Raw genomic sequence first — 72,089 nt, forward strand, 5'->3', positions numbered from 1 at the left:
TGCTTCAATTGGTCAGGTCTAAGTTCAGCAAGGTTATGTGGCAATAAAATGAAGTCAGCTGAGTACCTGAATGCACTGAATGACCAGGTTATCCCATCAATGGATTTTTTCTTCCCTGACGGCACGTGCATATTCCAGGACGACCATGCTAAGATGCTAAGATTCATCTGGCTCAAATTGTGAAAGAGTGGTTCTGGGAGCACGAGGAATCATTTTCACACATGAATTGGCCGCCAGAGTCCTGACCTTAACCCCATTGAAAGTCTTCGGGATGTGCTGGAGAAGACTTTATGGAGTGGTTCGACTCTCTCATCGTCAATACAAGATCTCGGCCAAAAATTAATGCAATTCTGGACGGAAATAAATGTTGTGACGTTGCATGAGGTTGTCGAAACAATGCCACGGCGAATGCGCGCCGTAATCAAAGCTAAAGGCGGTCCAACAAAATATTTTTTTGGCCAGGCAGTGTATATATATATATATATATATATACACTCACCGGCCACTTCATTAGGTACACCTGTTCAACTGCTCGTTAACGCAAATATCTAATCAGCCAATCACGTGGCAGCAACTCAATGCATTTAGGCATGTAGATATGGTCAAGATGAACCGCTGAAGTTCAAACCAAGCATCAGAATCGGGAAGAAAGGTGATTTAAGTGACTTTGAATGTGGCGTGGTTGTTGGTGCCAGATGGGCTGGTTTGAGTATTTCAGAAACTGCTGGGATTTCCACGTACAACCATCTCTAGGGTTTACAGAGAATGGTCTGAAAAAAAGAAAATATCCAGTGATCGGCAGTTCTCTGGGCGAAAATGCCTTGTTGATGGCAGAGGTCACAGGAGAATGGCCAGACTGGTTTGAGCTGATAGAAAGGCAACAGTAACTCAAATAACCACTCGTTACAACCGAGGTATGCAGAAGACCATCTCTGAACGCACAACACGTCGAACCTTGAAGCAGATGGGCTACAGCAGCAGAAGACCACACCTGGTACTAGCAAGTACCGAATGAAGTGGCTGGCGAGTGTATATATATATAAATAAAAAATATTCATACTAGAATTGTTGACCAGTCAAACAACTATGTATACTGTATTAAACCTTATCAAGGTCATTTTTTATCACTGATTTATAAATGATCACTGATTTAAGTCAAGCATTAAACAGAAATAAGTTTTACAAATGAAAGTATTTTTTCAAAATAAGGTTACAGTAATTAAAGTAATTATTACAATAAAAAAACTGACAGTAATATTTATTTTCATATCACTTTTGAAGTTACATAAAACATTTCAGAATTGTTAATGGCCTCCATTCCTCATGCGTTTATATTTCCAATGTTTTGCTGTACTGTGAAATCTTAGTGAAAGTTTTTAAATGGCCATATTTGTTAGTGAAACGTTTTCAGAGGCAAGTTCAAGTTGCCCACATACATGGATTAAGAAATTTAAATGTCATGAAAATCATTCTTGTATAACAGGCATTGAAAGGCAATGTGTTTTCTGTGTGGACATCCATTAAATTCCTGGCAGAGTTCTGTGAATTTCCTTCTACACTCCTGCTTAAGCCTTTCAGTACTTTTAACCACTAACTCTCCCAGTTGCCACCTGCTCAGCCTCTTCCATTTTCTGATATTCCACATGTAAAATGCTTGTGAATACTTTTAAGATTCGGCATGCACTATGGAACTTTTACTCTTATAATTGCAAAGGACTGGATGGGAATCCTTCTTTACATTTGTCTAACTGTCATTAACTGACAGTATTTGAAATTATATTCATCCACTATGGCTCGGTTTCCTTTTAGGTCAGCATCATCTACCGAAAAGATTTACTCCACTATCTTTAATTTTTATTAAGGCAGGGACTACATGTTCTACTTTTTCCAAGTCTTCTGTGTTACCAATGTATCATGTTCCCTTCTCACTTTAACCTGTGTGGTTTGGCAAAGGAATAAATACCAACATTACTATGAAAAGGCAGAGTCAATATTCTGAGGCTAAAACTGGAATCAGTGCGTGACTTGATTTGAAAATAGAAGTAATGTTCATTTATGTTTGAAATGTTAAGCTAAAAAGAATAGTTGTAATGGGACACTGAAATGTTGTCTTACCTTCTCCGTTATCTGCAGTAGATGGGGCAATGATTAAGATCACGATTGCACACCGCAGGGCGAGAGTCCGATACCCTCTTTCCTGTGAGTGTTTGTCTTGAGTCCTCATGTTCTCCCCAGCGTAGTCAGTCTCCGTCTGGACAGTTTAGATCTATGCTTGGTCTTTTCCCGTTGATTCCATGATCAGTGTAAACTAAGAATGAATCCCATCAAAAATAAATTGAGCTTCATAAAAGAGTAAAAAGTAAATGCATAAATAAATAGAAAGTTGCTGAGCTGTGCTGGTAGTGCTTTTCAAGTTAAATATGTTGCACATCAAGTATTCCTTTCTGCCCTATATCCTTTTATTGCTTCTCATTTTCTTCTAATACTGTACCTTTATATTCCTTGTGCACTCCAACAATCTCTTTAAGGTCATAGCAAGTAACACTTTGAAGTCTGATTTTTAAAGTCAGCTCCGGTCTTAAGTGTCATCTGAAATATAAACACTAGACAGACGCTTGTGAAAGGAGCCAAAGCAGCACACACCTTAACTCAGGCATCACGCCTTATTGTGCTGCCCTGTGAGCTGCTCTTTGGATTACACCACACCTGACTGACCTTGGAAAAAAAATGTTAGCGCTGACTACGACATCAACTGATGACTGACAAAAAAAACAAAAAACAAGAAAAAACAAAAAACAAATGCTTGACCTTGCTTGTATAGGAAAGTTTCCAAATGGAATAGATTTTTATTCAGTATTTCCATGAGAAACCTCCAAGCATGGGACTCGATAGGACAGGAGAGCAGCAAGTTTTTTCTACAACCTACTATTCTCAGAAGTGGAATTCTCATAAATGATATTTTCCATTGTAAGGAATACCCATCAATTTAATAAAGAAAACTCATGCAAGAGCAGTGTCCTGTCTTTCCTTTCTGTTGACTTCATACTCATGATAATTAGTATGCTACAAGGCAATAGGTGAAAAGTATTTTTTCCTGATTTGGCTCTGTATTCTACAATTTCAGATTTGTAATCAAACAATTTGTATGTGGTTAAAATACAGGTTGTTATTAAAGGGTATTTTTATACATTTTGGTTCCACCATGTACAACTTTTTATACATATTCTCCCCATTTCAGGGCACCATATTGTTAGGAACAAATGACTTCACAGGTGTTTGTGATGAGTCAGGTGTGTTCAAGCACAGGTATAAGGGAGCTTTCAGTATAAAGTCTTAATTCTAGGCTTTTGATTGCCTTTGGAGTCGCTATTGCCGTTTGTCAAACCTTGAGCTTACCAAAATCAACTGTTTGGAACAGCTTTAAAAAAGAGAGCACTGGTGAGCTCAGTAATTGCAAAGAGCCTGGTAGGCCAGGGTAGAACCCCACAATCGGTGACCGAAGCCTTCTCACCATAATGAAGAAAAGCCCCCAAGCACCGGTCCAACAGATCAGAAACACTCTTCAGGAAGCAGACATGGATGTGTCAGTGAATACTATCTGCAGAACACTTTACGGACAGAAGAATTTATGAGCTACAGAGGCTACACTGGAAGATGCAAACCACTAGTTATCCGCAAAAACATGGTAGCCAGGTTACAGTTTGCTAAAATATCCTGCAGAATGAATTCTGAAGTGTACAGAAGCATTTTATATGCTCAGGTTCAACCATGTCCCAAAACCCATCCTACAGCAAGACAGTGATCCCAAACATACTGCTAAAGCAGGAAAGGAGCTTTTTAAAGCCAAAAACTGGGAAATTCCTGACAGGCTAAGTCATTCACCCAAACTGAATCCAATTAAACATCTGTTTCTAATGCTGAAGAGAAAACGTAAAGGCAACTAGCCCCCTAAACAAGCAGGAGCTGAAGATGGCTGGTGTACAGGCCTGGTAGAGCATCACTACAGAACATACTCAGCAGGTGGAAGCCTGAATTCTTCATAGAATGGATTCAACAAGGTGCTAGAAACATTCCTGTGGGATCTTGGTCCAAGCTGACTTGTTGCCAAGAGTGAGTGCCAAGGGCCACTTCATTATTCTGGGACTGACAAAGTGTTTCCATTTGTATCTAATATTTGTATTCAAACAGTATCTTGAAATTCCCTTAGTAAACAAAATAACACAGTAAGTCTTTTGGAGCACTGACAAAAAGCAGGCATTTCCCAAGGAATTAATTGCCTCTTACTTAGGTGTGTTTTCATTACAGGGATTTTCCCACCAAGCAAAACTCAGGCCACAATATGAAACAACCACACTATTGCTGTGGGGCAAATTGAGCCAGTTTACCCTGCACGGCAGGGAATTGCTTTGCCCACATATTGGTTAGGGCAAAATAAATGTAAATATACCATATATGTGCTAGATAGATATGTGTTTCCAAAAAAGTCGCTATGTTGGTACATGATAGCTTTGCCAATGGTTTTAAATGTAATTATATCCATATTCTGTCTAAAGTGCATGTCAGGCTTTAGAAATATTTTATCCATACAGTAATCATTAACTTCTGTCAATTAATGGTTAAATTTGCAATTTTTTCATCAAGTTTGCAAAAGATCCTTACTACTTGCAGTGTCATCTAACCATTGCATAATATCAAAGTCAATTGGATAAATTAGTTTGCTTTGGACTGAGGGATAGTCATATTTGCCTGTTTTTTGACAGGCCAACAGTTCAAGACAGCAACTGCAACAAGCCCAGGTCTTAAAGATTACTGTATGAAGCCCTTAAGTCTTCAGTTCCTCCAGGCTCAATAAAAGTTTATTGAAGAACATATTTCAGGTTGACTTTTGTCATTAAAACCAAGGCATAGTTTAGTTTTGTCAGTTTTGTACTGGCATTAGAAAGGTTTTGTGGAACTTAACTGTTCATGAAAGCTTACCAGGACTCATAGTAGAAGCAGAGAGCCTAGTTCAAGACCAGTCTTGTGCTGGATACACATTGACCAGTTCTCTTGTTTTATTTTTGTTTTCAGAGCTTGTGGTTCTGTGCTGCTGTTCTTTTAATGTAGTTTAATGGGGTAGTTTTCTTGTTTAATTTAGTTTCATGCAGTAGGATAGGTGACAAGTTGTAAACTGAATCTGCATTTTTTGCACTTGCTGTCTCTCATGGGTCTGTACTTTCATACTTCCCCCCTCTACTCCAAACTACTCCATTTTAATCCATGATCTTTGCAAAAGAGCATCAGCTACATGTACGTAAGTTTATTAATACTTAGTTTACCTGAATATAATTGTCAATTGTATTCAGACATACTACTTCCATAACAGACACATATTACTCAATAACACATACACACACATGCACACACACAGCACATATAAAATTAGAACTTAAAATATATCTGGATAACTTTTTATACAATAACATCAGGGAAGGATTGCAAACAGGGAAGCAGGAACTCATTTAATATAACATATGGGCACACACATGCAGTATGTGGTTAATTTTATTCACCACTCCCACGTAGTCACTGCATCGTGTATGAACACTTGGTTGATCATTTAGCCTAATATTTACCGAGCAAAACTAGGCAGCGTGATAGCCAATGCATGAGTCAGATCAGTCAGATAAACCAAAGATATTTCAAAGGCTATAAATACAAAGGATTTGTCATGGACATTAAGTGATCAATATCAAGGTTTGTGTTTAAACATTAAATTTCAATAGCTTTTATGTGATGTTGGGCTGTGCTATCTGGTCCACCCCTTTATTCCTAAATATAAAATAAACTTATTAATAGCTTCTTACATACAGAAATATATTGTTTCTGACAGGTATATTCACAGCTGGAATATTGCTTATGGTAGACATGTATTTTACATAGCTTAAAAAGGCCAAAATATAACAAACAGTTCTGAAGCTCTTAAGGTAATTCAAGGGTATTTAAGGTTTTAAGTAATTGGGCAGACAGCAAGCAAATTCAATTTGACAAAAAGTTTCCTTGAGCCCTACAGTAATTTAAGACAGGATTATGTTATGACAGGAACACAATTAGAAAAGGACTTGGGTGCAATAGTTGACCCAAGTCCATATGCATCTGAATATTTCATAAAAGAAAAAGACAGAGATATTACAATAATATAAAACCTTCATCACACCACATTTAAGGTACTGTGTTTTTGTATTTGTGCACCATAATGTACAGACATATAAGCTCACAAAAACGAACACAGAAAGGCTACTAGACCGGCTCCAGGTGTCAAATTTACAGGTTAGAATTTTAAATACACTTGGATATCTTTAGGCTCAGGATATTGGATAGAGGATCTCTCATTTCAAGAAAGGTAAATAAAGTTGATTTAAGAACCTGGAGCAGATTATTTCATATAATAAATTATTGGGGGCATAGATGTTCATAAAAACTTGGAAAGGTAAATATTTCTTCTAACACTTATTAATGCTTGCCCTTTATGACTCATCATAAACAGCAGTGACGTAGCGGGGGGGGGGGGGGGGGGGGGGGGGGCGGGGGGCTTGGGTCTTTGAATGACATTTGATTGATTGAACCTTGTGAGCTTTCTGCTGTCTGCTTGGTTTGAGAAGGGCTGGAGTATTGTGTTTTTAGGTGTGTGTTCCGTTGACATAGGGAGACGCAGCGCTGCTGTGAAAAGCACAAGTATTCAAAAGTGTAGCGTAAACTGTGTAACTATCGCTCTTTCAGAAACCAAAATGTCACGCTGAGTGTGATACAGTGTCTCTAGTCCTGCTTTTGCAAAGCATTGCCAGGACTTGAAAACAAAGCATCAACCCAGCCCAGGTCAGGTCAATGGGAACAATGGGAAAGTCAGTTAACATTCTATTTTTACATTCGGGGTTTCCTGTACAATGGCACTGTAATTTGATTGCACAATGTACCCAGCTCTTTGAATGCATTTTTCGTGAAACCATTCATAAGTAAACCTATCTCTTATTAACCCAAGAGCTAGAATAAATTATGCTTACCCCCGTCGTTGAAAAAACATGAATTCAGATTCCAACAATTTCTTAAAAATTGACCAGGAAACAAAGCTTTCACAAAATGGAGACTGTTAGTCTCTTTCCAATTCAGGCTTTGACGATATTTAATATTCTGGTTAATGCTTGATTGCTTTGGTTAATCTCAAGTACTATGCACTCATATGTTCAGAATACATGGTAATTTTTTTTTTAAGGTATGTGAGATACTTCAATAAAAATACAATTTGTTCAGCTGTCAAAAGTAATTCGTGTTTCTCTGAAAAAACGGATTAATTTCCATCCATTAATTTAAGGTTATACAGCAGAACTCCTAACATGGCTTCTAATGTTTATTACAGGTAAAAAAAATGATGAAACAAGATTTACCTAGCTCATTTACTCATAATGCTTATTTTTATGATGCTACTTCTGAATATAAAGTCAATTACCCATTACCTTACTTAATAACCAGCTAGCCATGTAGGCCAGCTCCTTCCCCAGGTGTGTGGCTGGTGATGCTATAATCTCACTGTCCACTTGTGCTTTGTGCTGACTCAGTTAAGTGCATAACGGCACTGCTGTCGTAAACACATATAATAAAAAGGGACCAGCTGGAATTGCTGCTTATGATTTGATTCTTTTTAGGGCGATGGCTAAGTATTCCAGCGAAGTGCATTGGGTCACACCAACAGTGACATTTACACAGAAAAAATTATTTTTCCATTACACAATCTCACAGAACTGGCGAGGTCCCTATCAGGGGAGTGTCAAGAAAAGGTGGAGCACTATTAAGATAAACCTTGTTTACTGTTCAATGAATTACACTATTGTGGCAACAGTTATTGTACACTGCCAACAACCTAGATTCTATGGGAAAGTGTCAATGCATCCTCTTAAGAACAATTAATTTGCCCTCTCTTTATCTAAAAAGGCAACACTGCATCTAAACTCCACCACTAGTGGCATAAGCTGTAATATACTGAAAATTTGTTTGAGCCGTATGTTCTACACAACTAGTGCTAAAAAACAAATCAAGATCTGATGAAGGAAAAAGCAAACGGTCTATGATATCCGGAAGAATTAATTTTAAAATTCAAGAACTAAACTCAGAAGGTATAAGTTTGCAGATAAAATGAACTAATAGGCACCCACAAACATTTCTCTAAACCACTGCAACAGTCCACACAGTACAGGGCCTAAAGAACTTTAAATATTTACAGCACTACCAGGCATATTGTTTTTCTGTGGTCATGGTTAAAGTCAAGGTCTATATATGAAGACTTTAATTGAATTGCCTGCCACTGAAATTGTTTTAGTTGCTTCCACTGAGTAATTAAGTTTTGTCATAGGGGTCTCTGGCTGCATATCTTGGTGCTGTACACAGGGATTACCCCTTTAAAAAAGTAATATAATTTCAGTCCAAACTGCAGACCCGATTCCTAGACTACACTGAAATTTCAATAAGATTTTTCCTCAAGCACAATACTTTATTCAACCCCAAGAACAATATCTCTAAATACAATAAAACATTAACAGATCAAATGAAGTATGTGGTATTGGAGCAAAAAACAAAAATCGAACCAAGCCAGGTTATCATATGAAATACATGACGTATCAAAGAGTCTCGGGACCACGCGATACATCAGCACGTAGCTGCTCAGCACAGGAGCCAAAGTGCGAGAAGTCCTGGAACAGACGGCCCGCTCCTTCGGCGGGCTCAGTCTGGGCTGCGGGTTTGTGGGTCCTGTGGCACAGCGCTACGCCTCCTCCTCCTCCCTGGTCTCCTGAGCCTGCTCCTCATCGCCTCCTCCCTCGGTCAGAACAGCCGCGTTCTTCCGCCGCTCTGCCACCGTTATCGTCATTGGGTGCAGAGGGAAGAATCCCGCCAGCCCTGAGCGACAGACATGGGAGACAGACACTTAAAACACGCCATGAACTAAAGAGCGTCTGCCACTCTCCTTTTAAGGACTGCCCTGCAACCATGGAAACTGCTCAAGAAGGCAAAGCCAAAAAATGGCTCTTTCTTTGTTCAGTCTTCCCTGTTTGAAAAACTGAGTCATAAATAAAGAGATTAATGTCGTGTAGCTTTGTTTGCAGTGTGGGCAATGCCGGGGCACACTCCTTAGCTCATTTTTGCATTGGTTTGTACACATCATAAAAATGTATTTCAAGAGCATGGTGGCTCTCGTCTGCTACCTTCCTAAGTCAAACCAGCCGGGCTCCGACAAAAGCTTTAGCGTGTTTGCGGCCAAAGACGCAGACTGCTGGCTGTTTGCTCGTCCTGTTAGGCCTCTGAGGTGCCAATGCTGGTCAGAATTCCACCCATACAGCCCCTCCTTGGTGTTACCATCATATTCCAATTAAAAGATGGCCTTTTCAATATACAACTTTGAAAACAGGTTACCTGTGACAACCCTGCCCTTGACCAAGACCCCACGTCTTTACCCCAACTTGACTGAGGAGATTAGGTGGACCAAAATCAAGGACTGGGGGCATGAAGAGCGTGACTAAAGCCCGGAAGGGACTGAGGAAAAGCAACAAGGACTGGCACACACTAACTCACCCTGCATTACTCCCGCTCTGGGCCTGGCTTCATACACAGAAATTAGGAGAGACACCAACAGTTTGGGAGTAGCTAAAGAACACTTAAGCTTGGTAGACATCTTAAAAATTATACACAAGCAAAGTCCTGTAGGCGAGCAATAACAGCTTGAGCCAGGATATTTTTCCACAGTACTCTTAATCATTTATTGTTTCTGAAAACAGATATTTTACCTTTAAACTTAATTTTACACAAGTGGCCAGATGTACACCTATTGGTCTATACCAGGGGTCGGCAACCCTGATGATTCTCAAGATTGCAGGGTTAACTGGTTTTCATTGCTGAGTGTGTTATTTATCAATCAGTACAGTCCATCAGACCAACTCATCTCACCAGATTTCTTGGTTATTGATTTTAGAGCCTGCTCAACCAAACAGTATGAATTAATTTTTGAATTTTTTATTGGGGTGCCAGTTAAAATGTTATGGCATAACATAAATAAACAAATAAAAAAAACGTAGGGTAGGCCTGGGTCAATTCAACACACTTTTGAACTACATAAGAGATTTTAATGAGATATAGAATGCTTATTTGGTCTTACAAAAAAAACCCTGGAACCTGAATTACACTCATCTCAGACTCACCTAGTAGTTTGGCCACGGGTTTAGTGGGGTGAGCACCACAACCGATCCAGTACTTGATTCTCTCGTAATTGCAGCTGACGAGTTTTTCGTTGTGGATGTTTGGGAGGGGGTCAAAGGAGCCCAGTTGCTCGATGTACTTGCTGTCGCGGGCGCGTTTATTGTATGCTGCCACAATTCGGTAGAACGGCCTGTTTGTGCAGCCGCCCAGTGCCAGTCTAATGACGACATATCCTCCATGATACTGCTTCAGAAGCAAATGCGCTAGGAAAAAACACAATCGGCAGGACCAATTAAATTAAATGGTTTCCTACTGAACATCGCGGACTAACTACACGACCGGTGTGTCGATACACAGGGCAATGTCAGCCAGAAATATTTAACTGTTAGCTAAGGTTAATTCGTCTAATCGTTTCAAATACGCACGATATTTAACTGGGGGTTTAAACTTACAGAGATGAACCATGTCGTATGACTGCCTTTCCGACCTGAAAAATAAGTTAATTTATGTTAGAAAAGTAATGCCTGGGCTAACCAATATCAGCTAATGTAGCTAGCTAATAGTCCAGCTACTTAGCCATGCCACATCAAGACGTAACTCATTCTAAGTATATGAGACTAAACGTACCTCAGGAGGATACAAGGACAACACAGACACAACAATCCAAAATCTCATTCCTTTTAAGAACTTATGTTTAACATTATACAAATCACAACAGTCTGCATGTCACATTGACAACTACACCGCAGCCATGTTCGACGCCGACAACTACCCGGAAGTAGTTTGTCATAAGGTCACTTAATCAAACAGAAAGCTCGAACATACTGAAAAGCCAAAGCCCCAGTGCAGTGTGCACATCTATTCGAGGAGAGCAGGTTTGTATCGATTATCGAGTATTTTCCCTAGCGACGGAAAGCATGAATGTCCAATTTCATGTTACTCCAAATGTTGCACCACATGATTATGATAATTATTATTTCTCTCATTTTTAAAAATATGTCGTCAGTCGTCGTCAACACTTCTGAAACATGGCAAAAATATTTTTATTTCTTGGAAGGATTTGTTACGGGTTTGGAGCCGAGTTGGTGTATGCTTAAGTAAGTGAAAAGTCTGTGATTTCAGTGTAGAAGAAATGAAAACACGTAAATCTACAGGAAAAAAGAGAAAAAGAATGAAAACAATCCTGCTCATTTAAATGGCCCTACGTAGCTGGTTTTCCACACACCAACCAATCATTTGCAATTACAGATACAGTACCAAATATTGTGTAGAGGCCCAGCATTCACGTGCACTTTTATTACTCATTTTATATCTAAGCTGATTGTCCTTCCTGTGATTTCCTGTAATTGGCTATATGCCTCATTTTGGCCTGACTATTTTTGTCTTAAAGGTCTTAATCCGGGAGGTTTTCAAACTCGGTTCTGGGGGACCCTTAAGCTTGTTTTCATTCAAATTAACTGCTGCACCAAACAAATAGTGACAAACTCTTAACTGTTCTTAATTCAGCAATTTTAATAGCTGCCGAAGAATGGTTTGTCCACTTAATCCACATTAGGTTATGCCAGAACTGGCTATGAATGACACAAAGAATGAATATCCCATATTCACATCCCAGGACTTTTAATTGTTCCTATCAACTAATGCTTTCATTTCTGTAGTGTACTCTGTGGCAAATTAAACAGTTAAACGAGTATGATCCTCCTGGTTGTTGAAACTGGACACCTGGTCACTGAAATTAAATGCACATTTCAAACTTACGTTAAGATAAACCTACGGAAAAATGTTGAAAAGAACCTAAACACCTATTTTCACCATTTTCTATTCATCAAGAGATCGATTTGTTACAAAGATCAGCATACACATTCTGGGTTCCCCCAGACTCAAGTTTGAAAACCGCTGGTCTAATCCATTCAATGAATAATATAATTTGTTTGCACAACACTCATTATGAATTGCCTCTTTGTGGTTATGTTTTTGTATAATTGTAGTTATGTCAACTATATTCCGTAGAGGTCAGATTCTAGTTGTCCAAAACGTGTATCCATTGTAAGGTTTACTTTTGTCCACCAGATGGCAATGTCGCATTTTCAGTCTTATTTACCACCTATAATTGTTTTATTTGCCATGTGGGAAAATTACTTTTGTGCTTCACAAATGAACAGGCAGATAAATAATATCATATATGAATTCATTTACCTTTTTCGCATGTAAAGATCTGAAATGATCTGTTTCCTTTCAATGTGTTTATATTTTAAATTGTAGAAAACCATCAATGTTTTTTCATCTTTTTCACATTACGTGAAAGTATCCAAACTAAAATGTGTTTTCCTCTCTGGTATTTGGATTATGTAAACATTTTTCATGCATTAAATTAGCTAGTATAAATGTACTCCAGTTCATATCTGTTGTATTCATGAATTTTTCTCTCTTTTTCATAAATTAGAAGAAACTTTCTTTCCTGTTTGTAAAAACTGTGCTCCGTGTCTGGCCCCTGACCTCCTGAACTGTCCTGAGGCAGTGACGCCCTTTGATTCTCAACACTCAGCCATCACATACAGCCATGAAATGGGTGCATCCCCTTTTAATAAATATCAAATACATGTTGAGATAATAGACCGAATGGCAACTCAATTACCCAAGGGTCTGTTTTTTTATGGCAATATGCAGAAGCTTGAAGGAAGTTTAACAGTCACACACATCCTCTGTATTCATTATACATATTTCTCCAGTGAGATCTCATTTATATTATCATATTGTACTCAACTAGATTAGATCAGGAGTTTGTAAACTCAGTTCTGGGGACACACATTGTATCCTGATTTTAGGTCAACCATAATTGTGGCCTGAATTGAATCTGAATTGTAGGGATTTGTTAATTGTTCTTAATTAGACCCCTAATGTCTATTCACAGACTTACCATAATAAGGCCATACAATGTCAGAAATGGTTGTGCATGCCATGGGGAATACATCTATAAATCTATAGTCATATTGGTGCAGTTATATAATCTATCTATCTATCTATCTGTGAATTTATGAGTATTTATTGAATAACAAACAAAAGTGCAAACATTTTCCATTTCTACCTACACTAACACAAAACTGTTTAGAACATTTCAGAAATTTCAGACTAAGTTAGGTAAATGGTAGCAAGCCAAACCTGTATTGTATTAAAACATGTAAAAATTGAAAAAAAGAACTTAAATGCATGTGTTCATTAAACATTAGAAACATTTTCAAGGTATGAAGCGCCTGTCCTTTTTAAGAAATGGTAATATATAATATTATCTATATATTTTATAATGAATGTTTTTAAATAGAAACACTTCATCAGAGTTAGATCCTCTAGGAGGGCCATGGCCAAGGTTTGAGCTTCCTAGGCCAAATGAGACTCAATAATAACCTGTGGGTCAAAATATAAAAATTCCAAGATGTAAAGATGAAGCAAGTAATCTCTCAACATTATGCTTCAGTGCTTATATAATAAATACCATTAGAGCATGGCCTTACACTGCCAACAGCTGCAGAAAACACTGTACACACAATTGTATGAAATTGAAGTTGAGTACATATGTGCTGATATTTTTAAAGATATGCATTGAATCAGCCTAACAGGACATATACTTGCCATTTGAATGATCATTTCCCCCATTCACCTAACTATAGGAAGAGTTCTTTTTTAATAACCCCCCTTTTTTCAAGCCAAATTAAAGGCCTTGTCAGGCCAAGTTTGGCCTTTGGGCCACAGCTTGGGTACCCCCTTTATCCAAACACTAAGAGAAGCACAAGTGGTTCAAGTTATTTGTTTATTTGACAAGCACTCATACACAGAAAAATATATTAGGCCACCTTGGGATAATGCATAATGTCCATGTCAGCGAACATGCCAGTGATGAAGTCACATACAGGATAAACGGCATAAGGTATATGGATAGTATATATACAAGATATAGCCCACTGTTTTTTAAAATTACATATCACATGAGGAATACTGCTGTATGTTATGGAATATATATTATAACATTATATGATACAAATGTGTTCTATCCGGCCTGTGCAACTAATTGGAGAAACATACATTTTCATGAATTTGAAACAGTTTGTAGAGTCACTGAATCTTCACATCTTCTGTGGTATTCCTTCCTGATTTCCTCTGTTATTGCATATTTGTCACACTGAATGGTTTCAGATCTTTGGACAGAATGTAATATTAGAAAAAGGGAAACTGGTGAAACATAAAACATGTTTTTTATTTCTATTTAATTCATTTAATGAAAAGAGTTATCAAACACCCATATCACCCATGTGAGAAAGTAATTGCCCCATTAGTTACTCAATCAACCAATTAACCAAATTTAATTGATAGTTAGATTCAGCTGATTGAACACAATCAGACTTGATTGCAGTCTGCTTTGTTGAATCTAAACCTCACTCATATTGAACCTCACCATCAGAGTGAAGTAGTCATCACAAAGTATATACAAGTACACTATGCCACAATCAAAGGAAATTCCAGAATTTGGGACTTCACTGAACTACTTGAACAATTGGAACAGTCGTGAATCTTCCCAGGAGTGGGAAGTTTGTTTTTGGTGAAAAAACATGGTGCTTGAGCACATGAGTGAGACTTCGTAAAGATAGAACAAGAGCGCAAACACCCATTTATTACTCCACAATATAAATGCTGTACCCACAAAAGACTGGAGATGAGATGGCATTCAGTGGAAAAATGACCATTATCATGCTGATGGCTTGTTCTTGGGAAAAAAAGTCAAACGAATGAAGATGTTGAAAGGACTATTTGGCAGAGAGAATGCATCTTGCATGGTGAATCTGTGTGGCATCGCCTACATAAGGAGGACATTGATACATGCAGGTTGCTCATGTTCTCGTGAGGACCTCATGCTCTCTTTGTCAAGCTGTTTTAACAGTAACCTTCTGTGATTGCCAAGGATAGCACAGTTCAGATCACCTGATAGAGTACCGGGAACTAGCAGCATAGCACACAGCCTTGCATAGAAGGCTTGTCTGTCATATGGTATGAACATAACGGAAATGCTTGTTGCTTTTCTCATATGCTTTTTAGTGATTCAGATCATATAGTGATAATGAATGTAATAATCTTGCCAGCACACTTTCATGCACACACACACACGCACACACACACACATTTACATATCTATATGTACATGTACCGTGGCTTTTATTAATACTAGATTCTGACTGAGAGCCATGTGTTTTTCATCATGTATGCCAGAATGCCTAATCTTGATGCAAACAAAATGGATGGGCCCAAAATGCAGAATGGAACATGCCTAGTTTGGAGTTGTTAATGGAGCACATTTATTATCTGACATTCTTTCATTCATAAGCCTCATCAATACGATCTGTTGTGGAACGTGATAAAAATCTGCCAGCATTAATCTCAACGTTATACTGCATCAAATGTTTACTTTTAAGAGGGAAATACTTATGTAGACGCTTGGTAGGATATCCGGTTTCTTTCCTGGCTGTGTCATTACCCGACCATGACTGGGAAAGCAGTTGTAGGACACAGCTGGCTTTACCCCACTGAGATGGGGTGGGCTGAAGCTGGCCAGGGTTCCTCAGGTTGCTTCTGCATACGTGCCCCCAAGCTCTAAATAACACAACTGTAATAATGTTTGAAATTAATAACATATTTTGTGACATGGAAATTCTTGTCTAAAAATGCTTTTCATGCTGTGCAGGAAAGGAAATGACCGCTGCATGCCTTTCCTGTGCCTCTGTGTTACGAGTGCTGCTGCCAGCCTGTCAGGGCCCAGGGCAGTGTGGGTGTCGCATGCCTTGGTGTGACCACAGAGTAATGCTGCTAATGGCAGCTTTGGAGGAAAGGAAAAGTGTAAAATCCCCATAAACTCTGAGTGAACGGTCTGCATGCTACATTGTACTACAGGAGAGCTTTCAGTCATGTCCCTCAATGATAACAACAGGTAGCCTGTGGAAGCCTGATATGTTATTGGGAAGCAATAATGTTACAGTAACCCACTGAACCTTGGTCAAATGAAACCTCCACCCTTCTGCTCTTTGGATTTAACATGTGCTGCGTGGAGATAACAAACTAAGATATACACACATGATTAAAGTGCACATTCTCAGCTTTTATCTAAGGGTCTTTGGATATACTTTGGTTTCACCATGTAGATATTACAGTACTTTTTATACCTGAACCATAGTCTCATCTGCCCACAAGATCTTTTTCTAGAACTCTGCAGAACTAGGCACTTCTTAGCAAACTGTAACCTGCTCATCTTATTTTTCTTGGCTAACTAATGGTTTGCATCTTATTTCTCAGCCTGAAAATGGCTTCCTTGACTTTCATTAGCACAACTATGGTCCTCATGTTCACAAAGGTCAATAAGAGACTCTAAAGGCAATCAAAAGCCTAGAATCGACACTAGCTAAAGGTTCTCTTATACAGTACTTGCACGAAGGAAGCAATTGAACACCCCTGATTAATCAGAAACATGTGATGCCATTTGTCCATTTGATACCCTGAAATGAGGGGACTATTTATTTAAAAAATGCTGTAATTTCTACATGGTGAAACCAAAATTAGAAGACTGCCCTTAAATAAATGCCGAGAATGTCACATTTGAGTAGTTGGCTTACAAATCTAAAACTGTTGAGTACAGAGCCAAATCAAAAAAAATGTCTCTGTCCAAAATATTACGTCAAGCCACACACAAGCTCAAACACCAAGTTAAACACAAACTTGTGATGACACAGACGCACTCACAGGAATGACACACACACACACACAAGGAACACAAGCTCAGGAAGCATAGGGCCAACATTAGTTAGGGAAAATTCACAGGGAGCCATGAAAGGACAAACTGTCCACTTGTATACTGAACTCACTGATCAATTTTGTGAAACAAATTAGGAGGGCATGTAAAATGGACACATCACTTTCATCCTGATTAAATAGAGTTCTTTGTTTCTCTTGATTCATTTCAACTGATAAGCTGCTAAAACTTTTTTCCACAAAAGAATAAGGAAACACCGACCACTTTGTCACATGCTGTCAGGAACTGTCAAGACTCTTGAGGGAGCCTGGGTCTGAGTGGTAGACAGGCTGAAGATGCATTACTCCAATGTGACAAGAAAACCATCCTCACAAGCCTCTCATGTGCACAAACATGGCAGACTGCGAAGAATCGCTTGTTAACTACAAACAAATAATTTAGCATTTTCTTTTTAGTAAGGACATATTTGCTGTTTTTACCACTGAAGATTAGTGGCTCTTTTCATCATAATCACATTCATGCCATTCAGAATAATACAGGACAGTTTATTATCTGAACATGATGTTTGAGACTTTTTAAGTTCTCTGTGACTGGCTCTGAGAGTGTCTCCTGTACCTCTCTATTGCTCTTATAAACGCATGAGGTGCACTAATGTATTTCACCTTGTGTGTTACCCTGGACATGAGCATGTGCTAAATAGATGTTGGGTACTGTAAATGCTGCCTGTTTTATTTTCTTGATTTCATTAATATGATACAAAAATACCAAATTATTCATGACTTTCTGCAAATGTTGGTTGTGGTTCAGTGCTATGGAAGCCTCCTCAGAAGGACCTTTCCACATAATGTGGCCAATTTTTCTCACATTCCAGCATTTTCCTGCATTTTTGCATTGGTGTCACCCGGACCATTTTCCGCTGAGCTTAAGCTTAAGTCTCAATCAAAGTGCAAGGGCAAATGAACACAGAATTATGATAAAATTGCTTTTGTAGTTTTACGAGGCCACAGTAGCCATAAATAATGGATTGCCTGGGGATTTTATGCACTTCAGATAATAACTTAATTCATTGCAACAAATGTTAGCAAACATGTAGTTAGTTCAAACACGTCTTTCTGATTTGGCAGATCTTAATTTCTCCTTTGGCCCTTGTAATCTAGTTTCTAGTATACTGGTATACAACCACCTTCTAGTTTATTGAAGGTGGTTGTATACAACCAATCACTTTATGTAATTTTGTATTTTTATTATCACAGAGCCACCCCACGTTACTTTTAAACATTCTACTGCCCCTTAGTGAGCCCTTGTGTCCAGTCAAGGCCAGGACGTTTAAACACGAGAATCCTTTCTCTGTGCACAGGGATCAGGGACTGCCCCACCTGACCTCTGACCCCAGGTCACGACACCCTCATGCTCACACCATGCACTTTCAGCTCTTTTGGAGAGAGCAGAATGAGATGAAAGGGGGGCTTGGACTCAGGATTGGATGTTTTCTTCCCGACACGTGTTTCCAGCTTTTCCCTTGTAACGCATTCACTTACTGTGAACTCACACGAGGCAGATTTTTCTGGAACATTGCTGTAGCCATTGCTGCAACACACTTGCTAAGGATCAAATTAAAGATTTATTTAATGCTGCAGCATATGTTGTCTGTTTGATATGATATAACAGCAATATGTACAGTAGGCAAGAATGAAGTAGAAATCAGTTTTGGGTACAGACTGATGACCACAGGGAACACTGCTGAAAAATAATCTTAATAGAGATCTACACTGTTCATCCATACTGAAAATAATTTTCAGCAGTGTTTATTGTGGTCTTTACAATACGTGTAAACTCATCCATGTCTCTGTTTCTTCCATTGGAGATAAACGGTGAAGTATAAGCTGAATAGGTTTCCTTCTCTGTTTATCCACATTCTGTCCATGCGATTAATTAGAATATTAAGGAAAATCTTGGGACAACTCTTATTTAGTAAATGCTCTCCCACAGCTGAGAAGCTTTAGAACAACGCCTCTCAGATCAAGATAAGATTGGAAATTTGTAACACTGGCATATTATGCTTCTGCCAAAGTCTTCATGGCTAGAAAAAACCCTAAGCGGAAAAATCACTCTTGGATGTCGCATAGGTAAATACATATCAGAAGTGTATGTCTCTCTTAATGGCACCAGTACTTCCTCAGAGGCAAGGATATTTCAGTCAGTTGTTGGATTGACAGTTTCTTTCCCCCACAGATGGAGGGTGTGGCACTTACAGTTCTATACTGCATCCCACCGCCCAGAGGTTTAGGTCGGAGGACCTGTGTTGGGAACATGGAGCTACATGGAACAAGCCGGTGTGGGGATATTTTCTTTTTCTATCAGACTGTCTTTGGTCATTCATATTATATTATTATATTATATTATATTATATTATATTATATTATATTATGCATATAGTCTAGTCTTGTATATGTATAAACGTGTGTATATAGTCCAGGGTGTATTCCTGCCTATATATATGCAATGTTGAAATATATTTACATGTATGCCCTCATATCACATATGCGAATGTATGTACACAGATAGACACGAGATGTAGCTAGTATGTTTAACAGTCCGAAAAGATTACCTATAGAATACAGGAAAAGCAGCTTTACGTCTTGTCGATTGGCAATGCTTCATGTCTAAATTTAACTTGAAGTTACTGTTAAACTGAAATGACCGTAATGGAGCGGTTACCTAACCTTCAATATTATGTAATGAACTGCAAACTGCCAATATTAAATCAAACATAGGCTAATGTCCTTGACCATATTCTTATCCAACGCGTTGGACAAGAAGTGTTATCTCTTTTTGAAATAAAATACACATTACACACAGCATTACCTGAATATTCAAACGCAATAGAAATAGGAATGGAGATGAATGTAAGCATTGCTTGAGTGTTCGTCCATTTTAACTCTTACAATGTGTAGTTAACATTTTCACATAATCGTTTAGGAAGTGTGCAAAAGAACGAACAGTAGGCTATCAAACGATATCAAGTTTCCTAAACGTAGGCTACTTAAACTTTAATTTATACCACCTGGGAGGTTTGAAAATGTTAAAGCATTCAGCTTTATTTTCAATAGTCTACATCCTTTTATTATACATGGGGTCAATTCAATTTCAGTTCAGGAAATGAATCAGAATTACCTTCATTCTAAATTTCTTAAAGAACATCGTGGGTGTTTTCAATTCATTAATTGAATTTCTACAAATTGATGGCATTGCAATAGAATAGACCTTGAGCCTGATATCCCAAATCCGACCTTCAGTCGATATTTTGATATTGAATAGGACATTCGTATGCTTCATAACGCCGAAGTAATGATCCAGTAGCTGGACGAGGGAGTGGTGAAATGAAAGAAATGTACGATTTTTGACGAACGGAGCCACATCAGAAATAGGCCTAGAGCAAATAGCAGTTGTGAAAAAACCCGTAATAAAAAAAACTCTTTAGTGTGAAGAAAAACAACACAGAAGCTATTTTTTTAAAATATTTGAAACGAACAGGTACATATCTCAGATGAGGCTTAACAAATATTTCTCATCGAAAAATGCGCCTTCTTAAAAACCGAGCGCATAATTAACATTTGGCCTGACAAACAGTTGATAGAATAGAAATAAAATGCTATTAATTTCATTATCAGTCAATATTTGCGATAGGCTACTTTTAATTTTACCTTTGAATAGTTTTGTATAATCACAAGAATGAATAAATATCCTCAGAAATTTAATGATGAAATTAAATGTACAGTGTCTTTACATACAAGCACACCCACCTATCCCAGAGAGAGAGAGAGAGAGAGAGAGAGAGAGAGAGAGAGAGACGTATACAAAAAAAGTTCTTTTTCAAAGCTCCTTTCACTCTCTTTGACAGAACTCACAGGGTTGTTTTACACGATGGTAGGGTTCTGTGTTGAATTTGGCTTCTCAGAGTTTATACCCGACTTCATCCTTGGGGGCGAAGGGTCCTTTGTGGCTCTTGTACAGTGTTAAGCAAACCAAACCCGCAGAGTGGATTATAGCACCGCGGCTGGGTACCGGGTCTTCCTTACCCACACGCCTGCACGTGAAATTGCCATTTCACCCCTGCGCACTTTCTAATTGTTGAAAAAATTATTTGTGAAATTGCCCTCAACAAGGAATGTTATCCACGGCAGTTTTCACGCAACTTTAATTTACAAGATGTTCTCACGGAATGGACACGTACGCTTACCCTTGTCTCCATTTGCATTGCACGTATACGTGTAGGCTACATACATATCTATATGCGCGTGTGTGTGCGTGTAGTGAACTCTGAGATGACTGCAAGAAACCGCAGAATGAATGTACACTTTGATGCAAGTTGTCACCAGTTAGCCAACTCTTGTGTCAATCTCAATTTTAAATACTTAGCGCAGTTTGTACGATTGCCTTTGTGCTGTCTATTTCAGTATTGTGCAATACGGGCGTTTCAATTAAGAGGCTATGCAGTTAATTGTATTTCCAAAGCAACGTCCAATTTCGTGCTAGCAAATTAATAGGGACACTCAAGCAGTCACGGACGGCCATATGTTCTTGGCAAAAAGCAACTTCTAAATTGTGTCTTTATGCGTTTATTGGACTTTCAATAGGCTAATGTTGTGACCACGTGGATTTATATATTCAGTTGAATTGTAGATTTTGTGGCTATAATCATTTTATGAACATCTATAACTTTATGCCTCCTCGACCATACCTACTGTTTTAACTGGTAACATTTCTTGCTGATCTTCATTTATCTCGATACTTTTTCATAGCCTACTCCTGAAACCACAAGATACTTTACAGTTGTGATTTCGAGATTGCAGACAAATAAGTGGCGCTTTGACTTTTTCAAGTTGGACTCTAAAGCGAAATATAATGAAACGGAAATTGTTGTATAGGACAAGTGGGACTAAGGTGGAAAAACAAATAATTTCGCCTACACTTTATTGTACACTCGCTATTTGTTGAACTTATTTTTCACTGCCTTTAAAGTGAATGGGGAAGATTTGTGATGCCATAATATCACAAATCGACATAAGTGTGAAAATGTATCGAAAAAATAAAAACATTAACAAAAAACATAACATAAACAAAAATCGTGTTTAGTGTGGTTTCGTGTCGTAGTCCGCTGTGTTCTCAAAGCACTGTTCCTGAGATATTTTTCTCTTCGGACAGGCTAATTTAGAATTTGCATGGGTGCAATGAGTTGATCTGTGGAAGCCATTCAAGACCTCAGTTTTCAGTGACAAATTTAATTATAAAACAATGCATTTTCTTAACTTGTCATTTGATCGGTCTATTAAAAAACAGCTAAATTATTTTAATCATTTTAAGTTACAAATGAAACATTCGAAGCCCAATCGAATCTCCATCCTGTAAGCACTGGACGCCATTCGGATATCAGGTTTTACAGGTTGCCCTTTATAATTACACAGGTGTTACAGCTTGGCTACACATGATGTTTTTCATACTGTGAGAAGTACCAACTTAAAATGCAAGATTTTTTCGATGGACAGAGAAGCCAGAATATGTTCGTTATTTGTTTGGTTGTGTTTTAATTTAATATGCATATTGCCTTTGTGGTTTGCTTACACACTTTGAGTGGGATTGCAGATTAAATAAAATAAGTCGTATGCCTATACAGTTCACGAGAAAGCTTATCTTTAGATTGGTTAGTCTATGCTATCAAGACGCGCGTTTATATTACTAGATCATACGGAAAACCGAATAAAGTGTCCCAGCTGATAACTTATGCTGAAAAATTGGATGCATTGTTCTTGTCACATTCATTTCTCATTCAGAGGGTGATTTGCCTTGCCCTGAATTAAAAGAAGCGGAATGTGTGTTTGCGTCCCACGTCTTGCCCACCAATTGGTCTACAGACCCGTAGCAATAACCCTCATTCTCTTCATGAATAAAAGAAAGACAGCAGCCTATCGGTGCACGGGGCACCCCCCTCCTGCGTTGTGCTCCAAAGTTGTCTATCGAAACTACTTCCAACATTCAAGCACACTTTGCCGTCAAATACTACTAGATCTAATACGACAAATAATTAAATAAGCGCTATACCTCGTGTTGAATATTCTTTCATTTTACCCCTGCTGGACGCTGAAAAAAATGTCGTTTTGGGAGTTGTAGTATTTTCTAATTGTTTTTCCTGGATGTACGACTTTTAAGATTTGATTTTTCATTCTATTCGTCAGAGGACAACGTCATTAGACTATATCGACAAGACTTACCATCACCAAGTTTGGACTTTCCACTGAGAAGTTGACTTTTTCTGTGACGGATTTGTGTCTGACAGAGTAGCTGAAATGGCTACGTTACCAGGAACAGTACCGCGAATGATGCGACCAACGCCAGGCCAGAACTATCCACGAACTGGATTTGCCTTGGAAGGTATGAAATATTTAAATCCTTGTGTTGGGGAATTAATTAAATAAAACAAATTATACGCACATTCAACGCGTTTGAGAACGATTACGCTTATTTAATGTTATGAGAAAGATATTATTTAAAAAACAGTCTTTCAGTAGAATAAACCAAGGCTTACTTGATATGTGTGTTGAATTCCATATCATATAAACCATGCAATTACGATTGCAGTAATAATGTATAAGTTAGGACTTTGGAAGAGACTTCGTAAGTTATTGTTGTTATCATTATTGGTATTTTAAAGCACATCACAACATCAAAATTAGTCCCCTCTAAATACCCCTCTAAAGAAATTGATGCGCCTTTATTTTTTTCACTTTAGCCGTACTGTTCCTTAAACATTAAAATACTATATCTTAACCAATCGGATTGATGGGAATGACAACGCGAATACTAAAATAAAAGTGGAACTGAAATAGGCCAATGTATGTCATCAAGCTTATGACACTGCGTTATCTGCGAAAATGGATGTGTTCGCAAAATTCACTTGCACTTGTATAATCGCTGATTTTGTCTGCATATGCTAAGTGACTATTTCAGTTTTTTTTAACTGTATAATAATTAATTACATGAAATTACATTTTTATTTGGCAATAATAAACACGCAAACACACGCGCGCGCACACACACGAACACACACACACACACACATTATTTAAGTGTATTAGTGCTTTTATCCATACCAAAGTGTTCGTGCTCAAGTGGTTCCGGCAAAACTTCACACAACACGCAGCTCGCTCACTTTTTACACTTGATTTTTCTGAGTCTCTTGGCGATGCAAGAATAATAAAACAGAAAAGAGACGCCTGAAAGGATCACATCAATATCTGTGCAGCATGCCTGCAAATGATGAATGTGGGAAGTACTACCATCTTTAATGCAGAATTGGTCACTTTACCTCCCGGTGAAAATGTAAATGAATTCCCCGTGCTCCCAGGACAAAACACAGCTCCTGCGCCGAGAATCATAGCATTCTGAATATGAAATTAAAATGTCATCCCCAAGCCTGTCCCATTCTAAGATTATGAATATGTATAATTGTGTATAAATTGTGATTTTGACCACGGAGCCCATAATAAGCCATGGATTGTGCATCATTTGCATCTTATAAGGCGGTAATAATAATAATAATACTAATAATAATAATAACAACAAGAACAAGAACAACAACAGTAATAATAATGACAATAATAATAATAATAATAATAATAATAATAATAATAATAATAATAATAATAATAATAATAATAATCTGGCATGGATGTTTTTCTTTTTAAATTTTTTTAAGTCCATGTAGGCTCATTAACTTGTAGATTAGTGTGGAATATTTCAATATTCCGTGGTGAGTGAGTAATTTACAGCTAGTAGATTTATTGGAGATTTCTCAGAGGCAGGTCATAAGCACAACTCATAATGAAATGTTTAAAAAAAGTCTCATGGCGCAAGCCATATTGGAAAACGGTGTATTCTTCGGTGTATTTTAAGGATCTTAAAGATCGGTTGCACATGCCTTTACTTTTCTCCTCATACTTTTGATGTACTTGGTGTTATTGCTGCTGTTTCTTCCTTAATTTTTTAAATATTATAGAGGGGTTTTAGTGGATGAACTTGAGGGTTGTTTTTTTTTTTTTTGCGATACAGTTTCAACCCCACTTGGCCAAGGGCGCGTGAATCAGCTGGGCGGAGTGTTCATCAATGGACGACCGTTGCCAAATCATATTCGACACAAGATAGTGGAAATGGCGCATCACGGCATCCGACCCTGCGTCATCTCGCGACAGCTTCGAGTTTCACACGGCTGCGTGTCAAAAATTCTCTGTCGGTATCAAGAGACCGGGTCTATACGTCCCGGGGCAATAGGGGGAAGCAAGCCCAGGGTGAGTGCAGCAAAAGTTTGGAATGTGAAAAGAAATATGGTCAAATAATATTATCATTACTTCACACTCAGTGACTCGCATAGCACGTGAGTTTTCTCCCATAGCATTCAGGGAAATTGAAAGAGTTGGTGAAACAAACAAGCAAACACACACACATTGAATAACATCCTGTTATTTGGGCTATTACTATATCGATTATGTTTATTTATTTGTTTATTTATTTTTACCGGTAACGATAAGCGTTATAGCTGGAGTTGGAAGTAGGCTAACCTTTAGCATAGCCTTATGCTATTTATATAATATGTTGTATTATCTGCATTAAATTATCTGAATGAACAGATTTTTGGTCATATGCTTATGGTTCAGTTTTATTATAATTTTTAAATCCATCATCTTCGTAAATCTGTAAACTTCTCGTTGTTGAAATACATTATCAGTTGAGAGGTAAATTATTAATACTGAATTCTGGACCCACTGCCGCCAAAGCTACATTACATATATAATTTTCATCCATAATCTTATATTACTGAGTGTCAGTGACCATGACGAGAGTCGTGTTTTCTCTTAAATTAAGTTAAAAGGTGTTTGTTTCCTTTCTGTTTGTGGGGTCGTTTTAAATAATTGCGACCCCAAAGCAAGTAGCAACGCCTGACGTGGAGAAGAGAATTGAAGAGTACAAGCGGGAGAACCCAGGAATGTTCAGCTGGGAGATTAGGGACAAACTGTTAAAAGACGGGATGTGTGACCGGGGCACGGCTCCTTCAGGTGAGGCGTCGTCCGGTAAGCAACTTTATTTATCTACCACCATTGCTTAAAGGGAGTTTTAGTTTCAGTTGAAATGGCAACACAGGATCCTACAAAGAAAACGTGATCAGTGCCTTTTAGCAAGCCTCAATTGAGATCGAATGTTGGAATGTGTTCTTTTCTTTATTAATTTCTTTCATTCTGTAGGCTACATATTAACATACATTAAATATTAACACATTAACATTGTAATAACAACTAAAAGGAGCAACAACAAAGGGTACATTAAATTAAAAAAAGCTTTTTATTTATTACAGTTTTGCTGTTGAAAGCGATTAGACCATGCGACTTCAGTGTTTGGCAGATGCAGGTGTGAACTAATGTCATGGTGCCTTGTGTCCACCAGTCAGTTCGATTAGCCGCGTGCTGCGGGCCCGTTTCGGCCGGAGAGATGAGGAAGACGACTGTGACAAAAAGGATGAGGACGGAGAAAAGAAAACGAAGCACAGCATTGATGGCATTCTGGGTGATAAAGGTAATTAAGTGGGTCTTTATTATTATTATTATTATTATTATTATTATTATTATTATTATTATTATTAGCCTGTTATTATTATTATTATTATTATTATTATTAGTAGTAGTAGTAGTAGTAGTAGTAGTAGTAGTAGTAGTAGTAGTGTTATTATTTATGCATTTGTTCATTATATCTCGGATCTTGGGGGTTAAAAAACATACTTTGCATAAAAGATGGCATGCATAAAACAGTATATGAATTATTATACAAACTCTTATTACCACAATGGTCCTCGAACCACATTGCGATAAATCCTTGATCTTCTATGTTAAAATTACAACTATTTGGATTACAGTTAAACCATGGGTACACATATAGGCAAAAAACTGTTTTCTTAATCAGTTGTCGGTATTTGTAACTATACTCATTTTCGATTCTATCATTGTTATCGACAGAACAGTATGACATGCACATTTTGTGTGCATATGCTCTGTAGGGAACATTTATCTGTTGGTCATTTAATTATTTATGAGACTAACGGTGTTTAGAAAATAAATTTGTAGAACAGATACCTCACTCCCTTTTTAAATGGTCCCCTGGAACGGGCCGATTCACCAATCAGCGTGTCAGCTGACAGCTGCTGCAAGAGTGAACTGGGCCTTCAAAAAACTTTACCGTACTGATCTGATTAAGTATGCCAATAAATCATTTGAGCAACTACATAAGAGCTCACTAAAAACAAGCTGACAAAAGATTTAGTTTGCACTTTCCGATGAACACGTGTACCGGTAACATATTTAAGCTACTTACTTTTGACCCACTTAATCTTGATTTATCAGTTCGGCAATGCAGTTTTCATACTTCTCTAATTTTTAAAGTAACTATTTCTCTGTTCACTTTTGTTTGTTTATATCTTTAATATTTCCCTATAAACAAGTGTGGTTGTCGCATTGTTCAGAGGAAAGAGCCTCTCTGTCTACATTCCAACAGTTTTTTGAAAGAGGGGATGGTTCCGAAATAAGATGATCAAACATTTGTATAGAAGGTTAAAATAACCGCTCTTAAAGCCTTTAAAGTTTGAGACCCAGCTTTTATTACTAAACTTGAAGATGAACTTCAGTCGCAAAGAGTTCAATTGAACCTTTTTAAAGGAAAAGATTCCGAGGTACAAAGGCCATTGCAGAGAGCAGGGTCCGTCCATTCTCATTCAAGACTCGCACACAGAGGGAAAGAAAACTCGGGATAAAAGGCCTGGAGTGGAAATAAAGAGAGATGAATTATTCATTACGTCCCGCTGGTAGATAGTTTTGTAATATCATGGAAGTCTGTAGGAATAAAGTGACGGTCGCTGGGCGCAAAACGCTTCTTTCTTGTTTTTGAAATGGCTCAAAATCGTTTAGCCTACTGAGAGCACAAACTGCGGCTATACATTTCGTGTCATGGCAGGATTGGTAGGCGGTCCACACGCGCGCACGCTCACACACGCACGCATGCACACTCACTATAATTTTTATAATTTATGTAACTTATATAAATTGTATTATTGAAAAAGTCTATTAGACCAAACGCTAAGATCCAGAATTATAAATATGCAATATACCCTAGGTAGTCTATCGAATATGCATAATGCGGCGTCTAATATGGGACGTGTAGCCTAATTTTAGCCTACTGAATAGAGGCAACATGTGAAATCAAGACACCTGGCCTCTTTTAATTCTAGAAAAGATTTGTCTTTTCGGTTTCAGTGTGCCATCCGGTTGGCATTTAATAATGTTGAGACTTATGAGAGTTTAGTAATGAAACGGAGTGTGCTGAATGGGTGGCTGTCGGCGCTGAGTGTAATCGCTCTTGCACCCAGTGAGAAACCCGTTTATCCATAGTCAGCCCTCCCTCCCCGAGCCTGTAGCACAAACCTTACGTCGAAGGCTTTAAGGCAGATTAAATTCTGTCTTTTATTTCTTTTTACTTTCATCTCTAAACGGCTTGCTCTGACTCGCCTTGGGCACAGATTCATGAGATTTTAGTTTTACATTGCATTTCTGAAGGTTTTATTTATGTTTTTATTCATTTACATTTCATGTTAAATGACTGTAAACACACACACGCACTCACGCACGCGCATCAGAAAGTTACTTGTCTTAAAGATGCGAATTATATAATTTAATTCCTTTATTCTGTGTTTTATAAATATACGACCTTTTTCTGTATTAAGCCTAATCTGTTCTGTTATTTTTTCACTATGAAACAATCACCGCAATTTGTCGTCGATGGTGCATTGTTCTTTTCTTTTTTTTTTTTTTGGATAGGCCTACTTTTTCTTCACTCCTTTTTTATTTATTTATTTGAGGAAGGGAGGGAGAAATCAGCGGTCCTGCCGTGGAATGCGGCATAACTCCCGAAGGTCCTACTCCTGAAGGAGTAATGAGAGTGGACTGAATGAGGGGGATGGAGTATCACTTCTGTATCGCATCTGCTAATTTGAACTCACTGGCTTTTGTAGGTAGGGTACCTTCTGCAGTCAGTTGACCTTTCTGAATCAGAGGTTTCCTGAGGTTATCTGGGGATTGTGTAGCCACTATCTTCCACTTTGCTTTTGGCTAATGTTTTAGCCTGGACTTTTATTTTAATAGCCTACGTAACGTTTAAGGAACAAATTGTGAAGGAACTTAAACACTTGTGTTCAGCAACCTTAATTGAGCAAGAGATTGACTGTAACAGAACCCAGCATACACAGGGGTCCCCGGGACCGTGTTTGAGAACCACTCATCTAACGACTCCTGAGTATGAGAAAATGCGAGGTTTCAATTTCTCAGGAGAATTATGGCATAGTTTTCGTAATATGAACAGAGACACACATAGAACCGGGACCTCGTAGGCTACTGGAGGCGCAGCATCACCCCAATCTGGAAAAGGGACCGGGTGCTTGGGTTTGCTGGAGAACAGAGAAAGTAATGACTTCACCAAACCAAGATACGTAATATCTAAATGTAATTTGTAATCCGTTAAAAATTATGCCAAATGCATAAGTGGCTCAGCTATTACTGATGTATTTTTTCTACTAATAAGAGCTATAAGCCCACTAACACATGGACGTTCTGCATCGCCATTTCGTAGAAACGCAGAGTTGCCTTTGAACTTTTCCAAATATTTACAAATCATTTTGATGATTACTTGTGCAATGATTTCAATGAATTAGAGATGGTAAAGTTATTGCTGGGAAGGTATCCTGCATTCTTAAAATGTATACATCCCGAACATGTTTTGCGATAGTATATCATTGATGCCATGTATTTCACCTCTTTTGCAGCCTATTACAATTTGAGACTGTCTGAGAGCATATCTCGGGTAGAGAGAGTCGGGTAGGCCACTATAAACATTTACACTAAGAAGCCTATATAGATCTGAATAGATTTGAACCAGCTCCGACAAAGCACAGCACGGACGAAATTTCTTGTAGCCTACAAGGAAATTGTGCCAATTTATTTATTTATTCATGTATTTATTTATTATGAGGTGAAGTGATAGTGTTGGAGCGTAACACTTCAGGTGTGTAAAATTGACAACATTGTGTCACTTCAGCTTTCAATATTCAAGCGCAAAATTACAGGCTATATCAAAGAGGTAGGCAAGGGGGAGAGGGGGAGTCACGTTTGAAACATAAAAACAATTTCGTCAGTTCGAAGTTCGTTCGGCTCGGAATTTTGACCCCTCCCCCCTCCCCTTGGAAATGCCACTGATCCCAGCACTTCCACTGGAAAAAAAACGTCATAAAAAAAAACATAACCGATGGCCGAACGACGCAGGAGATATTGTAGCCAAATATCAAGATTTAATTGTATGAATGAACAAATAACATACCGTTATTCTTCACTTAAAGGACAAGAAAAATGAACGTTTTAAATGATAGGCCAAAAGAACTGGAACAGTCAAGTTGAATTCGGGATGGTGAGCAAAATGTGAATGAAATCTTTCACTGTTAAAACTGATTTTGTCACGTTCACCCCCTTTAAAAAGAAAATATTCAAGCCAAAAATTGGTTATAATGCAGAAAGTGGAGGAAAGGGAAATCCAGACAAAACCCAAACAGACCATAGACAGACTCTGTCTTTCAAGTTCCGTTTTCCAATTTCAATTTTCGGTTTGGGGAACAGCCTACACTAAAAAAAGCGAAGGGGATAAGGCGAAAGACCACTTCAAATGAACCCATCTGGAACGACGAGAGAGATTTGGAAAAAGTATGGGGAAGTTATAAGCTATTAATAACATTTTTCCTCGGGCATTGGGAGTCCCCCATTCGCACGGTCTCGGAGCTATTTGGCGGGGTTGAAACTGAGGGAGACCGGATGGGGAGACCCAAATGTGGGGGCGAGATAACTGCCTGTCTCCTGTGCTGCGTGACCATATTAAAATTGGATTAACCCCCGCTCTCCTCTCGCGCCTCTGCTCTTATCTCAATGGAGTTTACATGGGGGATTTCTTGGAAGTACAGAAATATCCTCTAGCAAATTGTACATACAGCAACAATCGTAAGCTAACAATTTAATTCGACTACTACTACTATTACTGCCGCTACTGCTGCTACTAGTCTACTTAATAATAATAATAACAATAACAATAATAATAATAATAATAATAATAATAATAATAATAATAATAATAATAATAATAATAATAATAATAATAATAATAATAATCCTATAGGCTTAATTATCGACAGGTTTGACGCAATTATTATCGAATAGTGTCCTGTAAAATACCCCAGGCTATATAGGCATGATACATAAAATGATACATGAAGAAAATACCAAAAAATCTGCAAATTTCCTTCATTGGGAATTTTTATAGTTTCGTAAAACAGAATTCAGCGCTGCTTATCCCGTGAACAACTGTAGCTGTTACAATTTACGTATGGAAAACAGAATGTATGGGCCATGTTGAAATCTGGATGATTCAACGATTTTTACCTACTGTTACCGACCTTTTTCCATTGCATAATAATGTCAATTCTTATTTTATATAGGCCGCTTAAAAAGCTTGACACGCGAAGTCGGATGTATTTGGAAATAGGTGAGAAAGAAGAGTTGTGTGGGGTGGGGGAATGGTTGTTAAATTATTGTTCTGTAGAATAAGCGTTCCTCATTAGATCTTCCGAAAAGGGACAGTGAAAGTCAGGTGATTTCCAGTCAATCTGAATTTTCATTTTAGAATTTGATATAAATGTCGCTTATAAGATTGTCCTAACCTAAGAACGGGTTTTATATTCCATTATTACTAAAAATGTGTAAAACTTTTTTCTTAGTAATTTTTATCGCGTTAGTGATTTGTGGAGCTCTTGGATTCTTCCTTGTTTTACTGAAAAAGCCTGCGCTCTTGCACTGCCCCAAGCTCCACCCATTTGGCTCTGCAGTAAGCAGCCTCTCCCTTTCCAAGTGGTGCTCACTGAACTAGCGCTACCAGTTTGTATGAGTGAGTTGGGGTGGGGCTGGACCTGAGTGCGCCTGGACCTAGAGGTGGAGCTGGACTAGGCCATGCTCCACCCATTGGCTCTGCAGTGAGCAGCCCCCCCACCCCCACCCCCACCCCCGCTCACTCTCCTGTCTCTGTCAGATCAATGGGCCCTCCCTCTATTGTCAGAAAAAAAAGAAAATAGGCCTTCTGTTGTTCTGGGTGCTCAGATCCATTGCGAGCTGGCAGGCTGATGAACTCCTCGAGAAAGTTTATTAAGAAGATGAAAACAATGAGAACTAAAGCCCTTTGAGTAATTGTGCAGACAGTTTATAAACCCACAGCCATTGTATTCTGAAGCCAGAGGCATGCGTAGTCTTGAATGGCTGCCTCCGTAAGTGACACGGTCGAGCTGGACAACAGCGTGCTAAAAAGAAATGGTATGCGTGCACATGCGTGTCAATTTTAATTTAGGCGTTCATCTATAAATTTATAAATTGCACTTACAATTATTTCATTATTCATTTTTAGTGGTTTTACATTGCTTTGGGCCAATGGATCTGGAAAATGGAAAAGTGCAGCTAATATAAATCTAAAGGGAGATGATGTCCCAAACATTTCCTGAAAATGCACCTCTTGTGGGTTATGTTGATTTGTGACTGTAATCATCCACATTTAATCTTCCTGAAGGGGGAGAGGGGCTCCCTCTGGAGAGGAGAGTTCAGACAGGGCAAAACAGAAGCCCCTCGCACCACACCAGTCCAATCCAATAGTCGTCTAATTTATTAGCAGCGTTGTCTGATCCCTATACCCCCTCAATTCCAGTGCCTCTCCTATCAGCTAGGAAGAGGGCTTATAGGGTGATACCTTTATAAAGCTTTTTATATGGCTTTTTAATGAACAAAAATAAAAAAATTTATTTTGCCAAACAGGTCACGAGGGTTCTTCTTTATTTCTTCTTTCCCTGCTGCAACGCTGGCTATTCTGCATACATTCTTCATCTAATTATTATTTTCTAAATAACATGTTGAATATTTCTTCTTGTTACACTGGGACGTAGTCACTACAGAAGAGACAAATGGGGGGGGGGGGGGGGGGGGGATTCCCAGATCCTTAGAAACCTGAGTGGGGATCTGTCTAGACAAGAAAAACAATTTATTTTGTGGAGAGGCATTTAGTTCTCTCTCAGCTGTACCAGACCACAGAGCGAGACAAGTGCTCTCAGTATCACAGATTAGATCCTAAAGGACTTCTCTCACCTCTCTGGCGTACTTGGGGTTGTGCAACAGACATCTCATTAAATTACCTGATTCAGAATGCTGGCTTTTTGACAAGTGTTATTTCCTCACCATTCACAGCATCCTTTAGGAAAGAAATAGAATCTAAAAGGCCTCTCACTTTTTTTGTCTTTGAGTGCTGTGTTGGGGTAAGAATTTTTTTTGGATTTGTTTGGAAAACGTTGAACAAGAAAGTGATATTTGCCTCTTTAGATTTATTTGTCCACTCGCTTTGTTTTCACTCCCAGGCAAACTGCAAGGGCTCCCCCGATATGACTTGCATAACGTGAAACTGATATGGACTTGCGCATGAAAATTATAGATGTGACTAAATGAAGTGTTGCAGGTGCCCTTATGTTCACAAGCAGTGCTGTGATTGTTATTCGGGAGCCCGAGACAGCGTTTAGGAGCACAGAGCCAATGTGTCTGCTCTTATGCTGCAGGTGCCTCGGGGCAGCGCAGTGCTGCCAGAGAGCGTTTCAGATCCTAATAACCGCCTGGAGGATAAGGCCCTTCCATGCCAAAAGAGCCGGGGCAGCCCAACCCGCACCGTGCACTCACAGACACACTGAACCTTCACAGAGACTCTGTGCTTTCTCTCATTCAGTCTTTGCATTCACAGGAGCTCTGTGACCTCACTGCTACTCTGCACCTTTACTGAAGCCCTACGATCTCAAAGACACACCGAGCTGTCACATATGCACCATGATATCTGTCTGACATGACACATTCCTGGGCTGCTGCTAAGGTGGTGTGAATCTTAGAGGCATGCCACCCACTCCAAACATTACATTACATTGCATTTATTTGGCAGATACTTTTATTCAAAGCAACATACACTAAGTGCATAGCGAAGGTCATTGGAAAAACAGCAGTCAAAACAGATGGATGGAGTTCGATCTCACAGCATCAATTTCTATGTTTAGCTTTAACAAATCTATAAATTTAGTTACATTTTCAAAGCATAATTGCTTTCCTGTATCTCCCAGATCTTCAGTTTAGCCTTGAAGTGGGACATAACTTAAAGAGAAATCCTGTACTGTTGTGTAAGAAAACAAATTTAGTCTCTCAGCCGGTGAGTGATCTTTCTGATCTCTCCCTTTCTTTGCTCCCCGTAATATGTTCTGATGTACGAATACAAGTATCTGATGTTTAAATCTCCCAACAGCCCCAGGGACTTATTTATATCAAAGCCTCTGGTCAGAGAGATTACATTGTAGCAGATGGATGTTAGTGATATCCAATCAGATCACAGTCACAACTATACACACATTAGGGGCTGTCTGTACAACAAAGTTTTTCTTGTTCATTCCCAAAAGAAAAGAATAGTTACAATGTATGCAATTAAAGATTCATTAAAAATAAAAACAAGCAAAAAAAACCAAAAAAAAAAAAAACAAAGACGAAAGATATACACAATCTCTGTAGCGCATAATGTTAATATAGTGTGTCATGTCTACGTACAGCTTATTATTTAGCACAATGCGTCTCCACAAATGGCATAGCCACACAAAGGCACAGGCTGCGTTGCTACTGCTGTGCTGATTGTCATCAAAGCATATCTCAGTGGGAATGGACCTGTAATTACTTAATGGGATTTTAAAAATTAAATTAAAAATCATTAGTGATGAAAATTGACACTTATTTGAACATTTTTCTCAAAGCCATGTTTTATTGGTAAATTCTGGACTATCCGATAGGTATTCTGTATACTTTTCCTTAAACATGCTGTGTTAATCTGGTATGTAGGGTCTGATGTTCGATTGTGTTTTGTTTTTTGTATTTGTGTAATTCCTAAGTATCGTAAGGTAGATGGTAATGGTAATAAAGGACTGAATTGGATTGAATTGAACTGAATTGAATTGAATTGAATTGATGGAATTAATTTGGCTGTAAATACTCATCAAATGATTAGATGGATTATCAACATACTTTAACATTTTACTGGAATTAGAGTAGGGTCATCACAGAGGAATACAATCAAGATGTTACATATTGTTCAAATAGTATATGGTGCAAACTCTTTAAACTTTCTTTTAGAATATATTTTAGAATTCTAATTCTAATTCTAAACACTGACCTTAATCCTTTAATTGGCCTTTTTTATTCTAGTCACAAATGAGTGCGTACTTATGATCAATTTGAGTAATTCATACTAAAATGAAATGGAAATAGTCTAATTTAATTGCCAATTTATCTTTGAACAGAAAGCATAATATCACGTTATAACTCTGTTTACAGCTATCTGTTATTGCTGTTACGTGCTGTGCAGATTCTATGCAAAGCGCATCATGTCTGTGGAACATGATAGTGATACATTTTTTTACAATGCAATTTGAACTGCATTTTTTGAGCAACTGTAGTTTCACAAGCTACATTTCTCTTTGGGATAGCTTGACTCGATTTAAACTACGTTCAGTGTGAAGTACCTGGTAGTTTGTATGACTGTGTTTCTGGTTAGTTTCCCCAATTTAGTTTAGTTAGTTTTTAACAGATTTTGGTTGTGGACTTGGGGAGTGGGGGATGGGGGGTTGAGATTGTGATCGCTGACTGCGGTGGGACTGTACAGGTAGGCTAGAGACCCGTGCAAGCTTGAGGGCAAGATCTGATTTTGGCGGGGAGTAGCACAGTGACGCCATCATAGGGCTGCCCAGCCACCCGTGGTGAACTGCCTCTTTAGTGTAATGGTTAAAATGATCACCTTGGCAACTCCAGTTCCTGCCTGCTTGCTGATGAATTCACAACAATAATTTTTAATTCCTAGATTCAAACTAAGGGAGCAAAGTGATCTGATTGGTCAGGCTTTTGTCATATTATATGTATTTTAAAATATATTTTATCCCCAGTTTTATTCCTTGTTTTTCCCAACCCAAACTCAGTTGATATCCCACTCCAACCCTTCCCGCCGAAGTCAGGAGGATAGGGCAGATGCGGGACTCCTCCGAATTTACATGGCGCCTATTCTTGCTGTTTTTCACACTGCAGACGCACCACCAATTAAAGTTGTCTGAGGATAGCAATGTCAGCAGGCACTTTGCAGGCACTTAGTCTGACCAGGAGTGGCCGCCAGAGAGTCATGAGAACGAAACTAGCCAGCTTGCCCCCTATCACTCCCCAGTGAGGCTGGGCCAGTTGTTTGCTTGCTTATGTGGACCTCTGGCCGTAGTCAGCAATGGCGCTACTGGTACTCAAACACCCAGCTGCAGAGTTCATGCTTTTACTTTCGAAACAAGTGTCTCCAGGAGGCCCTTCATTATGTTTCTTAAAAATATAGCTGTATTTCAGTTTTGGTTTATGCACACAAAATAGAAAACATTTTAGTGCCAGTCATATCAAATCATATGCAGAACAATATAACAGTTCCACACATGGTACCAGTCTCAAATGTTGCAACCCACAGGGAGTTGGAGACAAATCCTTTTGCCTTGCTCTTGTAAAAGGCAACATAAGGATATATTTTATGTGTACATATGTACATGCAGTGTATTTTGATGCAAGTGCAGGTCACTTTGGGAGAATCAGGCGGTGCATTAATAGGAGGGAACAGAGCTAATGTAATGATTGCGCTCTAATGTCCCACAGACACACCTAATCTAGTGAGCTCACTGTGAGCTTCAGAGGCTACTAATGTGGACGTCACACAATCCCATAATTCCCTGTTTAATTAAAGAGTGGGAGTGGAGTGGGAGTGGCTTGTGGTTTGCAGGTGGAGTTGCTCTGATGCAAGCTTTGTTGCTGTGGTGAAAGCCTTTGGCTGGTCAGTGCTCCATCACATGTACACACCAATAAAATGTGTACCCCCAAAACTGACAATCCAAGATAAAAAGACATGGTTTTTTTTTCTTTGAACAGCGATAATTATTTTGAGCCGCTGCATACAGAGCTACAAATTTGCTTGATACAAATTAGTTTGATCCCAAATTAGACCACCAGCTATATATGACCATGAGATTAGAACAACAGGCATCACTAATTTCCATTGGCTGAATTCTGATGTGGACAGAAGTTCAAGAAGCATGGTGGCCTTAAACCAGGATAAACACTGTAAACACAGATTAACTCATTTGGAAGCTGCTGAAATGGATGCTGAGTGTTTAACTATAATTTTAGATTTTAGAATTTGTTCTCGTATCAGTAAAAGCTGTGGTATGATAGTGGGTGTATAGAGGTGTCAATCAATTTAACATGCTTTTCTAATTATAGTAAATTAAACTTTATTCTGTACCAATGCTGAACCACACATAACAAATTTTTTTTAACGAGAATCTTAATTACCTGGTTGTGCTATTTGTGTCTTGAGCTGAGCTGCTTATGTTTCCGCACTGTGTGCGTCCTTGTACTTTGTGTGTGTGTGTGTGTGTGTGTGTATTTCCCAGCATATGTGTACTGTAGACAACAGACATAATGCAAAGAGGTGCCTTTATCTGTAATGGAGCTGGCTGTGTGAAGGGTAACATTTAAGGAAATAAATCTGTTGCCATTATTTTAAGCTCTGTTTGGAAATACAGTTCAGGGGATTTAATGGATTCCGTGCAGCATTATAGTGGAAATACTTACACGTTGGCACTGCTGTCTCTGTGCCCTGGGCCATTGTAAGAGAATAGTGGCACATGGATCAGCAAGGTGGTGTGAACAGATTACTCCCCCAATGAGCTCTGGGGGCTGTGTGCCTGGGATTGACTTCTCATATATAAATAACCACAAATTAAAATAATATTAGCTGCTTCCCGCTTGCCAATAGTGACAGCCACTGCTTGATACGATTTTTGAATTTCCCCTCCATCTTTTCCTTATCATTCTTCCCTTATGTTCCTCTTTTGCATTCTGACATTTGCCCCTGTTTCTTTCACTCTCATAGAAAGGTCATGACTCAGAAACTGCATTGAGTGCATTGTTTGAACTTTGTGTGGGCAAACTAATGGCAATTTATTCAAGAGGTGGAAGAAATCACTAGTTACTTGTAAGACAGGTTTAATATCACTGTGACAAATGGGGGGAAAAATTGCTTTTCATCGGTGATGGAGGGGCTAAGGACTTCAGGGACGTAGCTGTCATTTGCTCTCGATGACTCATTCACCTTTATCTGAGGAGGACAAATGGTCCAAAATAGTTCAGGAATGGCAGCACACGACAGCTCTATTCTACATAGAATTCAATTTTGAGCTAATCCAACTGCCACTCCTTCAGGTAGCCGCACAGACGAGGGCTCAGAGGTGGAGTCAGAGCCAGACCTGCCGCTGAAGCGGAAGCAGAGGCGGAGCCGCACCACCTTCACGGCAGAGCAGCTGGAGGAGCTGGAGAAGGCCTTCGAGAGAACGCACTACCCCGACATCTACACCCGCGAGGAGCTGGCACAGAGGACCAAACTGACTGAGGCTCGCGTGCAGGTCAGATGTTCTATCTTTCTCTCTCTCTCTCTCTCTCTCGCAATTCTATTCAATTCATTTTATTGGCATGACAAATTTGTACATTTGTATTGCCAAAGCTGGTAAGATACATACATACTCTGTCTGTCTCTCTCTCTCATGTCATGCACATATGCATGTTGACATGCAACAGTGCAAGTACACTCACGCTAGTACACAGGCCTTGCATACAGACATTTATTAATACAGGTACAACCCTGACATGTGAGGTCAGCTGGCTCTTCCTTTTCTAGTCTGTAGTCCCAACTACACCACCATAACTACTGCACTTGAGAAATGTTCAACTGCTGGAACTGTCACAGTCACTGACTGTGTGATGAGGTGGATATACTTATTACTAAACTGTTGAGTAAAAAAATGGATACCCTTATGGCTAAACTGTTGAATAATGAGATGGGTACCCTTATGACTAAACTGTTGAGTAATAAGATGGATACCCTTATAACTAAACTGTTGAGTAATAAGATGGAAACCCTTATGACTAAACTGTAAACTGTTGAGTAATAAGATGGAAACCCTTATGACTAAACTGTTGAGTAATGAGATAGTTACCCTTATGACTAAACTGTTGAGTAATGAGATGGAAACCCTTATGACCAAACTGTTGAGTAATAAGATGGATACCCTTATGACCAAACTGTTGAGTAATAAGATGGATACCCTTATAACTAAACTGTTGAGTAATAAGATGGATACCCTTATAACTAAACTGTTGAGTAATGAGATGGAAACCCTTATGACTAAACTGTTGAGTAATGAGATGGAAACCCTTATGACTAAACTGTTGAGTAATAAGATGGATACCCTTATGACTAAACTGTTGAGTAATAAGATGGAAACCCTTATGACTAAACTGTTGAGTAATGAGATGGAAACCCTTATGACTAAACTGTTGAGTAATAAGATGGATACCCTTATGACTAAACTGTTGAGTAATGAGACAGTTACCCCTTATGACCTGGGGAACAGTTTGGCCAGTATTTAATCAGTATTAGATGGTCAGATATGAATTGAGAACCATGGCAAACTTGTAACAATCTCTCTCTCTCTCTCTCTCTCTCTCTCTCACATCCAGTTTTTACACTCAAACAAGCTGTATACTCAGCTTTCTTCTCTCACAGTACAGTCAGGTGGTTGCCATAACCAATTTTACATATGTATTCATCATCCATCTCCAGAACTCAGCAAAACTAGGCAGATGTCTAAATCCTTGCTTCCTGCTTTCTTTCAATATTAAACGATTTATGCCTGGCTGCTTTTAGGATAAAATGAGAGCATTCACCACATGGATAATATATTATATTGAAACGGAAAAGAACAGTACTGTGAATGTGCAATGTCACTGGACTCGAAAAGAAATGTTATTGAGTGATTAATACACTGGACCAGGAAGCACTTGACTTTTCCAGCTGGCCACCTTTTCCGCCCATTTATCTGGTGGATTTGAGGAGGCCACGGGGACTGTTATAGACTGATTGTCATTGGCCAGTTGGAGAACATGTGATGGCAAGAATGGTTGTGAATGGTCATTCAGAGGCCATATGAATTTGAGAATCACAGTGATCTTATGTTAATCTTATATTCCTAGCAATACTACAGGCCCAAACAGTTATTTATTAATTTGTTTTTGAATGATAGAGCTAAACCATGTCATGTATAACCTGTGGTATTTAAACCATGGATATTATTTGTAAATGCAATTTTCTTTTGTAAAATACTTTGAAAATCTCTAGAGGTTGAAAGAAACTTAATTTTCCCCAAGGTCACTTCAAGACAACTACTCCAGTTAACAAAGTAAATAGTATCCTTGGGTCCTCAGTGCTGTTTGAAAAGAGTGTTTGAGGCAAACTAAAGAGTTAATTGCTGATTCCCTTCTATTTTGGTTTTATGTCTTGTTGCCACGTTTGTTTGCTGGATTGTGCCAAATGTGAGTGCCTATTTCTGTCTGTCAGCTGGAAAATGAAGGTCTTGACTCTCACATAGATGAAGGTGTTTTTTCACTGTTGAGGCTGGCTCACATTTACTGCTTGTGCGCTGTAGAGCCGCTCATTTCAGCCTGCTCATTTTACATTATTTTGACTGTAGAACTGGAAAGCAACTGGGTCAGTTATGTCCCTTTCCACTGTAGAGCTGGAACCAGGTGTGCGTGGAGCCAAAAATTGCCAAGTTTGTACAGAATGATTGCTTGTGTAGGAGCTCTTTCAGATGTTATGTCACACATATTTGAATAGCTGTTGGTTGTGGTATGGATGTCAGTACATCTGAAAAAGTAAGGAAGGAATGAAAGAAGGAATGGGAGCCATGGCATCCTGCTGTTTCATCCACCCCAGCAGGCCCAGAGAGATACGTTGCCCCACTTACTTCTGGAAAGGATAGACAATCCATCTCTTTTCTAGGGAGAGGAGCGAGAGAGAGAGAGCGAGGGGATGAAAGGGAAGGAGGGGTGAGGGGAGAGGGGGCAGAGCAGAGGAGAGAGGGAGGAGAGGAGAGGCAGTAAGCCATCAGTCAGATGAAGTGTGCTTGTTGTTCTTCTCCGCAGGAGGCTCTGAGAAAAGCCTGTCCCCATGTTAGCACACTCACGCTGCCTCAATCCCTCCCACAGACTCGCTTTCAAAACCAATAAACAATCTGCGTGTAGTCATTATACATCAGCACAATCTAATAACGGGTAAGCGTTGCCTATTATAAAGCGTAAAAATTCAATTTGGCTAGAAGTTTCTCTCTCTGGGCTTGAGTGTTGCAGACTCGCACTGGTAACATTGTGCCAGGCAGGAATAAAAAAAGGTAATTAAAAAAGAATAATAATTCTATGAATATTCGGTCTTATGATATGTTTCCCTTCAGTATGAATGCTGTGGTATAACATCCATATTTTACGCTGATATGAGGCTAAATATGGGCTAAAATGAATGCACAATATTGGACTCATATGTACTTGTAGAGTTGAATTAACACTGTACATTTACTGTGTGAAATACCATTTTTTACACACATTTCACTTGCATACTTTATCAGATACCTAAAAATACTCATGTATGTCTATTTTAAGTTATCTAAAAATGGTGAACTTTTAATGTGAGCATGGGTAAGTTTTTTCCCTTTTTCACAAACTAGCCAAAATCAGTGTTAACGCTGGATGAACTGCCCTTGGATCTGTTAGGGGTGTTATGGAAGTTGGGGGGTATCCCAGAGTGTCTATGTGTTCAAATAGGACACATGTATAGTGTTCTTATACATGTGGCAGAATGTAGTGAAGCTAAGGTGTATACTGAGTTCACCCCTTACTGTAGGTGTTCTCCTGCAGTCATGAAAAGCAGTTACAGTAGACCTCCAAGAAGGGGAGCCCTCCCTAACTTACAGGCTGCCCTACTCCATGGAATCCAGTGCTTTTTGTCGTAAAAGAACAAAGCAGGATTTATGTCGACATTTTAAAAAACAAATTGGTTGAACACATCTCTGCAAATGTTCTATCAGTCTTATTATTACCATTTAAATGGGGTTTCCTCTCAGTCCCTCTTTACTCTCTGTGTTTCCGATGCTTATCAGGATAATCCAAAAGACAGATTCCCATTCCAGTCACGTTAATTAGCACAGAGAGGGAGAGAGAGGAAGGGCACAAAGGGGGAGAGGAAGAGAGAGCAGGGGAAAGCATCAGCCAGAGAACAGAGGTTAGAGAGAGGAAGGACTGTAGAGAAAATGTAGGTCATTTTCCATTGCACTGCAAATTTTGGGCTTTGAAATAAACTTTCTGGAATTAGAATCAACTCCATTTGAGTGTACATGCATGGCCATCAAATATACCCTTGCCTAGAGTTAAACTAAGTCTTTTCTAGGAGTTGATCTTTTAACTCTCTCCAAGAGTTGAAGCTGAACTCTTGTGGAAGTTGAAAAATGCTGGAGCCTATGCCAGCGCTGGAGCCTATGCCAGCATGCAGTGGGCAAGAGACAGGAATACACCCTGGACAGGTCGCAAATCCACACACCATTCACTTACAAACTCATACCAATGGGCAGTTTAGTCTCCAATTAGTCTAACCTGTCTAACTTTGTCTAACTCCAGATTTTTGAATCCCAGAAATTTGTTGTGTGTCATCATCTTTTAAAGACTTTTACTCTTGTAAGGATGCAGTAATCCCCAAATTCTCCCACGTCACTCCTCTGCTGCGATCACTTCACTGGCTATCGGTCGCTGCCAGGATCCGGTTCAAAGCCCTGACCCTTGCCTACACTGCCGCCAACAGGACAGCCCCCATCTACTTGCAGGACATGACTCAATTCTATGTGCTTGCTCGACCACTCCGCTCTGCGGCAGCAGGGCGCCTTGTAACCCCTCCCACCCGCCCAAAGGGATCACAGAGCTTCTCCACCCTAGCTCCCCAGTGGTGGAACGAACTCCTCGTCCCTCTCCGAACCTCCCCCTCACTATCCATCTTCCGCCGTGGCCTGAAGACTCATCTCTTCAGACTATACCTAGACTAACCACCACCACGCTGTATAATAAAAAAAATAAAAAATAAAAAAAACCCTTTTTCCTGTCACTTGTTACATGTTGCCCCATCCCTGCACTTCTTGGTAATTTGTATTTGTCCTAATACTGTAGCTTATTCTTCTGCCTAGTTGGCTTTGCAGATGTTAGACCAGAATAGTGTTCATTGTTCTCGGCTAGAAATAGCTGTACAAAATAAGTAATTGTACCTTACTGAACCCGTGTTCAGCAGTTGTCTACGATCATGAAAATGCGCTTTTTTTGTACGTCGCTTTGGATAAAAGCGTCTGCCAAATGAATGTAATGTAATGTAATGTAATAATATTGTACATTGTCAAATCAATATTGCACATCTTCAGTTTCTCTTTATATGAACATTTTGTGCACATAAAATGCCAATAAGAGTGACTGTGAGAGAGAGAGAGGTCAGACAGAAAATATTATTTGTTTTCTAGTCCTCTAGAAGTTTCTTGAAGTGCGTTTGACCTGCCATCTCATGCCATGTTCTGAAACTGTTTTATATGCCAACTTATAGGCTGTGATGCAATAAGACTGTGACATTTAAACCTTATAACATAATGTCCATAATACATTATAATCTAAAGAATTCTGAAGAACTCTTGTAGTACATATTACCTGTATGTTTTACTGTAATGTAATACTGCACAATATCAAAGTTATCCTCTCATTACTGAGGGAAACTGATTACCTTGTGCCTTGTTGTTCTCACTGGGTCAATAGGAGTAGACATACGGAGACCTCCACCAACACAGAGAGAGCAGGAAACAACCAATGTAACGTCAAACCTGTACACTGTGTGTGTATGTGTGTGTGTGTGTGTGTGTGTGTGCGTGTGTGAGAGAGAGAGTATGTCCATCCTTTAAGACCTACTCGTAGCTCTTCCTTCCTAAGTGTCCAGCAGGTTCCCAGATGCACATGCCAGGCAGCTGGCTGACCTCTGAACTTTTAAAGACTTTCATTTCTGATGAAGCCCAGATGAATCTATTTCCACAGATCACTGCTTCAACCCCTTAAGAATGAACAGCTGTGGGGTTTAAATTCAGTTTTCTAAAGGGAGAAAGCCTTTACCTGGAATGTTAGAGAAATGGGTGGATTAAGCCTTATAATGGCTTATAGAAGTATAGTACAGGTGTTTTTATGGTGCATGCCACACAACAGATTGTTTTGTGAGCACATAAAATTTAGGGGAAGAACATGTCTCTCACACACTGCTCCTCTCTGTCTCCAGGTGTGGTTTAGCAACAGGCGAGCCAGGTGGCGCAAGCAGGCAGGAGCCAATCAGCTGGCGGCATTTAATCACCTGCTGCCTGGTGCATTTCCCCCATCTGGGATGGCGACCCTGTCTACGTATCAGCTCCCAGAATCTACCTACCCATCCAGCACACTACCACAGGGTAAGGCACTCTACTAACACCCTAACACTAACAGTCTGCTGTTATACAAGTTCAAGGTTTCTTCATTGCATGTTATTACAGAGTTTGGAAGATCTGACTTTTTACTGCAACTTCTATAAATTTTGGTGATTGCAGACTAGCTTTTTCATGCTGGTGCAGGACAAAATAAGGTGATGTAGTAGCGCAAAGCAAATAATTAGTGCAGTGACTGACTAGTCTGAATGTCAATGGAAAGTATATCCAGGCAGCAGTATTGTCACGTGTGTTTGTGATCCCCTTGACCCCTCCCATAACCCACCGTCTACACTAGGGTTGTGAATCACTGGTGGAGAATGTTATTGTTGTGGCTGCGTTGATGGTTACAATTCAGAGCTTGCAATAATGGTCGGAATGAAAACAAGCATACACAGTGTGTCCCCAAGATCCAGTTAGGGCACCACAGTGGTTGCAGTGATTGTATTGGTTCCTGCAGTGGTTGTCCTATTTCTTTTTGCAGTGGAGGGACTGTGTAAGAGGAAGGGCTTTGGCTTTGAGTAACCACTCTCACCCTGGTTATTTTTTCTTTCTCTAGACATCAGCAGCACCTTGCACAGACCCCAGCCCCTGCCCCCTTCGTCCATGCATCAGGGAGGGCTCAACACTGACACCAGCGCCGCCTATGGCCTCCCATCCAGTCGCCATGGCTTCTCCAGCTACTCGGACAGCTTCATGAGCCAATCAGCTTCCGGCAATCACATGAACCCGGTTGGCAACGGGCTATCCCCACAGGTCAGTCTGGGATAAAGGGCACGGGTGAACGTACATGTCGCATTCACAGATGCCAAGCCATCTCCAGATATGCTGCCTGTCTTGTAAGCTAACAATTTAATTTGTATAAGCGTCCCTGTACAGTGACTTAATTTAAGTGTCTGATTCATGGAAAGAAATACACCAGAACAAATCCCTGTATTTATTTGAGTGTTACTGCTCCACCTCTGTGTTTCAAAGAAAGGGATCCCACATTTGCTGGTCTAGTGAATAATGTGTGTTTAAAATGAGGTTTGGGTTGATTCTTAAATTCCAGAGAATATAAACTGACTGGTTATTTAAGCAAAGCAATGGTGAAGAGTGAATTATATGCAATTATCCATTGATACTGGGCAGTCGTGTCCACCTGCAGGAACAACAAGGGCTAACACGCAGAAAATACGATTGAAATGGTGCAGAAGGAACTGAAAATGAATTTCAATGCTGCGTGCGTCCATAATCACGAGCGCATGTTCAGAGGATTTATTTTCTGTTTGCCACCTCGGATATTTTCTGAAAGTCGATTGGTGACATTCTGGTATTACACACTTTCTCTGAAAGAGGAAATAATTAAGGATTGCATGACAAAAAGGAGCTTTTCTCTTGGCACTGAGAGCTGGAGGATAACATGGGCTTCTCTTAGAGCAGGGCTGATTGTACATTGCAGTGGAGCTGCATTAAGTACTTACATTCTCAATGCAAACCTGGGGAAACACGATGAACGTGGCTGGGTTTTATATTGAGCTAGTTACTGTGTTAATGTTTGCTGTAGAGGTACCGCCCCCACCTTATCCATTCTTCTTCATCAGAAAAGATAAAATCATAAATCATATTTTTATATGTTACAAATTAGGGTGCCAGCTTTAGCTTTGGATTTAAAATGTTTCATTTTCAAATGTTTAATTAAAACTGCATAGTTGGTGGTCAGCCTCTAAGCCATGCAGTAGGGTGAAGTAATCCCCTAACAGAAATTGTATGAATTAATAAATTACATCAAACATTGTATGACATCTCTGTCATCTATTGATGACTATTCAGCGATTATTTCCCTCCTGAACCTGAACTTAGAAAAATGACATCAACCAAAATGTTGATTTTTTGCTGTTCCATGACAAAATATAGGAGACAGTTCTTCATTTGTACAACGCATTTCATTTAAATGATTTTTTTTACTGTGTAGTATGGGTTATATTTTAAAATGCAAATTAAATTGAGTGTTTACTGTATTTTTTGTTGTCTACGTGTGCACACATGCATGTATGTGTGTGTGTGCGTGTGTGTGCGCGTGCGTGTGTTTGTGTGTGTATGTGCTGCATTTCCTTTCTTTGTCTGGTTTTGATGGGTGACTGGTCTGCTGGTATGGGATGTGTAGAGTGTGATTTGCAGTAAATGGGTTCTTGCTGTGGTGTAGAGGGTAGTAATGCGATTGCACTGCATTTGTAGAGCCAGCCGGTGCACGCGTCCTCTCTGATTCCAGCCCCTGCCAAACCCTACACATTTTCCCATTACCCCGCATGAAAACACTCGGCTTTTAATGCCGCTGATTCTGAGGATTGGCAGGAGTGTGTTTGACCTGCTAAAGACAATTCCTCCGCGCTACTGGAGTCAACGCCAGGCTTGTGTTGCATGTGAGGAGCATTATAAGTACATGTCAAAACCACAATTGGACGTACACGCAGACAGAAACTTGGTGTAGAATATGTTCTCGTATTTTAGGTGTTGGTGCAAAATCAGTTCATTGCATTTTGAGGCAAGCCTACAGTAGAGTATGTTCTGTACCGAATAACTAATTTAATTGAAGGTCATAATATTGAACTTTATTAATGATTTGTGGTGATTTACTACATTTTTAAAGCAGTGATGGTTATTTTCAGTGAATGCAGTACTACGATTTGTAATGTAGTCCCACATGAATATTTTGAGCTTGACAGCTTTGACTTTCAAAGTATAGAAAACAGCTTCATTCTATTGTGGTGCGTTTCATAAAGTTTTTACTGTGGTTAGTTTCTGCAGGACTGAAGCATGTAGCAGAACGTGATTTCCTGAAATGCTTCCTTCGCCTTTTCCTCGTATGAATTTTTAAATGGATTTGTCATGATCTTAAAGTTGTCCTCTTTCCCTTCTGTGTGTCCATGTTGATGGTGACAGTGCTGCTGCTGTTCATGGCACAGTACTGTGGTGTAACTGACCGGTAAATTAACCAGTTGCTTTATCTTAAGTAAATAAGCAGCGTAATGCGGGCGGCATACCTTTAATCATTTCTCACTGTTTTGAGTGTTTGCACTAAGCGCTGTGAAATACTGCAAATCTCTCATTGCATTTTGTTTTTCTCTCCGTACTACACAATTACACACTCTCTGACCATGTCTCATATCAACATGCAGATGTTTGCCATTCTCTGCAAATGTTTTGTGTTCTCTGAAATTTCTGTATTGTGCCAGCTATGAATGACAAGGGATTACTGTACCTCTGAACTCATTCTGTCATGAAGACTGAGGAAGCCTCCAGGTTTTCAAGACTATTATATCTCATTACTATTATAGGGATTTTAAATATTAAATGTTTTTTAGAAACATGTTTTTTAGACTGTTGTCATTGTCCACAATGAAGTTGAGCTTTGTGTTGAAAATGTGGATTTGGACTGCATATATTTCTGCGATATGAAACTACACTGCAGTCCTATAATGTTTTTGTAAAGTAATACAAGATATTTCTATTTGAAATCCTATTTTATTCTGAAGATTCTTTTTCTTCATTTTCATGTGTAATGTAAAAAATATGACCGACCTAAATCTGCAAAGGAAGCAATGATTCCAGTCTGCTCTATTTAGGGATAAGCTTTAGGAAATGAAAATGAAAAGATCCAGGCTAGCAGAAGGTCCGTATATCAGCACATAGCTGTCATCTACATGAAAAGTCAGTCAAACCTCTGAATACCACAACAGCAACAGACAATGCATGTCCGCTCATCACAATATTGCCTTCTCAATTTGAGGCCAAATCTGATAAAGCTACCCTTAATACAAGTAAGAATAATTCTATTTTTGGTCTTAATTGGCCAAATGAGCATGATTGGCCAAAACAGTGTCCATGGCCGGTATACTGCGGACGAGCACAAGCGCAAAGAGAATGGTCTCCACTGTGTGTTGGAAGAAGGCGCTCTGCTTCCTGCTTTTTGGGGGCCGATGGGTGAGATGGGGGAGGGGTAGTACATGGGGACTGGGGGCACAGCCGCGCTCCTCAAACGCTCCCTTTGATCCGTGTCCCCGGGCCTGCGTGACTGCGTGGCTCACGCTGGCCCAGCCCCGCCGATGATTCCTCACGACTGTCTGTCAGAGATAAGGGCGGGGGCCTCTGGACCCCTCTTAGGCATCGCCATGGCAGCGCAGCCTCTTTAAACCGGAGGAATTACACTTAAGAAGCCTGCACTTTTGGGGCTGTCTGAAGAGGAAGTATACATACGGAATGGCTTGTAGTCTTTTTTTTTAGTTGTGTGTGTGCTTGTGTGCGTGTGTGTGTCTTCTGTATTTTCTTTGAAATATAGTGTATATATGGGATAATTTGGAGAACGTTGTTACTAATGTGCTCTGCTGTCAGCATATGATGTTCTTTACAGACCAGAGCAGCTTGTTTCATCACCAGTGTAATGAATCTACTGCAAAGATCACATTGGTTATATGTTCTCAATCCTCACTAGTGTTTTAACCAATATTGAGTCCACAACGTGTCAGATCATTTCACTTATAAATCCAAAGAGAAAGCCAGTCAAATGATTCCAAAGCAGTAAGTCAGGAGCTCTGGGGTTTACAGGAGCTCACTGTACATTAACACATTTTAATGCCTTGAGCATGTTGACAGAGCAATAGAGGCCTGGTTAATCAGGAAGTAATACATTTAGCCCCAGACTCGGTGCTGCTCTCCCACTGCTGCACTTCCTGATGCTGAAGGTATGAAAGGGGCCAGGCTGTGTCCAGGCAGCCAATCAGTGAGTGCAGAGAAGTGGGCTGACCTTTTGGAAGTCGCAAGGTCATGGGGTCACAGCCTCATGGCTGTGGAGGCTTTCAAACTACAGTGGAGCTTTCCTGGTTTCTTGGGGGTGGGGACTCAGAGCCTGGAGATCAACTGCTTGTGCTTCCTGTTAGTTCCGGATGCCACCCTGGCAGGTGTGGGGATGTGATTAATACCCCTGGCCCCTCAATTGCTCCCTATATCTCCTGTGACCCCACCACCCAGTGCATTATTCCACCCTCTCAAAATGCCTGGCTTTACTCCCACTCGGTTATGTCCTCATACCACCCGAGGTTGTCCGATTTTATCTATAGGTTTGTTTCCTCTCCCTTTCCCTCTCTCTGCATGTTTTTTTGCTTTCCTGTCTTTATCTGTATAGTCTTTTAAAAATTGAAACAGAAGTGTCTCCCTCTCTCTGTCACTATGCCCTTCTGTCTCTACTTGCAGTTGACAATAATAACATAAGATATGGTTGAGCCCCAGCTGACATGGACAGATTCCAGCTGAGAGCTATTTCACTGTTTATTTACATGTGATTATGGCTATGAGGCGCAGATATTAGCTCTGTCAAGAACAATTTGACTTGACATTCTTCACTGGGTCTGCTCCCTCCTGTTTTCTGCAAACAGACCCTCCACCCCACCCTCCTCCTCCTTCAGTCCCTGGTCCATGATGTGCCTCGCATTACTGTCACAGCTAGGCCTCGCTGCACACAAGCTACTGTTGCGGAATCATCATTAAGGCTTGCCATTTGATTGGGGTGGGGGTGGGGGGGGGGTCAGGGGGAGGGGGCATTGTGAGTGGAGGAACTGTCTGGAGGCGGAGAAGGAATAGGGGTGATGGGGGAGCTACTTGTTCACAGTTGCTGAATCGCCCCACTGTAACTCAAATACGCATTCTCAGTGAGACTAATCGGATTGTGCCGCACACATTCTCCAATTTCAGCCAAATATACGAGTTAACCTTATGCATTTACCAACCGGTTGGGGGGGGGGGGGTCATGGTGCGGGGTGGCGCAGGGTAGGGGGGGGGGCATCCTGGGCTGATTTCTGCTGAGAGAGAATCATCATCCTTTAGGCAGAAGAATTTGAAAACTTGTTTCTTTCCTTCTTCATAAAAGTTTAAGCAATGATCTACTTCTTGCCCAGAATACTTTGTTTACAGAAGTTATTTCACAAACCTAACTCTCTGGGAGAGAGCTACGGACTGAATGGGCGTCATTCACAACACCTTTCTTAAATTATTTGTACTTTTGTTCGTAAAAATGTTCCTACGAAAAAACAATTCATGACACTTTTATGAAACATGTGCAGACCTTTGTTTTTGTGCATATCCCAGGTGCATGAGATGAGGAATGCTGGCTGTTTGAAAATTTTTTATGCACAATCCTGCACATGTGATTTGCATAAGGAAACAGCCATGAACAAATTCAGATAAGAAAAAAATGATGAATGCCAAAATGTTCTTGGAAACGTTCTTACTCGCAGTTTATGATTAAATGTGATCGTACGCATGTTTCATGAATGAGGCCCAATGCCTTTTATTCCCTGGGTGTTCTGCCTGGTGCTGCGTTGGGGAGTAATAAGGCGTGGCGCATAATTACCTGCTGCTGATGTGACGCATACTGATACACAAGTGTAGAGACAGCACGCTGCACCTAGAGCATGCTGTGGACAGAGAGCACACTGTGGACAGAGAGTATGCTGCACTGAGAGCACACTGCACTGAGAGTACGCTGCACTGAGAGCACACTGCACTGAGAGCACGCTGCACTGAGAGCACGCTGCACTGAGAGTACGCTGCACTGAGAGCACACTGCACTGAGAGCACGCTGCACTGAGAGCACGCTGCACTGAGAGCACGCTGCACTGAGAGCACGCTGTGGACTGGTTATGTGCTGTGCACTGGGAGCACGCTGTGGACTGAGAGCACACTGCACTGAGAGCACGCTGTGGACTGGTTATGTGCTGTGCTCTGGTGGCATGCTAATGCCGCGCTGTGAAATGATGGTACACAGCGAGCGTCTGCGAGGACCCGACAGCTCATCTGCACACCCGTTAATCAGTCTCATCAACATACAGCTTCTGCCAATCAAATGCATAATTTAACACAATTAAATGCCCCCCATCCCCCCACCTGTGTCAAAGCCTTCTCCAAGCCCACCCCCCCCCTTCCCTCAGGCCCCCTCAGGCCCCTTCTCCCGTTTTGCAAGCGGATGCCTCTTTTCAGTTGAGATTAACGTGCTGCTACCAATTAGCGTGATGACACGCAGCTGTGGGGGCGGGGCCCTGTCATCTGCACCCTGCCACTGGGCTGGGGGGTTGGAGGGGACCCGTTTATTAACTGTGGCCAAAACGCTCTAATTCAATTTATGCGGCGGTGTTATTTTTAAACAGTCATTTAGTCTGTTCAGATGAGGGCCTAGCTTTTCCCATCAAGCAGTTTCCCCATAGGAGAGGGCACTTATACTTGCAGTATTGCATTAAAGTCACACTATACAACATCCCCCATTTTCTTTTAATATTTAAAAAGATATTTTAGTAAAATAACCTACATTTTTCCTGTTTTGTTTTTTCCAATTTGAGATAAAGCCAAGTATTTTTTAAAGTGTTTTGCAGTTTTTGATGTCATATACTGGCATAATGTGGCATAGTTTTTACTACAATTATTTAAAGTTAAGAATAAAAGGATTTCATTCAAACCGAGCAGAAATAATTGTAATGCAGCATTTCATATCCCATTCACTGAAAAAACAGGTCATTGCTCTGGTTTTTCAGCTTTGCTGATATTGGAAATATCTGATAAAAATCTACCACTGTACAATAATTACCGTACAATTTCAACTACTGTGTTTTTGAACTTCTTATGAATCTCCAAATGCTTTATTCCATTCATGAGAAAATGGCAGATACGTTCTGTAAATTTACCCTGAGAAATGTACTTGTACCTGAGAAATGTAAACTGTGGTGCACAGCAGTTTGAGGGAATAGTGATTCTAGAGCTGTGCTGGTTTTAGGTTTTAGGTTTTAAGTTGCAGGTTTGTTTTTTGTATCCTTCAGCAGTGTTTGGTTTGCTTTAATGGTGGCTTTAATTAATGTTTCTGAAGCACTTTGAATGCTGTGCGTATATTTGTTTTGATAGAAAAAAAAAATTAATCATCCCTGCTTGGGCCTGGCTCTCTAATCTCTTGTTACCGGCCCCGGCATCATAACTGGCTTTCTCATTGGCTGAGCAGCCAAATGTTATGTTACGCCGAATGGAGAAGACCAAATGTTAGCAGAGCGTGTCGTGACCAAACAGGAACCTGATGTGGAGAAGTGGTGTGTGTGGGCCTTCTCTTGCTTACCCCACCTTCCTGTCTTCCCCCTCACTCTCTCTCTCTCAACCCCCTTTCTCTTCTTTCTCACACTCTCTTTCGTGCCCCCCTCCTCATGTGCTAACAGCAGAACCACACTGTGTGAATGAAAGTTTAAACATTGGCTGTAATGTTGTATTTGTCTGTTGCAGTTGCATAGGCTGTGAGGATGAACTCAAGACTCTAGCCCCGCCTCCTCTCTCCCACAGGTGATGAGCATACTCAGTAATCCCAGCACAGTCCCGGCTCAGGCCCAGCACGACTTCTCCATCTCCCCCCTGCACAGCAGCCTGGACTCCTCCAGCCCCATCTCAGCCAGCTGCAGCCAACGCTCCGACCCCATCAAGAGCGTGGAGAGCCTGGCCCCGTCACAGCCTTACTGCCCGCCCACCTACAGCGCCAGCTACAGCGTGGACCCTGTTACTGCAGGCTACCAGTACAGCCAGTACAGCCAGAGTCAGTACACACACACGTGCATGCAAAAATGCACACATGCATATATATATATATATATACACACACACACACATATGCGCAGACTCATACACACACACTCACAAGCATAAACACACACACCTGCATACAAACACATATAAATACATTCAAACACACAAACAGATTACTGGATAAGATATATGTCCTTCATTTGTCCCTCTGACCTCCTGGTCCAATCACTGCACCTCCCCAATCAGGTCCCCCATATCTTATTTGCTCAAAATGTTAAACTGAATCCATGTGAGGGGCGTGGCCATGCTGACCTCTGACCTTAGGCTGGTCCAGGGGTGAGAGCGTACACATGTTTCTGATAAGACTGCCCAAGCAGCCTCAGGTGTTGAATTTGTCACATGTACTGCACCCGGATGAGAGAGGGAAAGGGGTACTACAAAGACGCCTCAGCAGCTAGCAGGATCCCGTACTACATACGCACTCACACACTTACATACATTCACACAGTACAAACACACACAGACACAGACAGTCACATTCATATACACAAGGTTCTTGTGTGTGTTAGATATATATAGATGTTGTCTTAAAGGCAGATAGAGGCAGAATAGCAAGTCCTGCGTAATCTATAGCTGACTCAGTAAATGATCCTTACAGAACAGGAGAAAGGTAGATATCATGAGGGAAGGAGAAGAGGAGGGAGGATTAAACAAAATAAGATAGAGAGAGAGATGGTGAGATAGAGAAGGTGGTGTGTGTTAGAATTGTACTTGTACATGCCTTATTTATGCCTACTGTGATGTGACCCTTGGCACTCATATGGCATTTTGTGTGTGTGTGTGTGTGTGTGTGTGTGTGTGTGTGTCTGGGTTTCAGCAGCGGTGGATTACCTGGCCAAGAACGTGAGTCTGTCCACACAGAGGCGAATGAAGCTGGGGGACCACTCGGCCGTCCTGGGACTGCTGCAGGTGGAGACAGGACAGGCGTACTGACCACCCTAGATACGACCACACCCCACCTGCCTCCGCCCCACCCACCAGCATGTACAATCCCTAACATGTACACTACAACACTGTAGCATCCTGCCGAGCCTCAGCTACTGAGCATGTATGAGAGAGAGAGAGAAATACTTTTCAAAATGGAACTAAAGTAATTCTACAAGCTATTATGTTTTCAAAAAAATTAATTAATTCCAACAGTAGCCAACAGAGCCCCACCACTCTTTTCTCTGCTCCTACTCCTCCATTACCACAAAAAGAACCAATCAAGGCAGGGGTAGACCTCAAGCTATAGGAAAAGTTCCCTGAGGCTGTTCTTCACTATGCTTCCACCTCACTGTTTATGGAGTCCATTACCGATTGGCTTTATTATTATCATGTCATTTTTATTGTCTCTGTTTTGCTAGTAGTTATTGTATTTCAGTTTCTAAGTTATTTTTCTGTTTTAGCTGGCTGAGAGGACCAGTGTGTTTGGGGGGCAGGGGAGCTAGGAGGATTTACTGGGAGCCAGACTGCTTTTCATGCCCAACATTCACTGTGCACTAGCTAATCTGTTTCACAAATTTACCACAATAAATGTAACCTTCTGTTCTTCAACGTCACATAGCCACTCCACAAGAAGTCTAGCATGGTGGTTTCATCTGGATTATTTTATTTTTATTTCTTTTGAGAGAGAGAGACAGAGAGAGAATGACTGACAGTCAGACAAACCCTGTGATGATACCTTGAGTCATCTCTGTTCACAAATGTCATCATTCCTTCTGAAAACTCATTTAATGACCTCCAGTCTACGAGCACACAGGAAGGGTAGCATATTGTCATCATTGTGGTATTAATCACAAAACTTAGATGGTTGTTTAAAACAATCATTCCTAGCTGGGTACGAGTTGCCCACATTGTATCTCTGGACCAAGTATGCATTCCAGAACATTCAGTCTCTCATACGTATTTTATTTGCTGATTCTCATGATGCTAATGGTGTGAAGAGGTGCTATGGAAGAATTGGGTCCCCTGAAAAGGTGTGTGAAGTTCACATGCTTTGGAGGGCACATGCTTGTGTGATCCAAAGTGATAGCAAAGGTTGTGGCAATGAAGCTGATAGGTATGATTAAGCATTCAAAATTGTGGATAAATAAATGTCACCAACTGGCCCCTCCTTGCAAACTCCAATAACCATGTTATTCATGGTTTAAAAAAAAAACAGTAAATTTATTTTTTAAATGAACAAATTCCAATTTATTTAACAGTCCATATACAAATTTCACCACAAACAAAGTGAATTATTATTTTAGCCTATTTATGAAGGTTTGGTTGTATACTAAAATAAAAGCTGGCATTGCTGGAGTAAGCTGGTGCCCTGTACAGTCTTACAAAATTGATTTTTTTTTTTGTGTTTTAAATTATGTTGCTTTGTCTCATATTTCTCTTTTTAATTTTGGTTTTAGATGTGTTTCTTTACATTAAGTTTATTTAACAAAACATAACATATATCGGGGGGTTGTGGAGCACCGTTACTTTAATAAAACAAATTCAGTTCCATCACATGTTAATGACCTGTACCAGGGGGGAAGAGGTACTGACGCTGAGGGAAAGGGGGCATTTCGCTCTGAGGCTGATCTGAATTCAGTTTTACATTTTCATCTCCAGGAGTTGCACTGAATGACAGGCTGGGACTTTGCAGACCTGGGTTCACTGTTAATGACTGTGGAGGCTTTTACAGAACACACACCTATTCAAATGTATTCTGTTTGTGTTTTTTAACTGTGTGAAATCTACGCCTCCTGAATATTTGGGCCACTCTTTAGTTATTCTGGAATAAATCAGTACATTTTACATTTTATACTTAGAGCAAACAATGAAATTGAAATGAATGAAATGAAATGCTTCCAGTGTGTAGCACCCAACATTATCAGTTACCTTGAAGGTATGTATTGGCAATGCATCCAAACCAAAAAAACACAGATAACACATTGTTGGTCTATACTGATATTTATACATGTTTGAATGCATTTTTCTGGATGGATGACCAATAGTCCCCCCCCCACCCCCCATCCTAAATCTGTTAATTTGCTGTGTCTGTGTTTTATTTAATTACATTTCTGTTTGGCATGTGTGTATATTACCATGGCCTAATTTATTCTGCTCTTTGGAGTTTTAGAGTAGTGGGGACTTTTACTGCTATTTGCTACCTTCAGTCTGTTGGTGGTGTAACTGTAACACTGGCGTAACTGTTATCAATTAAAACTCTAAACCCCGCCTAAGACTGTGGCTCATCTATGTGTCTCTGCTTACCTTTCATGATGGTTGACTGTGGTCACGTTCATCCTCATCCTCTGCGAGTCAGTCCTTCCCAGGGCTAATGCCAGCACCAGTACTAGCATCAGCACCAACACCAGCGCAGTGACGAACTCCTGCACCTGTATGCCGACATCAACATTCAGTCACACCAACGTCAATATCAGCGCCAGGGCGAGAGCCAGTATCAGATTTAATGAGGCTGTCTGATGATGGGACCCTGAGAATCTGACTGGGATACTTGGCTTTGGGTCTCTGTAAGAGTGACCTACACTTGGCTCTGAGACTCTCATTCTTTGACTCTTTGCTATTTGGGTCTGTGACTGTGACTAACTTTCAGGATGCTACATGCTTCATAGCTAGAAAAGCCCAGAAAGAGTTCTGCTCCACACATCAGCAGGAAGTCATTCATGTTGTCCACAGTTAAGAACATTGCCTCAGTTCCACACCCACCAGGTTTGTCTGCTTCAGCCAGGTATATATATTAGGCTCAGAAAAAGTGGGGAAAGCCATATGCATTCAGCATACAGACATATTGTTGTAAAAATATTATACGTCACACATACATATTAGCTGTCAATTTAACATAAATAGACTGAACAGCTGGATTCAGTGTACACCTGAGCAGGTGTGGTCAGCTATGAGTGAAAAGCCCTCATAGACGGCTCACACATTCTCTTACCCTGTGCAATGTAACTATTATTCTATTGTTCTCTCTTACTCTCACAGAAAGGCAGCACATTGTGCCAACCTTCAGAATCTTGTTTGTGAGTTAGCTAAAAGCTCTATATGTGAGATTTAAGCTAGTTAACATTAACAGTGGTAATTTAAGCCAGTTAACATTTACTGTGCTAACGTTTCATGTGGTTTAATGGGTTTCATTGAATCATTTGCTGGTCTCTAACCTGCAGGATAACTGTACATTACTGGGCATGGTTCCCCTCCAAAATATAGTATTTATGCTCACTTTAAAAATAACTTTCTCTACTTTAACACACCCCCAACACACACACACACACACAGTCGGTTCAATGTAATTAAGCTTTTAAATATGGAGGTAAACCACATTAGTTGTATTTAAACTAGCTGTGTTAGTCAGACAATGATAGGCTGTTTCCTAGCATTTTTTAAAATAAAGTAGAAATTACTCAATGCAAATGCAAACATAAAAATTATGAGAAGACAAATATTCCTATGAAGACTTACTTTATTTGTGGATGAACAGCTTCAGGACTGAATAGCAGTGATAAAGCCTCTAAACTGTGGTAATGGTAAATAACGGACCAATGCCGGTGTGTTTAGGGGAGGTGCGCAGGGACGCTTTCTGAATGTGAGGGGGCCCCTAATACGCGTGACGCCTGGGCATAGCCCTCCGTACACAGAGACAATCTCTCTCCATAATAGCCTCTCACGCAGGATACAATTTAAATTAAAAAATGCAATTTTAACCTTGAAATGAACAAATGATTACAATTTCTATACAAATTAAGGGATCCAGGCATACGCGCGCTATTGTGCCCGGGCCATGAAACATGACATAATGACCGTGAAATAAATTTCCAAATACTCGCATTTGGTCTGTAGCTTTAGAACATGTCACCCTGCCTTCTGCAGGCATGCGATCTCACCTTGTGGCGGGAAAACATGAAAAAGAGAGAAAATCGCCAGAGATTAAAAACACTTCTATAGGCAAGATAAAGATGAGAAAAAAGAGAAGAAAAACAAATGGTGATTTTTTTTTTGCTGCTCAGCTCAGCAGCCCCTAGAGTTATCTCTGAAAAACAAATTGCAGGTTCTTATCAGGAAATCGTATATAGGCCTACCCTTATCTGCTCCTGTTTCATCCCACCCTCATCTCTCTTTCACCTCTGTTCTGCCCGTCAACACAAATTTGTGAACGTTGACTCCCTTTGAATAAAAGACGTTCATGTTTGTGTGTGGGATCCAAAGTTCTGGCAAATTTCTCAACTTCAGCTCCACGGAAAGGACTCATAATGGAAAGTGTGTAACCAGATAACCAACACAGAGTGCCACTTTTACTTGATGTTATGGCGATGCTTTCTAACTCAAATTGCTATTTAAAATGGCACTTCGGTTTATCCCTGAGGGCAGCTCTATTCCGCCAACTGGAATTTTAGCTTGCTAGCTTGTACGAGTTGAATCCAGTAAAGCCTACAAAGATTCACTACTTGCTGGCTGAGCAGATGGAAATGGCTACATAGATATCTTGGAACATCAAACAAACATTATGTGTCACATGTCACTGTTCGTTTAGCTCATTTGTTCATGGCTATCAGCACCTGAAGCAAATGTTTCTAGGGAAGAGCTGAGCACTGTTGAAGCAGATGTTGCTAGGGAAGAGCTGGGCACTGTTGAAGCAGATGCTGCTAGGGGAGAGCTGGGCACTGTTGAAGCAGATGTTGCTAGGGAAGAGCTGGGCACTGTTGAAGCAGATGTTGCTAGGGGAGAGCTGGGCACTGTTGAAGCAGATGTTGCTAGGGGAGAGCTGGGCACTGTTGACTGAAGACATCACATTTAGTTGGCTTTGAAAATCTGAGGAAAAACGGTTTCCGAAAATGCTCACAAGCCAGCATGAATTTTCATAAATCATCAAAAAAGGATGAGACCATCCAGACCATGGCGAAACTGTAACCTTTGAAATTAGCTTCAAAATCGAGTCCATCTGTACTCTCTGTAACAAAGCTACGGCAATCTTACTGCATTCTGATTTTCTGTATGAAAACACAAAAATCCAAGGATAAATCACAAACACACAGATACTCCCATTTCTGTACGGCTCCAAGGATTTTTTTTAACACCCTGCATTTTTTTTACACCCTGGGGGCCTAAGTACTTCTGAGTGATACATTTCTAAAGTGAGACTGTCTTGCCTGTCAGATTTGTGAATAAGAGATTGGGATTGAAGGGGGTCTATAAATACAGGTTTAGCTCAGTGCTGCAGGAGCAGGCAGTAAAGGGTGTGTGCATGGGGGGTGGGAGGGCTTAGAATTATTCTGCTTTCTGTCCTTAATATCTTCTGTCTGCCCCCCAGCTAGTCCTCCCCCAACATCCTCCGTACTCAAACCCACCCCCCCCTTCCTAGGTAGAACCCCTCCCAGCTCCCCTGTCCTAGGGTCCTGGCTGGGTGACACAGCTGCAGAGCTATGGGGGGAGCCTTATTGTGCATTCCTGACTGGCAGTGGGTAAATGAGAAGGCCTATTACCCCCTTAAAGTGTTACTAATGACACTTACCTGCTGCAGAGCACCTCCAGAAATTGAATGTGACACGGAATGGAGGATCTATTTCCCAGCCGAAGCGTTGGGGGCGGTGCCGCGGGCTCAGCGCTCCTCCGCGCGGCTGCCTCGGCCTGCCCCGCCGTCCCCCCGGCTCTGTGAAACCAATATTCACACATCCACAGCCATCATGTCCTACCAGGCCCTCTGCTCCTCCCGCCATGACCTCCGCACCAGCCGAAGCCCCGCAGGAGGGGAGAGAAGGGGAAGGGAGGCGAGCAGGACGGCCCCTCTGGGCTGAAGACGGTGTGGGGGATTAGGAAAACCCACACAGGGCAGGCCCAGCAGCATAAACAAGAGCTACTACATGCCAAATTAATGACAAATGTTAATGCATTTAAATAGTCTATGATATTTATGAATGTTAATGATTAATAAATTATGAATATTTATGTTATATAGACACAAAAAGAAGAATATATGAATATGCACAGCCGTAACCCTTCACAGAGCATAGGATTGCAGCAATATTTTTGCTGGAATGTCTTTGTGTCCAGATATGCCATATTACTCCTTGTGTGTTTTTCAGAACCATGCAAATGTGGAAGGCCAGAATACCTTGAGAGCTCACAGCTTAATATACTTTGTTATAGTGAAGGAACCTTTAATCACCGAAAATTACTTTTCTGATTTCTCTGTGGATTTAAAGTTCTGTGGAAATGTGGTACCTAAATGCATTTGTTGAGTAATTAATAACTTTCAATATATAAAATCATAATCCTGTTGAGATGGAAAAATAGTCAGGGTCAAAATAGTCACACTTGTACTCATGTAAACACAAACACATACAAAAACACATACAAACACACACGCACATATCCACACACTCACACACACACGTAAACACAAACACACACAAAAGCACATATAAACACACACACTTGTATGCATATAAGCACACACACACACACACACACACAAACCCAGGTAAAGTGTTCCTGCAGGTCTCTCGCTGCCCAGGAGCCCCCTGGTGTTTAAGCTGGACTGAACGGAGCCCGCTTGCCTCTTACCCACGGCACTCTAACAGCCACACATCCCAGAGGTGGCCTGCCATTTCACAGCTGTTAAGCGCCGTCTCCCTCATTGTCATGATTAGGGGGATAAACGAATAGATATAGGTTTTGGTAATCGGCTTTCATAGGACCCATCAAGTGCGGAAGAGCAGCTGGGTGCCAGTGGACACGGGTGTGATGGCGGTGACAGAGGGCCCCGTGTGTGAGGGGCAGCTGGACGGAGGCCATCAGGGTGGAACTGTATCAGTGTCACTCCCCTCGATGGGGCCCACTTCACCTGGTGCTCTTTAAATGGACTGTGTAATGCGCTGGGCCAAAATAATTGATTTTTCCTGAGCGCACCAGGCTGTTTAGCGTGTCATCTCCAGAGTGGGATCAGGGTGGCTGATGGACTGGCAGATCTTTGGAGAGTTCCCACGGGTGCAGCTGACACCTGAGACTCAGGGCCAATGAGGTACATCACACACAGGTGAATCACTAAGACTTTAGATTACACACATTCATACACATACACACACACACACACACACACACACATATATATATATATATATGAGACTGCATATGTCATGACCTCAGATTCTGGGCCCAGCAGTATGTGTTGCTTGGTATCCTGTTATATCTGCTTTGAAAATGTTAACATTCAACACAAATTATATACTTTCATAAACTGACTTGACTTTTATCCTCTCTAAATGTGTACAGGGGAACTGTCCTCTCACATATCGCATAAAATTAAGTCTAGTTTTTCACAAAGCTATGTCTTTCCTCAACCACAGCTTAGCCTACCTTCCCATATGGCTTAGCCACACCTTCCATGCAGTTAAGCCCCACCTTCCACAAAACTAATCCCTGCCTCCCACAAAACTAGGGCCCGTCTCTAACAACCCTTTCTGGCTTGCTGCCATCACTGAATTGAATGTACCTGGGTGTACGAGAGGAGGGATGAGGTGATGCAGCAGTACTTCAGGATGTACATCCATGAGAGACAGAGATTTTAACACAGCAGAGTGGAGATGAAGGTCTGACACAAACATAGGAAAATGGAGAATCTGAAGCATGGACTGAGCTGTAAAGCTGTAAGGCTGTGGTCAGCAGTGAGAGCACTGTTGTGTGTGCTTAAAGGGGTTGTAGACAGTGAGTGTGCAGCATGCCCTATGAATGCCCCTCCATAAGGTATGTTCTGACTGTTCCATAACACTCATGCAGAGCCAACTCTTTGGATTCACCTGTCCACAGCTCAGACAAAGAGTGACAACATTGGCAGCAAACTCTGCAGGTGACTGTATTGAGGACAGTCTGGTATCAATCTGTTACAAACAGGATTCCTGTCCAAATTCAGATCAGTCCAATCAGAAGTGGAGTCCGAAGTGTACACTTTTCTCTAAAGAGAAACAATTACAACAAAAACAATAACAATACAAGAAATAATATAAGTAATATATATTATAAATAGCAATATAAAATTGCAAGAGAACACAGGCCTCTCTCTGTGTATTTAGGGGGAGGAGAGTCTAGGTCGTGAGCCTGTGCATTTTAACATCCCAGTTTGATGCTACATATGGATAATTGATTTATTAGAGCTGAACGCCTACTGTTGGATTTAGATGGTGCTGCCAAAATGTCACCCTTCTGATGTTAGACAGACTGAGATATTAAAGAACCGGAATCAAAGCATTCCATTTTAGTTTCCCTCTCCCTCTGTGTTGAAGAAGAGACGTCTCAGTATCTGCCAAGGTCCTATTTCAGCCCGGCGAATCACACACATACTCACGGTCTTATCTCCACACGACAGTAAACCCTGCATTTCAGATCTCAAATTGGAAGAATGCCGCCTGCGTCTTTTTTTAGTGAAAGCGGCAATCTGGAAATAGAGATTCTTAATTCAGATACGGGCGGTGCGTTCGTACATAATTGTAAGTAAGAAATGACACGTCAAGCTTTAAAAAAAACCCCCCACCTATTATAATGTTCTCCTGCACATACCATCCTTATTTAATTTCCTTGAGTTGATGATTCGCTTTGCAGTTCACCAAAGCGTAGCGTATACAGCGAGTTTCATATTGTTTGGGACAAACTGTACTCCACAGTTTTAGATTCGTAATCGAACAATACACATGTGCGCCTAACTTTTGGGTATGGATATGAGTTCACCCAAACCAGGTGTCCTAGAACCCTGTGGAACCGGGTTGCATTTCCATTTTTTGTTTATTAACTGTAGCTAACTAAAGTTAACAAGGTACATCCCAGCATCTGACTGAGATATTGAAGAAAGGTACAATACAGCTTTACCTTTGCATAAATGCTCACATAGGTTCTACCCGGACTCTTGTGCTCAACAATGAATAACAGCACGCCATTGAATATGCTAGAAAACAAATAGTTTCTTGTTGAAAATTTATATTATCAATCTAGCACCATCTAGTGGAATATTGGAGGAACTTAACATGAGGCCGTTAAGTTCTCAACCGCACAAGTTCATCACTGCCTTTTCTTTCCTCACACACCCTCCAACCCCCATAGAATAACAAAATAAAACTGCTGTGGGACAATGTTGTGATCGATGATCATGATCACTGTGTCCTCTGCCATTCTGTCAGATTCAACCATGCAGTAAAAATGGAAAACCACAGAAGTACTTTTCCAGTCTTTCAACAAACCTGAAATAGACATTTTCAGAATCTTTAGAAACAGGGACTGGTAGCAGTCTTTGGGGTGGCTTTGAGAAGATGTAGCTTTGGAATTTGTGGAACACTCATCCAACTTTATCAAAGCACTTGCAAAGTGCAACTAAGAAATAGTTTTATATTATTTTTGGAAACATTTAAAATGCTTTAATCTCTTCCTGAAAACCAAAAGAGTAGTGTGTAACTGGAAAAGGCAGCCAACATTATATCTCTGCGGCACAGGAGCCTGTACGTGCACAAACACTTCATTTTCATGTTTACACCATTTCATATTCACACCAGCGGTAACAGGATTACCAAGTGACAAATAGGAATTTGTGGAATTCTCTGACGTCTTCCATCTATGCGTTCCCTCTTTTGCGTTACAGAATGCACTTTGGTTAAGTTCTGGAAGCCCTTCAGGGCTCTGAGCAGACCTCTGTTTTGGGCTAGATAAAACCTCTTCTGCACAAGCCCCGCCCTCTGGGAAAAAGGGGGCGTGGTGGGGGATGGTTAAGACACTGAGGGGAAATCGTAATGAGCCATACGGCTCAGAATGGAATGCTCAGGGTCTTTCATTTCCAAAAAAAACTATCAAAATAATCTAATCTTTAAACTGATGCTATGCTGAAAAAACAAAATCACACACAATCAAACCAGCAAAAAAGAAGAAGAATAAAACCAAACTGGAAAAGAAATATTTGCAGATCTGCCAAGTAGAGATCAAAGGGTCTGACACATGTTCATATCCCTTGTTGCGATTTCTTGCATTCTGTATATTATTAAAACATTATATCTTGGCTCAATTAACAGCACCCAGTTCCACAGTGTGGTGTCATACTCAGTGTGGAGTTCTGGAGGTGTCTGTGGTGATTTGTAGTCACATCAGAAACAGCCAGTGTGGCTTCCTCTCTGGGAATGCAGTTCACGGACCACTAACTGGAAGCAGACAATCTGGACATACATATTTCAGCTAGGTGCACGGTTGTCACCAGACATATGTAAGGCTTGCAAAACAAGGCAGGCCTGGCACGTGGCTGGTTAGTGAGGTCACTGGATCTTGTAAGACCAGCTGCCACCTCTGCCTTTATGCTATGAGTGAAGACCTCCAGCATAAGTAAGCTTTTGTAGGGTGATTAAAATGGTTAACAGCAGCCTATAGCTGCAGACCAGAGCTACAGGTAGAGGTGGGGAAGCCCTGCAATGGATTGGTGACCTGTCCAGGGTGTATTCCTGCCTCTTGCACACTGCATGCTGGGATAGGCTCCAGCCCCACCGCAACCCTGACCAGAAATAAGCGGTGTGGGTGTCAGTACAATGAGGCCCCTGGAAATGGTGCTGAAACGATGAAGCAGTCAGCTGGGTACAGTATCGGTCTTTGGCTTCTGAATATAAATTTCTCTTTAGTAAGGCACTGGTCCTGCCAAAACCTCCCAAAACAATACCTATTACCAGATCTTAAAAACAGATGCTTATGCGGATGTTCCAGCAATCCCTGATCACATAGAGGTGGAGGTGAATTTTGCCTCACTGGAGTTTTGTAGCGAAAAAAGGTTTGATCACCTGGTTTACAAGCAACTTTAAAAACATTCCCTCAGTGTGATCATATGCTTGCTATAAGCATCTTATAAAACAAATTAAATAGAGATTAAAAGGGGATAACCAGGGGAAATTAATCTAACTCTAAGGTCAGGGATTCTTGGATATATCTGTAATAAATTGTGCTTGTATGAAGTGCGTACAGGTATGACTCCAGGACCCATGTTTACCCTTAATCCTTTATTTCATCCGACTTTTTTATAGGGCAGAAATAGGAACATTCACATCAGCTGCAGAAGCGCACAAAATTGGGACAGGCACAGACACATTTAAACAAAATAAACGCATTGTTGAGATTCACAATGAAATGTAACACCCTGGTCAAAAAGAAATGTCCTTTGTTAATACAAAGAACAGTGGAAGAATCTTTTTTGACTGAAATTTTTAACATTTGAAATTGTATTTGATTGTTCCCATTTAATTGTCACCGTTTGCTTCTTTGAATGATTTACACTGAAAGTATAGTATCTTTCAGAATTAAGACAAAACTCAGGACAAGAAAGAAAAGAGATTCTTGTGTTGTTAGCTCTCTTCAATTAATCGTTTAATCAATTTTGCAATGCAAAGGGAATTTATTTGTTCTCAATAGGGAGCCGAAGTTGCCACATCAATGTCCTGGGTGCCCAGGCCCGTAAATTGCCCTATTCATTTTCCCATTAACTTTTCTAAACGCTACCAAAGATTTACAATCATTTAAGTAAAGGTACCTGATTATAGGTTTTTTTTTATTGACAAACGAACAACATAAATGGTGTGTTTGCATAACGTCACTGATCGGACAATGCTCAGTAGTCAATGTTCTGAGAATCGACATGGAGTGGCTTTTCTTATTATTTTCTCCTGTCGCGCCCTCTGATGGCACAGGTGGTTAACACAACGTATCGAACTGAGTGATGCGAGTACGAAAGGAATTAGGCTATCCATCTATATATTTTTAAAGGAATTAAAATAAAAAATAATCATTTACACTTCAATGTTAAATGCAATTTCATTAAATAGCGTGTCTACCTCGATATGAAACCTGAGTATGTTCGACAGGGACGTCAGGCATGTTTTGTTCGCATGCGCTTGCCGTAGTTGGTAGGGGGGTGTGTACGTATGGTGTGTGCACGCTTGACCGCAGACAGTGCTCAGTTCACGATCGGGTCTTCTGTAACCGTCTAGGCCTGTGGTACTCTTCGCACAGTCATGGCTGGGAAGCGAGCGTTGGTAATTTTATCCAAGGGTGCAGAAGAGATGGAGACGGTCATACCTGTGGACGTCATGCGTAGGGCTGGGGTGTGTAAAACGATTAATGTTAGCTAACATGACGTTTAAGAATTTGGCTCGTTAGCTGGTGCTAACTGCTTTGCTGGGCTGGCTAGTTGCCTGCTGCTACTAGTGAACGTTTCGCATGTTAGTTCAAATCTAACTTTAGTGATTAGCATTACAGATTGTTAAAACTCAATACGCCGTTTTTTTTATTGGAAGATGCACTGCTCCAGTTTGCCTAGAAATGTACAGTGGCATAGTTGAGTTAGCTAGCTAGGTGTTTAGTTTCAGTAAAGTTATTTGGCTTTCTATTAATCAAACTTGAACAATTAAAAAGACATATATTTAATGTGCGAATGTTGCATTTTAAAGTCGTTCAAGACATAGAAGCACCGCAGTGATTTAAGAAATGTCTGGATCATAGCTACTTGTCCCCCAGGGTCTTCAGACTGGTTTTCGTAATCTCGCTAGCTGCGCAGAAATAAACCTACGCAGCAGCATTCAGTTCATTGACATTGCTGCTGATACTAATTGAATAAGATGGCTAGCCAGCTGCCTAGCGAAGTTTGTCTTAAAAAACGTTTATACCCCAGTTTACTGTATGAGTGAGCAAACGCTTTGTTTTTAAATGGTAGTTGACCGTATAGACACGGAGATGTAAGGCAACCCCGTTGACTTGAAATATGAGACACAGGCCACTGCAAATGTCAAAGTTTGCAGCCTCTACAACTGGAAATGGTCAGTACATTTATGATTCATAAACGTGTACAACTGGGTAAATCATCTTCCTTTCTGTGCTCGGTGTTTCTCTCACTTGATGTCTCTGGGCTTTCATTTTAATACCTGATGAATATGGTTGACATCTCATCTTAACATTGTCAATTAATCTTCTTTTTTCCCCCTGCACAGCGAATTATTTGCGGCCGTTTTTATGGGTGTACTTTCGTCCATTGTGATGATGATGTCATACTTAACACTCCTGTAGATTGCAGTGACTGTGGCAGGTCTGACGGGGAAGGAGCCGGTGCAATGCAGCCGCGATGTTAACATCTGCCCTGACACCAGCCTGGAGGATGCCCGCAAACAGGTAAGTTTTCACCCCTTTAACACCCATAATCCAATAAATTCTTTGTTTTACATTCACACCAAAAAAACAAGACAAAATAATACAAGTCAAGGTTTTCTTCCTATACTGTTGCTATCATCTTTAGTGTCCATAAGTGGACAGGACAGCTGTAGAGGTCACAGCCATTCACCATATGTGCTTTGGTTTTGTGTTTTGTTCACAGGGTCCATATGATGTTGTGTTGTTACCTGGAGGAGCCCTGGGGGCACAAAACCTCTCTGAGGTGAGCTCTATCACGTCTTCCTACCGGTAATAATAACATCCACTGCCTGTCAAGTGATACGATTGGATGACACAACAAACCTGCACCAGAGAGGCTACGTATTTAGTGTGCCACTGATGCTGTAAATTAGGTGAAAATGGTAAGTTCAAAAAGTAGACAAATCATAGTAGTCTGAACCTTTTTAATTAATAATTTTTCCCAGTTCAATTCACAAGCAAAGGTGTAGCCTTAGTAGATCTCTAGAAACAGTAATGTTCTTTGCTTAATAATAAGTATTGGTAAGTAAGTGTAAATATTTGGCAAGCAATTAAAATGTGCTGCATTTTATGTTTTACATTTCAAAAGTTGACATCAGCACTCATCTACTTATTCCATGAATGTGGAAGCTGGGTTGCAGTTTGCATTCGCGAAGCTTCAGCCAGTATGGCCAGTCAAATATTGATTACTGATATGTGATCTGTGTCTGTCTGCAGTCTTCTGCTGTGAAGGAGGTGTTGAAGGACCAGGAGGGCAGGAAAGGGCTGATTGCAGCCGTCTGTGCAGGTATTGTGTGCTCAACTTCAGCATTAGGCTCATACACACAAGTCCTTTTTATTCAGCTTCAGTGTAGACTCGTATACAGTATGTCATGTACAGTCAGTCCAGCTTCTGCATATGCTGTGCCCTTAATAATCAAATTGTAACGCTGGCTTTCCTACTTGATGGTCAATGTTTGATTAATATGATTGATTGGCCAGAGATTCAAGGGAAAGAATGAGCCAACAGTACTTCTTGCTCCAGGGATCAGGTTTGATTTGAGTATCCCTGGTATGTACTCCAGTGAGCTTTATACCATCCTGTAGCAGTCAGCTGGAAATAATGTTGGTTGGCCACCAGGTGGCACAATTTTCATTGAACCAAGTTTTAAGGGCCCCAGAACAGGGACAACCTTGCTTTCTTTCACAAGATATTTAAATTGAGGTCCTGACTGGTAATAGTCTTTTAAAGATCCTGGGGCACTTACTGAAAGTTGTGGGTATTAAACCCTGTATCCTCATCAAATTCCTAAACTCAGACCAGCTCAGTCTTGCAACATTCATCCCCATATGTTTGAAAAGGCTACACAATTGACTTGGCTGCTTATCTTGTTCCCCAGGTTTTCACTGTAAATGAGAAATTAGCTCTTATTTCACTTTGCTAATAAAATAGCTTCCTAATTAGAATGTGCATCACTTACTGTTCATGCAGTTTCTCTACACCTTCATAAATGCCACACGTCCCAGTTTTAGCCTCTGAACATCTGCTCACACATTCAGATACTGTCATCCCACAACCCTTTCTATGGATTCATAGGCCTCTAAACTGTTCTGAAACTCCAGTGCAAGTGAGGGTGTGTGAAATTTGGTGGGAGTGGCACATTTCTTTGAATAAGAAAACCAACTACTTTTTAAGTTTCATGCGAAATCTTATACTTGTAGCATAAAAATATTAACAAGTACTAACAAGTGTCCATGTTAAATATAGTCCTGGCTGACTAATGTTATGTAATGTCATTACCACTCTTGGTCAAGAAGGTAACTGTTTCAGATGTATTTGTTACACATGAAAATGGCTCAGAGCAACAACAGAAGAGCACGGATAAATGTTTGAACTGTATTACTTTAAGCACAGTATTTCCATAATTTGTGCAAGGACTGTACATGCATATATTCCTACATATAAATGCATAAATATCTGAAGTGAAGTTCTGCAGATGAACACAGTGAAACTGCAATGGCTGGGACTGGTGTTCAGTGTTTGTGAAGGTTCTAATGGCTGGCTGCAGCATAGTGATGCCACTTCCTCTGTGTACCAGGGCACAGGAAGGGTGCTGCAAGCAGCACAGGGGTGGAACATCAGCAGTATGGAACCACTGAAAAGGACGTCCTAGAAAACGCAGCGCATCCCCAGTAGTGGGAGGAGCCGTCTCCATGGCGACGGCACCTCCACATTCTGTCCATGCGCATGCGTTTTATACAGGGACATTTGGTGCTGACGATTGCAATGTACTCTTGCAATAAACTTTGCATTGCAGTTTTACTTCAGATACAAAAAAAAAATGTTGAACATTGAGACTTGTGTGCAGGTGCCAGCAGTTGCTCGTTTGAATTAGGATGAGATACACCACAGTATTTTAGGCAGAACCGAAAAGTCTATTGTATATAGTGAATAAGCTGTTCACAGTGGTTAGGTTTGAATCGAGTTGTTGTAGGAAGTGTGTTATTGAACTACTGACAGGATATTGTTACTTCCCCCTTTTCATTTTGCACACTGTGTGTGCTGTATGCTGGGGTGACGGGGGTTCTACTACCGCAGTCAGCCGAGTGAGGCACCCTGTTTCCTGTGTTCTGTGCCTCCGTCCTTCCCCCTGTGTAGCCAACACAGTCTGTCCTGCCATCCCATCCACCGTTCCCATCCTCACCCTCCCTCACCCTTCAAGACACATCCAGGGCCTGGAACAGGAGAAGGGGCGAGAGGGCAGACGACTGCACCTCAGAAACTTGATGCTAACACAGCCAGGAAGCACAATCAATATCTCTGCGATCTGTATTTATGAATGGGTTTATGAGTCTACGTGGTGCTTTTTCCTTGCTGTTTTTATACCTGGAGAGCTGTGACTGGGGCCCTCCAGGACCCACCTCGTCTGCTTGTGGTGACCAGGTGTCCTCTGCGTTTCAGGCCCCACTGCCCTCTTGGCCCATGGCATCGCCTACGGCAGTACAGTTACGACCCACCCCGGCGCCAAGGACAAGATGATGACCGGAGGTAAGGAACGCCTCCAGGTATCACCCCCCTGGGAGTAGCATCATGCTGGAGGCCCACCCACAGCCAATCGGCACTCGCCATTGTTTCAGCTCACACAGCTGAGGCCTGCTTGAGTCATACCAATTCTGTTTGGGGGCGTGGTCATTTTGCTTCATAAAGGAAACCCAGTGAGGCACCCAGTGTCTCATTGTAAGCCAGCACCCCGCAGAATGTACTGCATTGTGCTCCAGCAGGCTTCAGTGTACATTTTGCACTGCATTTACCATGCGCAGATGCTGTTATGTAGAGTGAGCTGCAGAAGCGACGTATGAAAGTCACCGCACACGGTGTTGGTTTCTCTCTCGTCCGCTCCAGGTCACTACACGTACTCTGAGGCCCGTGTGCAGAAGGACGGTAAGCTCATAACCAGCCGCGGCCCCGGAACCAGCTTCGAGTTCGCCCTGGCCATAGTGGAGGAGCTCATGGGAGCCGAGGTCGCCGCCCAAGTCAAAGCCCCGCTTATCCTGAAAGACTGAGCCACGCCCACATGCACCCAAGACCACACCCACTGTCATTCAGAAAGGGCACATTAGCCACATCCAGAAAGATGGTAGAATAGGCAACATTATACCTGTCGTATCAGTGATGTGGGACTCGGGTAAAAGGTGTCTCATGACAGGATGTTGCTCAGCACTTGCTGCCCTTTCTGATCGAACAGTCCCTTATTTTAGGAAATGCTGGACAAATTGAAATTAGCCCAGTGTTTTGCGCATGTCACTTGCTCAAAATAAACATGCCCTCCTTACTCTTACTGATCTGCTGCAATAAGGGGTGTTGTGTGCTGTGGAATTTTGCACTTAAACGTGGCTGGAAAACTTTCTATGCTCATGTTAAAAAAATTATTTGAATTTTATTTTTGCAAGAGCAATTTTGATTGGGTGTTGAGTGTTAAAACATTTTTCACATTAAATTTGCAGTTACTGCAGTACTCTTGGATGAATGACTGAATTCCAAAACATTGCATTTGGGGTACTTGCCCAAATCATGTAATCTATTGATGCAGATTTAAACAATGAAATTACAAAAATATCACTGTCAATAAACTTTGAAGAAATGCCAACCTGCCAGTCTGATCTTAATTTCCAACCCCTTGATTATAGCTCACATACGCACAGGCTCTGATTTTTAAAAATTCCTATTTATAACGTAGTTATACAAAAAATATCAAGTTTAAATCATAAATCGTTTTATATGTTTACATATTTACATTTCATTTCATTCCAAGTCTGGCAATGCTTGTCTTAAATCTTTGTATTTCTGAGATGGTTTTTGAATCATTTTAGACAGACCAGGGATGAACTCCGAGCGAGCTCCTCTTGATGTTGGTTTTTGTTCCAACCATTCTTTTAAGGTTACTGAAAATATGGGCAACGGACCATGTTGGGGTTGCAGCCCTGTTTTGATTAATGCCTTTTAATGCAGCATCCACCCCAATGTCACCTAAATGTAATAATTTTGCACCGATGTCCGGCAAAAAAACTCGAAACCACCAGTTGCCCACATGCAATTGTGTAATTGATTGTGTTTTCAACCAATGGAAAAACTGT

At 40.5% G+C, this 72,089-nt stretch overlaps 3 protein-coding genes across 5 annotated transcripts; 2 read left to right on the top strand and 1 right to left on the bottom strand.

The window, feature by feature from the left end:
* Positions 1-5,438: 5,438 nt before the first annotated feature.
* Positions 5,439-11,008, bottom strand: mrps16 (mitochondrial ribosomal protein S16). The gene is made up of 4 exons (XM_035389289.1): positions 10,846-11,008; positions 10,671-10,705; positions 10,221-10,481; positions 5,439-8,925 (listed from the first exon to the last, which is right to left on the bottom strand). Exons 2-4 carry the CDS (start codon positions 10,681-10,683, stop codon positions 8,792-8,794), a joined length of 408 nt encoding a protein of 135 aa, XP_035245180.1. The 5' UTR covers positions 10,684-10,705; positions 10,846-11,008; the 3' UTR covers positions 5,439-8,791.
* Positions 11,009-22,874: 11,866 nt separating this feature from the next.
* Positions 22,875-56,507, top strand: pax7a (paired box 7a). Of its 3 annotated transcripts, none has more exons than XM_035387155.1 (9): positions 22,875-23,434; positions 25,112-25,347; positions 25,983-26,127; positions 26,498-26,626; positions 38,518-38,717; positions 44,492-44,657; positions 45,229-45,425; positions 53,016-53,262; positions 54,130-56,507. In XM_035387155.1, the coding sequence occupies exons 1-9, from the start codon at positions 23,350-23,352 to the stop codon at positions 54,243-54,245; spliced, it is 1,521 nt and encodes a 506-aa protein (XP_035243046.1). In that variant the 5' UTR covers positions 22,875-23,349; the 3' UTR covers positions 54,246-56,507. The 3 variants fall into 3 exon arrangements, with proteins under 3 accessions (XP_035243046.1, XP_035243047.1, XP_035243048.1); XM_035387156.1 differs by having other exon boundaries at positions 54,133-56,507; XM_035387157.1 differs by having other exon boundaries at positions 25,983-26,112.
* Positions 56,508-66,202: 9,695 nt separating this feature from the next.
* Positions 66,203-71,602, top strand: LOC118211524 (Parkinson disease protein 7 homolog). The gene is made up of 6 exons (XM_035388793.1): positions 66,203-66,397; positions 67,356-67,457; positions 67,660-67,719; positions 68,193-68,262; positions 70,417-70,503; positions 70,858-71,602. The coding sequence occupies exons 1-6, from the start codon at positions 66,308-66,310 to the stop codon at positions 71,016-71,018; spliced, it is 570 nt and encodes a 189-aa protein (XP_035244684.1). The 5' UTR covers positions 66,203-66,307; the 3' UTR covers positions 71,019-71,602.
* Positions 71,603-72,089: the final 487 nt, after the last annotated feature.

This window comes from Anguilla anguilla, chromosome 13 (assembly GCF_013347855.1).
Source record: "Anguilla anguilla isolate fAngAng1 chromosome 13, fAngAng1.pri, whole genome shotgun sequence".
Taxonomy (NCBI): Eukaryota; Metazoa; Chordata; class Actinopteri; order Anguilliformes; family Anguillidae; genus Anguilla; species Anguilla anguilla.

What these genes read in the sequence shown, in the direction of transcription:
- mrps16 (XM_035389289.1), bottom strand. An exon ending in ACCCGTGGCCAAACTACTAG is followed by an intron (nt 8,926 to 10,220) that starts GTGAGTCTGAGA and finishes TCTGTCGCTCAG; the next exon opens with GGCTGGCGGGATTCTTCCCT.
- pax7a (XM_035387155.1), top strand. Translation starts at nt 23,350, where the DNA reads ATGGCTACGTTACCAGGAACAGTACCGCGAATGATGCGACCAACGCCA. An exon ending in TTCAGGTGAGGCGTCGTCCG is followed by an intron (nt 26,128 to 26,497) that starts GTAAGCAACTTT and finishes TGTGTCCACCAG; the next exon opens with TCAGTTCGATTAGCCGCGTG. An exon ending in GTACAGCCAGTACAGCCAGA is followed by an intron (nt 53,263 to 54,129) that starts GTCAGTACACAC and finishes TCTGGGTTTCAG; the next exon opens with CAGCGGTGGATTACCTGGCC.
- LOC118211524 (XM_035388793.1), top strand. Translation starts at nt 66,308, where the DNA reads ATGGCTGGGAAGCGAGCGTTGGTAATTTTATCCAAGGGTGCAGAAGAG. An exon ending in ACGTCATGCGTAGGGCTGGG is followed by an intron (nt 66,398 to 67,355) that starts GTGTGTAAAACG and finishes ACACTCCTGTAG; the next exon opens with ATTGCAGTGACTGTGGCAGG. An exon ending in GGGCACAAAACCTCTCTGAG is followed by an intron (nt 67,720 to 68,192) that starts GTGAGCTCTATC and finishes GTCTGTCTGCAG; the next exon opens with TCTTCTGCTGTGAAGGAGGT.